Source organism: Talpa europaea, assembly GCF_964194135.1.
Source record: "Talpa europaea genome assembly, chromosome: 12".
NCBI classification, from domain to species: Eukaryota; Metazoa; Chordata; class Mammalia; order Eulipotyphla; family Talpidae; genus Talpa; species Talpa europaea.
In genome coordinates this window covers 6,171,682-6,239,647 of record NC_140079.1, presented here as the reverse complement: position 1 = coordinate 6,239,647, position 67,966 = coordinate 6,171,682, and the positions used below count along the sequence as shown (strand labels likewise).

Here is a 67,966-nt window from a genome sequence, read left to right as displayed (position 1 = left end):
CCTCCCTAATCACCTCCAATTCAGGGAGGTACATCCTACCTGAGGTCATTTCACAGTTCACCAGGAATGGCGGAGACCCCTGAGGCTGGATCTGGAACAGTCCACTTTGCCGCTCACCAGTTTCAAAGAGCTCCTGGCAGTCCCTGGGCAGTCCTGCAGAGAAAGAGGGGGGCAGGGAGATTGAAACAGGAGAGCAGCCCATTTCTGGGGGTTGAGCAGAGGATGACAGGGACCTGAGGGGGCAATCCTGAGTTCCTGATGCTCCCCCTGGCCCCCCATAGTTGCCCCCCCAAAGTCTCCCATGGCTCCCCATGGTCTTCCTAGCTCCACCTAGAAGGTGCCTGGACCCAGCCCCACACCCACCGCCCTGGCTCTCCTTGTACACAGTCGCCTGACCTCAGGGAGTTGAACCTGCTGATTCCTATGCTGGGCCCCTCCTCCCTCCAAGCCTTTCTTCCGCCATCTTCCGGAAGCTGCCCATCCTCCTGAACCCCAGGCCAAGCCAGGCCTCCTGACAGGGCATGGAGGGCTTCCCACTGCCCAGACCAGGGTTGCCGCCCACTCGTGCCCACAGTCTGACACCAGTGCCCAGGGCCCTCCCCAGAGCGACTGTAATAAAGACTTGAGCTATGAATAATGAAGGTGGCTGAGAGGAGGGGGCAAGGCCGGGCCCACCAGCAGGCCTGGCTCTGCTTTGTCCGGTAAGGGATGGGGCCTGGGAGGAGCTTGCAAGGGGAGAGGCCCGCTCTGGGGTCCCAGGTGTCAGAGTGTGTGTCGGGAGGGGGGCAGAGGAGGCAAGGAGGGCAGAGGAGGGCCAGGCAGGCTGGGCCAGGCGGGCAAGTCCACACCCCCAGCCCAGCCGGGGAAAGTAAGGGAAAGGTCGCCAGGGGAGGAGCGGCCCAGGCCTGGGGGAGGGGAGTGAACAGGAGGGGGTGAGCTGCTGTTCCGTGGGTGGGGGCAGGCCCAGAGTGTCTGCGGACACTTTCCGCCCCAGGCAGCTCCCCTTTCCCCTACTTTTCTCTCTTCCAATCAGGACAGGCAGCCCGCCAAAGCGCCCGTGTGGCTTCCATTAGCACCAGCTGTTTGTCTCTCCAGCGCTGACCTTTCTCCTACTTGGCAGCCCAGAGTCTGGGAGTCCCCAGATCTCACCCCCTCACACGCCCCAACCATCGCCCCCAGTCTGGACCTAGGCCAGCAGCCCTGACCCAAAAACCCCTCATTTCGGGCTTGGGGGGGTGTACTGGACCCTTACTCGGGGGCAGGGGGAGGAAGGCTCCCTCAAGACTGGGGGTGCAGCCAGCAAGCAGCCTGAGGGTGTGAACGGGGTATCCAAACTTTCACCCAGTTGGCAGCTGACAGCCGCAGATTCCCCAGCCGGCAGAGGGGTGGAGGGACCTCAGGGAAGCCATCCGGGTCTGGGGCCATGAACTTGAGGATGGGCCATGGCGCCTGGGCCTGACGCACAAGGACACGCTGTGGTTGGGGGTTGTCACGAAAAAGAACCTACAGCTGTGCCAGTGGTGAAAGTCCCCTCTCTTTGGGGGTGGGAGCGTGGAAAGGGGGTGTCAGCAACTTTGGGTCCAAGAGATGGGTGAAGGACTAGGTGTGTGGGCCAGGAATCCTGGACTTACAAGAAATGCGCGAGCCAGCGTGACTGACCAGGGAGGTGGGGGTCCCCGCCCTAGCCCCCCAGTCCTGGACCACACTCCAAGAGACCAGGGGCACCCAAACCTCAGAACCCCCTTCCAGGCGGCCATTCCCCTTAAGCTGGAGAACTCCATGCTCCCTCTCACCCTCCAGTCCACCACTGTGACCTCTTAGAAGGTTCCCACCTTCCGGAAGGTGTCCGAGACCTAGACCCCCGCCTCTTCCCCAAGCCCCTCAGCTCGCGTCCCTCTCAGATCCTCTTTCGCAATCCCTGGTCCAGCTGGTGGCCAGCACAGCTCCGGGGAAAGCCCATTGGCTTGCTGGGAAGAAGGGCGAGGTGGCCCAGGAGGGCAATCAGGGCTGAGGAGGGAGGGACCCTGTGCACCCTTCACTAGAGACCATAGGGTGCAGGCCCGGGGCTAATGTCCCTCCCAGTGGGGTGGACCTGACAGGGAGTGGGAGAAGAATGCCAAGTGGGGGCTGCCAGAGGACAGCACGGGGCTGGACACTCACTGTGCGGGCGGCTGGTGTTGTGGGTTGGGCCAGCAAGCTGGGCCATCTTCGGGAGCCTCTTTCTCCTGGCGGCTTTGGTCAGCCTGTGGTCCAGGTGCGCGGGGGCCAGGAGTCCCACCTGGGACAGGACGGGAGGCGGTCAGGTGTGGCTGGCTCATACTGCTGGACATGTGGTCCCGCATCTGGACTCCCTGGCCCAGCTGCCACCCCCACCCCCCCACTGGGGCCAGCATCAGGCACCTGGGTCTGTAGTTTCTGGATCCTCAGGTTCTGCTTGTCCAGGTGCCGCTGCTGCTGGGCCACCTTCTGGAGGAGCTGCTCAATCCTGGTGTTCTGGGCCTTGAGCTGAGTCTGGAGAGAGTGACATGCTGGTGAGGACCAGCCTGCGCTGCAAATCGCTCCATTCTTCCACCTCTTCCTCCCTCGGGGCCACTGGCAGGAGGCCATCGGGGGTCCTGGCTGCACCCCCTTCGCGCCCAAACTTTTAAGAGAGCAGCTGGGGCGCGGGAGAGCCACCCCGGGGCGCATTTACCTGCAAACTGTGGAGGGTCTCCGGGTCCTCGCACGCGGCCCCGCACGCGCCCAGACGTCGCTCCAGCGCGCCCAGCTGCCCCCGGGTGTGCTCCACGTGCTCTCGCAGCCCGTGGCCGAGCTGCAGGAGCCCGTGCGCCAGCACGTTCACCTCGTCCCAGGACGCGAAGCGGGGCGGCTCGGGCGGGGCGGGGCCCTGCGCGCTCAGCAGCCCGGCGGTGGCCGCGCACAGCACCAGGGCTGCCCCGGCCGAGGGTGCGCCGCGCATCTTAGGAGGGCTGGACGCGGCACGCGGGACGCGGGACTCGGTAACCAAGGGGCGCGGGGACGCAGGCCCGGCGCGGGCTGGGGATGAGCCGGAGACGGGCTGGGGCGCGGCCACAGGGAAGCCTCGGAGCTCAGCCGCGGGCCCTCTGCGCTTGCCTTCGCCCCGCGACGCCCCCTTTTATAAGCCTGTTGGGGCGCCACGGAGGCGTGGTCGGGGAGTGCTGGGGGTGGGGCATGCGCTCGGAGGTGGGGTTCCGTGCGCGGGAGGCCGGGTAGTTGGGGGGTGGGAGGGTGCCCTGGGGGTAAAGAACTCGGGCTCCGGCTCCGCCCCGCAGGCCCTAACACTGCGCTCCCCACCTCCGGGGAAACGCCGCCCGCCCTCGCCCCACCGGGGCCTTCCAGGCGCCGGAATTCCGGCCCCCCTCCTCGGTCCCTCCCTCCCTCGCTCCGTGGGGGAGAGGGTGCTCGCGTGGTGGGGTGCGGGGGAGACGGGGCCGGACAGGCGGCTTTCCTGACCCCTCCCCACGCCACACACCGGGAGAGAAGACCAGGGAGAGGCGACTAAGAAAGGGTATGTAGAGTTCAGCGGGTCCGCGCAGACAGTGGGGACCCCTCAAGCACCCCCACTCGGCAGGGTCCCTGCGAGCATCCTAAGACCAGACCGGACACCCACCCCAGCCCGCCCTGGCTCCCGACTCCTTCCCCGCGTGAGCCAGGGCGGGTGGTCTTGTGTCACTGCCCCCCACCCCCACCCCAACTGAGTGCCTCGCTGCTGCGCCCTTGTCTGTCTTCCCTTTTCAGTTCAGCACCCCACTTCCACTGTGCATCCTCTACCCCCCAGTCTGCAGAGTCTGGGTCCTTGCCTGTATTCAAGCGGGACCCTCAGAACAGAAAGAGGGGACCATGAAGACCTCTCTCTCCCTCACTGACTGAATGATGCACCCACACCCCTCCACCCAGGAGTCGTTCTTTCATTCACTCAACACTCTCCTGCTCTGGGGTCTGGAGTTCCCAGTGCTGGTGGGGAGATGCCAGCACCGTGAGCCCTGATGGGGGCAAGTTGGGACAAAGAACTGAGTGAGGCAGTGGGACTGGGCCCTTCTTCATTCCACAAGGGTCAGCATTCATGCAAAAGCTCTCACTGAAATTCTGCCCTGCCCCACTTCTCCTGAACTCCCCTGTACCCTGTCAGGACAGCAAGGCTGGCACAGAAACCTTGCCTGCCAGGAAGGATAGGGCAGGTTGGCCCGGAGCACAGGCAAGAACAGAGTTGACTCAGCAGGGCTGGGAGCCAGCTTGGCCTCTGGAATCTGAAACTGCGTGCCCCAGGGCTGACGTGCGGGTCACCACTCACACATTTTGGCCTGGCCGGGTGCCAGGATAGCAGATCCCAGCAGCCGTGACTGGCAGATGGGAAGGGCAGGAAGGGAAACTTACACGAGGAGTAGGTCCAGAGCCTCTGTGTGGCCTGGTAACCAGCCAGTCCACAACCCTGAGCCCCTGGACACCCTGGAGTGGGGGACACAGCGGGCACTCCTCCACCCTGGATTCTTGAATCCAAAGAAATAATCAGTCACTTTCCTATGATCCACTTTCAGCAGCTGCTTTCTCTGCACCATGTTTTCAGAGAGCACAAAAATAAGCCAAAGCTCGCTAGAGGCACCTGCTATGAACAGGCTGCAAAAGAATTCATCCAGGAACCCTGCATCGGTTCTGGATTGTAGCCTAAAAACTGCTCTGTGGAATGTGCTCTCTGACCCAGCAATGACACAGTTACCCCTGGCCACTTACCCTGGGGGACTATTGCGGTGGGGGAGACCCCATGCCTCCATTTGGGCCGCTCTGGTCAGAGTCAGCGGTGCTGGAAAGGCAATGTATGGGTTGGAATCTCTCAGAGAAAGAGAAGCAGTGACGTTCACTGTTGTTTAATTTTGTCTTTGCCTCTCCATGGGCAGCTGGGTGAAGTCCCCGCCCCCTTGCAGATTCCATTCTCAGCAGGACGTGGTCTATGCACAACTTCTTCCTGTCTGTGTCCCCTGGACCTGTACTGGGGGCTCCTCGGACACTGTACCCATCTCTGATCTTTGGCGCTCTGGTGGGTGGGACGGGAGGAGCTAGTCTGTCGTGGAGGAGCTCCTTATAATAAAACAGCAGCAAGCACCTACTGTGTGCTTGATGTACACTAAGTATGGCTCCAAAGTCATTGCATATTCACTTAATCCCAATAGCAACTCCCAATGAGGTAGATACGGTTATTACTCTATTTTATAGGTGAGGACACAATAAAAAAAAGAAGCTAAGCACTTATTCAAGTTTTCACGGTTATCTAAACGGAGCTAGGATTTGAAATCAGGCTGGCTGGCTCCAAGCCGGTTTTCAGCAGCCATGACGCTTTACTTTATTCATAACAGCTGGTTGCCCCTGCCTCTGATCTCACGCGTGGTGGCCTAGGGTTGAGTCCCAGCACTCAACGCAGTGGTCTGTATTCAATCCCCAGCCAGGGAGCTGACCCACATGGCACAGCAACCTCTCCTGTCTCCCCGCTGCTCCCCTCAGTAGTGGATTTCAGTGGATCTGGCTGCTCTGCTCCCCACTCTGTCTCTGGTGAGTCCTCTCACTCCCCACACCTCTGGCCTACACCCCGTTTTCCTATGCAAAAATAAATAAAATATTTTTTTTAAAATGCCCTGTCTTGATTAGATGGTGTGCGCTGGGAGAAGCCAGCTGCCATGCCGGGAGGAAGCTCAAGCAGCCCTTTGGAGACATCCACACAGCAAGGAACCCAGGCCACCACCCCACCACCAGCCATGTAGGGAGCATGAAACAGATCCTGCAGCACTGGTCAGGCTTCTGGTGACCCAGCCTCAGCTCACATCTGTGTAACCTCACATGGTCCTACATCAGAGCTACCCAGATAAGCCACTCCCAAACTCAGATTCACAGAAACTATGAAATCAGTGTTATTATTGTTTCCAACCACTTATTATGCAGCTAACACAATAAATAACTAATACTAGCAGTTAAGTGATAGCCACTCGGGGCAGGGCACTATTTTGGGTATCGTATGTCTGCTTACTCACTTGACATGCACACCCCATGAAGTTGGCACAGTACTATTTAAATCTCCATTTTAAAGAAAAGGAAACTGCGGTGCAGAGAGGTCACGTGGTCTGAGAGGACATGTGAGGGACACTTTCCCAAGAAGACTGGACGCTGTTGGTCTTAGAGCTGCCCCTGTTGTGTTTATATGGAGTTCTGCCTGGGGCTGCTGTCAAATCCAGTTAATTCCGCTCCCAGGAGTTACCTATCACCTGTTCAACTCGGGAAAAGGTCAAGCCCCCTACCCCATCTCTCCCCTGGCAGCCACCCTCTCTCTCACCCAGGCTTTAGCACACAACTTGCAGATACTACACTGGTCCCCACCAGCCAAACCTTACCTGAAGGTATGCTTCAACATCAACTGTCTTTTTTTAAAGATTTATTTATTCATGTATACAAGAACTGGGGTACAGGCCAGATGCGAGGGAGGGTGAGAGGATTCACCAGAGACAGAGCGGGGAACAGAACAGGCAGACTGAAATGCACTGCTGAGGGGAGCAGCAGGTGAGACAGGAGAGGTCTGCCTCGTCATGTGCAAATCTCCCTGGCCAGCCAGGATCAAATCCGTGCTGCAGAGGCTGTGGACAGCTTCACAGCACTGCGCTCAACCTGCTGCGCCACTAGGGAGGCCCTTGAACATCAACTTTCTAATGAAAATCTAGATTTGTGGTGTCTCTTGCAAATCAGAAGATCCACCAAGGGTGGTCTGCAACCCTGCTTGTTTGTAATGGGCGTGAGCTGAGGGGGGCTGCCCCCATTTGGCCCAGACAAGCCCCCACCACCCTGTCACTGGGGTTCTCTACCTTTTGCACATGAAACTTGAAACCTCTGGTCATTCCCTGTGGCTAGTGTATTTTTATTGCCAGTGCTACCTCAGGTCCAGGCAGTAGGCCTCTGTAAAGCCACTGAACTTTATAGGGTGACTCCTTCCCCAGCCAAGGAGGTCGGGAGGTGTGAGAGCAACAGGTACATTTACTGGAGCCCACGGTGTTCATTGTAAACCAAGGGTTGGGGATTCCATTGTGGATGACGAAAGGCTTCTGAAACTAGGTAGTGGTGATGGTTGTACAACATCCTGAATGTACTTAATGTTCCAGAATTATATACTTTAAAATGGTTAAAGTGCTCAATTTCCTGTTATGTGTATTTTACCACCAAAATTAATCTAAAAAATATTTCAGTAAGCAATCCCGGGGGGCTTGTGGGAGCAGTGAGGGGGAAGGGAGTCAGTGGACTGTAGTGGAGGATTATGGGTGTTTTTGCTGGTGAGTGTGGTGTTGTCATCTTCTGAGGAGGTGTGAGCTATACCCCTAGCTGACATACAAAATTAAAAATTAAACGTTAAATAAAATAGGGCCTCCCCAGTGGCGCAGTGGGTTGAGCACAGCGCTGTGAAGCTGTCTGCAGCCTCTCCCGACTGGCCAGGGAGCTACCCACATGGCACGGCAGACCTCTCCTGTCTCGCCCACTGCTCCCCTCAGCAGTGTTTTCAGTCCGTCTGCCTGTTCTGCTCCCTGTGTGAATTCTCTCACCCTCCCTTGCCTCTGTCCTATACCCTAGTTCTTGTATAAATAAAATAAATCTTTAAAAAAATTTTAAATAAAATAGAAGAAATCTTGGTAAAACTAGAAAGAATCAATAAATTTAAGCTGGCCCTCCATATTGTTTTGAAAGTACGTTTAATAAAGGGCACGCTTTATTATCTAACAGGGGTTACTGTGTCAGTTTTCTGTTGCTGCATAACTAGCATTCCCATAACTTAGTGGCTCAAAGCCACATCCAGCCGTCTTGGCTGGAAAGTCCTTGTCCCCACAGCCAACTGCAGTGACCTGGAGCTCGACCGGGAATGGATGGTCCAAAGTGGACACTTAATGTCTGAAGGTTAGCTGGGGCTGTCTGCGGGGACACTTCAGGTTTCTTCTGGGTGACCCTCCAACAGGGTGTCCCAAGTTCTTCACATGGCAATGGCAATGTTTTAAGAGAACCAAGATCCAAGATGTATTAAATCTCCACTTGCATCACATTTGCTGATGTCCCAATCACCAAAGCAAGTAACAAGCTGGGTTCTGAGTCAACACAGAAGGGACTCCGCAGGGGTGGGGCTGTCGGGAGGCACTGGGGCAGTCATTGAGGAACAGCCTATCACAGCGTGATGCAGAACTGTATTCAGACATATAGAAGGTGGTCCCCACTTGACATTGGGGTCAGCGACTCTGTACCACCAGGGACTCGATGCACATCAGGGGATGCCCTCAAGGAGCTCTCAGTCCTGGAGGTTGGATGTAGCCTTACCTCACTTCATTCATTCTGCAAACATTGCTTAAGCACCTGCTGTGTACCAGGTTCTGTGTCATATACTGGGGACACAGACCTGAACAGATAAATATGGTTTGGGCTTCAAGAACTCAGTTCAGGGCCTCCCTGGTGGTGCAAGGGATTAAGCACCGCACTATGAAACAATCCGCAGTCTCTGCATCACAAGTTTGATCCCTGGCCGGCCAGGGAGCAACCCACATGGCGCAGCAGGCATCTCCAGTCTCCCCACTGCTCCCCACAGCAGTGTATTTCAGTCAATCTGCCTGTTCTGTTCCCCACTCTGTCTCTGGTGAATCCTCTCACCCCCCGCATCTCTGGCCTGTGCCCCAGCTCTTGTATGCATAAATAAATCTTTTTTTTTTTTTTAAAAAGACAGATAATCAAAAGGATGGAATTTAAAAAAAAAAAAAAACAACTCAGTTCATTAGATTGGACTAGCAGGGTGTCAGAGGAGATTCCCTGGAGGATAATCAGAAAGGTGACCAGCCCAGCATTATACCAGGAGGCCTGTGACTTGGGGCAATACTGTAACAGCCCTTGGGCATTAGACACCTGCAGACTGTACCAGAAGGGGATCGGCAGAGATTCATGCTTATAAAACAAGAGGGTTATTGATCTATTTAGATTTTTGACCATTTCTTGAATGGTTTGAGAAGGGTTTTTTTTTTTTTTTTTGTGGGACCCTCGCCGGCACCACCGGGGAACCAACCGACGCTGCAGAGGCTGCAGGCAGCCTCGCAGCCCAGCGCTCAACCACTGCGCCACCAGGGGAGGCCCTGAGAAGGTTTTTTTTTTAAGATTTACTTTTATTTATTTACGCATACAAAAGCTAGGGTGTATGCCAGAGGTGGTGGGGGGGACAGAGCTTGGGGGGACATCTTTAAAAAAAAGGCTTATGGGCCTCCCCTGGTGGCGCAGCGGTTGAGCACTGGGCTGCGAAGCTGCCCGCAGCCTCTGCGGCACTGGTTCGATCCCCGGCCGCGGGCAAGGGTCCCACCTGGTGCACAGACCTCTCCTGTCACCCGCTGCTCCCCTCAGCAACTGCTCCCCTCAGCAATGTATTTCGTCCGTCTGCCTGTTCTGCTCCCCGCTCTGGCTCTGGTGAATTCTCTCACCCTCCCACGCTTCTGACTGTACCCAGTGCTTGTATAAATAAATAAAATTTTTTTTCTTTAAAAAGGCTTATTATACTTTAGTCTCTTCATGACAAGCTTATCCCAGGGGAGACAGACCACATCACCATGTTCTTTTTCTTTTTTAAAGATTTATTTATTTATGCATATAAGAACTGGGGTATAGGCCAGAGGTCTGGGGGGTGAGAGGATTCACCACAGACAGAGTCGGGAACAGAACAGGCAGATTGACTGAAATACACTGCTGAGGGGAGCAGCGGGGAGACAGAAGAGGTCTGCTGTGCCATGTGGGTAGCTCCCCGGCCAGAGATGGAACTCATGCTGCAGTGGTTGCACATAGCTTCGTAGGCTGCATCTTAACCCCTTGCACCACCAGGGAGGCCCACGCCATGTTATTTTTCATTTTAAATTTTGAAAGTTTCAACTTACAGATATGTTGCAAGAATACAGAGCCCATGTGTACTTTCATAGAGCTGCATTAAGAACTCATTCCATCAGCTTTATCTCTTTTCTATCTATCTTTTTTTTTTTTTTTTTTATAGAGGCATGCTTTATCTACCTGCTTGCTGGTTTGTTTGTTTGTTCCGCCTACACACGCACTGGGTACAGTCAGAAGCGCGGGAGGGTGAGAGAATTCACCAGAGCCAGAGCGGGGAGCAGAGCAGGCAGAAGGACCGAAGTACACTGCTGAGGGGAGCAGCGGGCGGCAGGAGAGGTCTGCACGCCATGTGGGACCCTCCTGTGGTGGCCGGGGAGCAGCCGGGGATCGAACCGGCGCCGCAGAGGCCGCGCGCAGCCTCGCAACCCAGCGCTCAACCGCTGCGCCACCGGGGAGGCCCCTCTTTTCTATCTATCTAGTGCATGCATAGAGACATATAGAATATACATACAAATACATAGACATGTGTTTATGCAACATGCACAAATATAAATGCGTACATAAAAACCAAACATTTGGGACATCCCTGGTGGCGCAGGCGTTTGAGCGCAGCGCTGCAAAGGCTGTCCGCAGCCTTTGCAGCTCCGGTTCCATCCCCGCCGGCCTGGAGCAACCCACATGGCGAGCAGACCTCTCCTGTCTCACCCGCTGCTCCCCTCAGCAGTGTATTTCGTCAGTCTGCCTGTTCTGTTCCCCGCTCTGTCTCTGGTGAATCCTCTCACCCTCCCGCGCTTCTGGCCTGTACCCAGGCTCTTGTATAAATAAAAAATACAAATCTTTTAAAATAAATAAATAAATACCAAACATTTATGAAGACATACCTGTGTGCTACACACATTTATATGCAGAGAGCTACATATTATAATACACACACAGATAATTATAATACTCATGTATGGAAATGTATGTAATATGCACAGATATATAAATTTATGGAGAGTCACATGGACAGAGAGACACGTGATGATACATTTCATATATATATATGTGTGTGCACAGTTATGTAATACACACATAGGTTATTTATACACACATAGGTGACACACACGGAGAGAATGGAGGATAATGCACACTCTTTCACTCCTATGCTGGTTTTTCCCACCCGGGTCTGTTGTAGACGTGCTGGGCACCGGTGCCTTTCACTAGGAACAAGGGCATTCTCTTACATAACCACAGGATAGTTCGCAGCTCTGGACATGTGACAATGCTGTTACCTAATCTACAGTCCATATTCCAGTTTCGCCTGTTGTTCCCGTGCTGTCCTGAGAGCTGTGCCCTTTCCTGTGGCCACACCCCCTGGACTAGGGGTGCTGTTTTGTTGTTGTATCTCTTTAGTCTGTTTTAGTCTTGACTGATCGCTTGGCCTTTCTTTGTCCTTCACGGCACTGACAGCTTTGAAATGTGCCCATCAGGGATTTGCAGGCTGCCCCTCACTCTGCATTTGGCTGTTTCCTCCCAGTTGTGCATTTTGGGTGATCTTGTGTCCTCTGGTGTGTGATATAGGGAGGCACGTGATGTCTGCTTATCCTTTGTCAGCAACATTAATCATGATTGGTTTAGCACTTAAGTTTCATACAGGATGGTCAGCGCTGTGATGGGGAAAGCACGTGGACTGCAAGTGCCTGGAGAAGGGACCATCCTTTCGGGGAAGACTTCCACTGGTAAGAATTCTAAGATTTCTAGACAACAGAGCTGGGAATGGGTGACTCAGGTCAGGGTAAGAGCATGACAAATGCGCTATGAATGGAACGTGTGTTTGATTCTTCCCAGCAGAGCCGGAAGGGACACTGAGACTACGCATGGCCTCTGTCCAGGGAATGGCCCCACCACCCCAGCAGCAGGCCGTGCCCTTTCCTGCCAAACTCTGGTCACATCCAGGTCACCAGGAAAGGTCAATTTTAGGGCAGGGGCCTCAGAGGTTCAGACAGAAAGGATGACTCACATTCTGGGCTGGGGTCCCAGAAAAGAACAGAGCTGCCCAAGCCCAAGACTCCCTCCCCACCAGCACTGCGCCTCCTGGTCTTCCCAGGCCGGGAGCCTGTGTGCATCAGCCTGGCAGCCTTTGCACCCCAGGCACGCCACCCTGGACTCGCTCAGGTGACCGTTTACCTAGCACGCACCTCCACGGCACCCGGCACACGCAGCTAGGCCCAGGTCATCCTCGAACCCCCTGGAGAAGAGAGACTCCTGTCCTTTTTGGACTCCTGGGGGAAGAACTTTCAAGAGGTTCAGATACTTGGCCCAAAGCCACACTGCTCAGAAGAGTAAGGATTTGAACCTAGAGGCATATGCTGAAGCCCTAACCACTTTCCCCCACAGTTTGAAGGTATTTGGAAGTGGGGCCTTTGGGAGGTGATTAGGTGGTACTGGTGGGAACCTTATAAAGAGAAAGGAGAGGGGCCTCCCTGGTGGCACAAGGGATTAAGACACAGCACTATGAAGCTATCTGCAGCCTCTGCAGCCACTGCAACATGAGTTCAATCCCCAGCCCAGATGGCACAGCAGACCTCTCCTGTTTCCCTGCTGTTCCCCTCAGCAGTGGATTTCAGTAGATCTGCCTGTTCTGCTCCCTTCTCTGTCTCTGGTGAATCCTCTCACCCCCTGCACCTCTGGCCTGTACCCCAGTTCTTGTATGCATAAATAAATAAATCTTAAAAAGAGAGACAGGAGATAACCCACTGCCCGGTCAGGGCACAGGGAGCAGGTAATGCTGCAAACCAGGGAGAGAATTCTCACCAGGAACTGCTTGATCTTGGACTTCCCAGCACCGTGGGAACTAAATTTCTGTCGTTTAAACCATCCAGCCTGGGGGCCTCCCCGGTGGCACAGCGGTTGAGCGCTGGGTTGCGAAGCTGCCCGCAGCCTCTGCAGCGCCGGTTCGATTCCCGGCTGCTCCCCGGCCACCGGAGGAGGGTCCCGCATGGCACGCAGACCTCTCCTGCCGCCCGCTGCTCCCCTCAGCAGTGTACTTCAGTCCTTCTGCCTGCTCTGCTCCCTGCTCTGGCTCTGGTGAATTCTCTCACCCTCCCGCGCTTCTGACTGTACCCAGTGCATGTATAAACAAAACAAACGAACAAACAAACAAATAAATAAATAAAACATGCCTCTATAAAAAGAAAAAAATAAAATAAAATCCAAAAAAAAAACCCTTAAAAAAATTAAAAAAAAATAAACCATCCAGCCTGTGGTATTTTGTTATAGCAACCTGAGTTGACTCATACAAAAGTGGGGAGAAGTTTTCAGCAGCACATTAAGTATAATGGATGATGATCAAGGGCCCCTGCTTCGAGGGCACACTTATTTTTTATTTATTTAATTATTTATTTATTTTTATAGAGGCATGTTTTTTTGTTTTATTTATTTATTTATTTGTTTGTTCGTTTGTTTTGTTTATACAAGCACTGGGTACAGTCAGAAGTGCGGGAGGGTGAGAGAATTCACCAGAGCCAGAGTGGGGAGCAGAACAGGCAGAAGGACCGAAGGACACTGCTGAGGGGAGCAGCGGGCGGCAGGAGAGGTCTGCGCGCCATGTGGGACCCTCCTCCAGTGGCCGGGGAGCAGCCGGGGATCGAACCGGTGCCACAGAGGCCGCGGGCAGCTTCGCAACCCAGTGCTCAACTGCTGCGCCACCGGGGAGGCCCTAATTTTTTTTATTATTAATATAATCTTCAAGGTATACTCTTAAAAAAAAAGATTTATTTATTTAATACAAGAGCTGGGGTATAGTCAGAGGTACGGGAGGGTGAAAGGATTCACAAGAGACAGAGCAGGGAGCAGAACAGGCAGACAACTGAAGACACTGCTGAGGGGAGCACAGCAGGCGAGACAGGAGAGGTCTGCCGCACCATGTGGGTATCTCCCTGGCCGGCTGGGAATCAAACCTGAGCAGTAGAGGCTGCAGACAGCTTCATAGTGCAGCGCTCAACCTGCTGCACCATGGGGGAGGCCCCAAAGGCACAATTTTAAAGTGTTAAAAAAAAGCCCATGGTGGAATTAGAGCCACAGTCAAGGTGACAGAAGTGTCTATCACGCCCAGGGGCTTCCTCGATTCTCTGGGAATCCCTCCCATGGGTTCCTCCCAACACCCCCACATCATCACAATTTGCTCTGTCATAGCAACTTTGTGTGCATCTTCTAGAATGTTTTAATAAATGAAGTCATAAATTTTACGAATGGAATCTTTTTGTCTGGTTTCTTTTACTAAGCACAATTATCTAAAGATTTAGTCCTGTAGATATGTGTCAATAGTACATTTATTTTATTGCTGACATGGATAAACCATGGCTTCTTTAGCCGTTCATCTGTTGAAGGATATTTGGGTTGTTTCCAAACATTAGTTGTTGTAGTTCACACATATTCACACCCACACCACTCTCTCTCTCTTTCTCTCTCACTGTGCTTAGTTCCTACTCTGTTCTTCTTGCACTTATACAATATATCCCCACTCTTTACACAGAAAGAAATTCAAAGCAAAATCAGAGATAAATGACAAGCTGGAAAAAAGATACATTTACCAGTACTCTTTTGTCCTTTTTTTTTTCACTTGACACAAATCTCAAAGCTTGTATCAGCCCTAGAAGCATCCTCATCTTTGAGAGTTGTGTAGCATCCCATGTCACGTTTGTCCTATAATCTGGTTCACTGGTTCCCTACTGAGGGCCATGTCTTTTGCTATTACAATCCACAAGTAATAATCTTTTTTAAAAAGATTTATTTATTTATTCATACAAGCACTGGGCACGGTCAGAAGCGTGGGAGGGTGAGAGAATTCACCAGAGCCAGAGCGGGGAGCAGAGCAGGCAGAAGGACCAAAGTACACTGCTGAGGGGAGCAGTGGGCTCTGTCTCTGGTGAATCTTCTCACCCCCTCCCCACACACCTCTGTCCTGTACCCTGGTTCTTGTATGCATGAATAAATAAATCTTTAAAAATTAAAATAAAATAGTCTTTACAATCTAAAATGCACTCTGAAATATTTACAGATGATGCTACTTGTGGGATTTGCTTCAAAACAGTCCAGTTGGGGAGCAAGTGGGAACATGGAAGGAGAGGAATCAAGACTGATAACTGGTGTTCCCGTCGTACAAGCTCTTTTTTTCACTCTGGGAAACTACACATATTGTAAAATTTACCATTTTAACCATTGTAAGTGGACATTGAGCGGTATTAAGTACATTGTCCTGCCTTTTTTGTTTAAAATTCTCCCAATTAATTCAAATAAATATTGAAAAGCAAATAGTAATCAGATTAACATATTGGTAGATCTAATTCTGAGTTCCCAGGAGGGCTAGTGCAGCGACCTCTATTTCTCTTTTTAGTTTTTTGACTTTATATAACGAATTTCTAATTTTTAGAAATTATTTTTTGTATCAACAAAAAAGGTTACAGGGCCTCCCTGGTGGCACAAGGGGTTAAGCACCGCACTATGAAGCAATCCGCAGCCTCTGCAGCACGAGTTCAATCCCTGGCTGGCCAGGGAGCTACCCACATGGCGCAGCAGACCTCTCCTGCCTCTCCCGCTGCTCCCCTCAGCAGTGTGTTTCAGTCAGTCTGCCTGTTCTGTTCCCTGCTCTGTCTCTGGTGAATCCTCTTACGCCCCGCATCTCTGGCCTGTACCCCAGTTCTTGCGTGCATAAATAAATAAATCTTAAAAAAAAAAAAGTTAGAGACGTCTCCACCCCTCCCCTCCCCTGTCCCCGCCAAAAGAAAATTCCTGCCAGCTGTTTGCTCTGGGGGCAGCTGGACTCCAGGGGATTTGGTGGGAGCGGCGCCCCCTGGTGGTACATCCGAATGCAGCGCTTTCGCGGCCTTTCCTCCCTCCTCTCCTGGTGGCCTAGCGCCCCCTTCCGGACGCCGCTCCTCCAGGCCGCGGGCACCCAGGTGCCCTCAAGGTCTTGTCCTAGAAGTTGAGAGAATCGTCAGAGGAGTCAGTCAAAAGGGAGATTTGGAGATGGTGGCCACTATGCTCCTCCTCCTCCCTCACCCCTCCGTCTGCATGTCAGGTATCTCATGGACCAACTATTCCTTCACCCGCTCATTCAACGGTTGTTGAGCACCTGCTGTGTGCCAGCCGGTGCTCCAAGTACTAGGGGCACAGATTCTGACCCTAACAGAGCTGGCACCATTACTGGTGAGAGAGACTAAATAAACGTAGTAAGAAAGGAAAATTTATGGCACGATACCCGGTGACGAGTAACAAGGAGAGAAATAAATCCAAGAAGGAAGACAGAGAAAAGATAATTACAAGTAGGGTGGGGAGGACCCATCTGGCTGAAAAGAGGCCCTAGGCAGAGGAGCAAAGGCTGTGGAGGGCGGTCCTGTGCAGGGCAGGGTTTTAGCATTCCTGGCCTCCACACACTAGGTGTTAGTAGCACACTGCCCCCCACCCCCCCTCCCACCCCCACCACCGTCCCGGTGATGACAACCAAAAAGTCCTCAGATACTACCTAATGCTCCCCAGGTGACAGGAATACGCCTCCGCTCATAAACTACTGTGGTCATAATCAGGAGGTGTGATATGAATATAATATTGCTATTTGGAGTACAGCTCTTATTCAAACTTTGTCACTCAGTAATGTCTTGTACTTTCAATTTTCTGGTCTGGTCCCATCCCTGATGATGTGTTATATTTAGATGCCATTCCTTTTCACTTTCGTTCACCTGGAACATTCTTTCTCCTTTCTTTGTCTTTCACGACACTGACCTCTTTGAAGTCCTAGGTCAGTTATTTTGTTGAATGTCCCTGTTTGAGTTTGTCTGACTTCTCCTGATCAGATTCTGGTTACACAACTTGGGAGAAATGGCACTGGGTGATGTGTTTATTGGGAAACACATCATTTTTGCCCCATTATTGGCCATTTTAACCATGATCCCTGGTTAAGGTGCTGTCTATTTCTCCTCTGTACAATTAGAGTTTTCTTCTTTGCAATTAACATGTGTCTTATGGGTCTAGCAAATACTTCTGTTTCTCACGACCCTTTCACACACTCATTTCAGCAGCCACTGGTGATGCCTGCCTGAGTTGTGTCCTATTGATTGCTTTTATTTTATTTTTTTAAAATGTATTTCTTTTTTAAGATTTATTTATATATGCATACAAGAACTGGGGTACAGGCCAGAGGTGTGGGGCGGTGAGAGGATTCACCAGAGACAGAGCAGGGAACAGAACAGGTGGATCGACTAAAATACACTGCTGAGGAGAGCAGCGGGCAAGACAGAAGGGGTCTGCTGCGCCATGTGGGTTGCTCCCTGGCCAGCCAGAGATCGAACTTGTGCTGCAGAGGCTGCAGACAGCTTCACAGTGCTGTGCTTAATCCCTTGCGCCACCAGGGAGGCCCATATTGATCTAATTTCTAGGCAGGCTAAGAAGGAGACACATCAGAACGTGTGAAAACCAGCATAAGTCCAGCCTGGTGAGAGATATAAATAGTTCAAAGCCAGGTAGCTGATGGTGGGAGGGCAGCAGGGCGGTGGGGATGGGGGCTTGGATTGCTAAAAGTACAGACAGGGATCAAGTCCAGGATGATTCTGGCGGTGAAACTAACAGTGTGTGGACCAGCAGGATAAGGAGCTTGGGCAGAAGGGTGGAGGGTGAGGCTGGGGATGAGGTGGAAGGAGCTGCTCCCCTTTGAAGCCCACAAACTTGGCATTCAGCCCTCAAGTTTGGGGTGTAAGGTAGAGGGGCAGAAATAGCCTCTCCAGGTCCCCTGGGCATTCCACAGCAGGGCAGGGGCTGTTCTGGTGTTTTCTGGAGCCCTCAAGCTGGCGAAGTGGCTCCCAAGGGCTCACGAGTGTCCTGGAGTGGCCAGGAACCTCCTTCTCCCTCCCTCCCTCCCCTCTCCTTTGGCTTAAGCCTCTGCCTGAAACAGGGTGTGACAGAGAAGGGCGGCATTTTGTACCATGAATGATGCCAGGAATCTGGGAGAAAAAGTTACTAAAAGGTGTAAGATAATTGCATCTCCTTTCCTCACCCGCCCAGTCAGCATGGCCCCTCCCGGGCACACCCCCGCATGCTGGCTGGCTGGGTTGGACACCCCCGAGGCCTTGGAAATTTTGGTCTTTATGGAACTCAACTTCCCCTTTCATTCCTTTCGTTCAATGAACAAGTGTTCATTGAGCACTTTTCGTGTGTCCAGCGTTGTTCCTGGCTCCGAGAACCAGCTGGTGAAGAAGACAGACAGGGTGGCTGACATTCCAGTGGGGAAAGCACGGGCTGTATAAGGCTCTGAGTGCTACAGGGGAAAATAGTGCATGTGGGCCTCCCTGTGGCGCAAGGGGTTAAGTCTCCGCACTATGAAGCTACTGGCAGCCACTGTAGCACAAGTTCGATCCCCGACCAGGGAGCTACCCACATGGCGCAGCAGATCTCTTCTGTCTCCCCGCTGCTCCCTTCAGCAGCGGATTTCAGTGGATCGCCTGTTCTGTTCCCCACTCTGTCTCTGGTGAATCCTCTTACCTCCCGCACCTCTGGCCTGTACCCCAGTTCCTGTATGCATAAATAAATAAAATAAATCTTTAAAAAGAAAAAAAAAAAGAAATAAGCCAAAGTCTGGCCCCAGCTCCAGAACCAAGTGCCAATTGACAGGGGCCGTGGAGGACAGAGAGGCCCTGGAGTGCAACGTCCGTGCGGCATCAGCGACACCAGACCCCAGGAAACACTTCAGAACAAACAGCCTGTGTTGTGCAATGGACTTATTGTGAGCGGGGGAAGAGGTTGGAGGGGCAGCCTGGGAGTGAAAAGACTTAACATATTGTTTTCTCTTGTGAGTGGACAAGACGGAACTCCGCTGTGAGACACTGTGCTGGATTCTGTCCTTCCCGCAGGTGCAGGCACACTCAGGTGACTATTCAGAAATGCAAGGTAGCAGTTGCTGCAGAGGTCACTGCAGGGATGTCGCAGAGTGAGGATGTGGCTGTGCCTGGGATGTGGCCCATGAGGAGCTTCTAGGGTAGCTGATTAAGTGCAGGGGGAGGTTATACCAATGTTCCCCCTTGAGCTGGATTTCTGTACCCCAGCTCACACATAAATAAATCTTAAAAAAAAAAAAAAAAGAAAAAAGAAAAAGAACTGGAGTACAGGCCAGAGGTGCAGGGGGTGAGAAGATTCACCAGAGACAGAGTGGGCATCAGAATGGGCAGACTGACTGAAATTCACTGCTGAGGGGAGCAGCAGGGAGACAGGAGAGGTCTGCTGCGCCGTGTGTGTAGCTCCCTGGCCAGGGTTGGAGGTTGTGCTGCAGAGGCTGCGGATTGCATTCATAGTGCTGAGACTTAACCCCTTGCGCCACCAGGGAGGTCCCTGTAATTGTTTTATTATGTTGTTGTTGTTCATCTCTTACTGTGCCTAATTTAGAAATTAAACTGTACGGTAGGTATGTATGTGTGCACAGGGAAAACCATAGTGCTTGGGGATCTTGGAATGAACCTCCCCTGGCTGAGAGGAACGTACCTATATTCCAAATGGGTTAAAATGCTAAATCACTATTTGACCAAATCGCTATTTCAACATACATTTATTAAGCACCTACTGTCAGGGACACTGGATTAGGCAGTGACCGATACTGACCAGTTCCCTGTCCTTATGGTGCTGACACGTCAGATGGAAAACAAGTAAACAAATCACAGGTTCTATTAATCTCCGATAGTGACAGCAGCTACCGGATTGAAAGAATGCCCATACAGGTACGGCTGACTGGAGAGGGGCCCTGCTAGACCTTCAGGGGACTAGAGCACACAGGTTGAGGCCCCTAAAGTAGAAGGCGAGAACATGTGCGGGGAAAGGCAGTTCAAGAAAGTGGAACAGCATGTGCAAAGCCCCGGTGGTGCCGAAGCTCCAGCGTCCGGGCCCCTGGCTCAGGCTCTGGGCCTGCAGCACCCGTCCGTCTCTCCAGCTTCCACCCGAAAGAGCTACAAACACAAATCCCACCGGGTTACTCTCCCGCTCAGTTTTCCCAGGGCTCCCGAGTGGCCAGCGGATCACACGCAGCCTCCGTAGCCCGCGCCCGGCCCTGCGGCGCGGCCCATCCCTGGGGACCCGCGCTCCAGCCCCACCCCACGGGCCGCGCCCGCCGGCACGGCCCACCCACCCCGCCTTGCCATTGGGCAGCTCGCGGGCCTCGGGCGCTGGTTGGCTGGCGGGGCCGTCAGTTAGGGCCAAAGCCTTGATAATCTTGCCCCGCGCCCCGAGGGGGCGGGCGCGGGTGCGGGAGCGGCTGGGGCCGCGACTTCAGGTAAAGCACCAGCCTCCGGGCCACCGACGGGGTCCGGGTGGGGGGATCGGGGACGCAGCGGGACGGGGCGCTGCGTTTCCAGCCCCCCTACGGGCTCAGCGCTCTGCGACGGGGTGGGCGCCCTGACCGCGGGCTGGAACCCCCTCCCTCTCTGCGAGCTCCAGGTGGGTAGCGAACGGAGTGGGGGGCTGTGGATTTGTGAGGTCGCCCTCCGCCCGCCCTTCAGGAGCCAAGTGGGGGGTTTGCTCGCCCCCTAGCGCCCCAGCCAACTCCGGAAACCTTCGCCAGCTTAACTCCTGGACAACTTGGGGACCCGGGTCCAGCCCCTTGCGCTGGACTTGGGTGTGTGTATATGGGGGGGGGGGTGCTGCGGAAACGGGGCTGCGGGGAGGAACCGACTGCCCCCGCCAGCAGACAATGGGGAGCGGATGGAACCGCCCGGCGGCGTTTCCTGCAGGAAACTGCTCTGTCTTTGCGCGAGGCTGTCCTGGGTCAGGGAGAGGTTTAGGGGGTGGCGGGTGCTGACCTGACCCCCTTCCACCATCATCAGCTTCCACCCCTTTTAGGGCCTCAGAGTCCCGCCCCAGCACAGGTAGGGAGCGCCCACAGCTGAAGCCCAGCGGAGCCCCCTCCCCAGGACTGGGATCCGCGCTGACCGCCCCTGTTCCCCACCCTTTCGTGTTTGTAATCATAGCTCCGAGTCCCGAAATAGTCCCTGGGGCGGGCGTGGGGGCGTGTGGCGTGGGCTCTGACGGCCTAATGAATGGGTCTCAGGCGGAGGATCCGATCCAGCCGTGACAGCTCGGCTGGGAGCAGAGCAGAGGGAGTGTTGCTGCGAGCTCCCGCGCCGGTGGGGCTGCCGTGCCCAGTGTCACCGGGCCGGTGCGGGGCACCCACCCCCCCTTTAAGGAGCGCACTGGGATAGGCATGGGCGCAGCCTGGGAGAGCTGAACCCCCTCGGTTTCTAGAAGGCTGTCTAGTGGCATGACCCATGCAAAAGCGCCGGCCCTTCCACCTAGGCTCAAATCCTGCCTCAGTCCCCGTGTGACCTGGGGGAGGGAGCCCACCTAGTCTTCGGTGGACTCAGTTTCTCCATCCTTTAAGTGGGGGGAGGAATAAGGATAATAAGAAAACCCATGTCAGAGGGTTTCACTAGGATTAAAAAAGTTAATATCTGTAGATTGGTTAGGGATTGCGGCTGGTCGGATTAAGTGGCAAACATGTTGCTTGCTGTGGTTAGGAGTTCCCATTCCTGGGGTGCCCGCTAGTTCTCAGCCCAGCTCTGGGCCTGGCTGCTCTCCGGGCGTGGGTCTTCCAGGTGGCCCGCAGCTGTGCTTTGTGTTCCCAGGACCTGGGTTTGGGAACGACCAGCTCACCAGAAGAGGCGCTGACCCCACTGGGTGACACAGCCGATGTGTGAGAGGCAGGCCTAGACCCCCAAGCCTGGGCCCAGGTTTTTTCCACCACCTGGTTCCTCCCTGACCATTTCCTGAAAACAAGTCAAGAGAGGCACTGGCTGTCCTCTGCAGTGCCCTGCTGGCCTGCAGGCCCGCCCTTCTCAGCTGGCGTGAGGAGATGGGAAACAGCTGTGGGGACCGACAGGAGGCCCTCCAATCCCTGGCCTGAAGTTGGGTAGAGGAGGTGCCAGGGACCCAGGCCACACAGAGGGACCCTGGGAGGGTCCCCCCAGCAGAGGAGCAGAGTGAGTCAGGTTGATGAATACCCAATTGCTGTGGGTTTTATGCCACAGGTGCCATTAAGGTGGCAGAAGGAGTGACTTGGGAAGGTGTCCAGGTGCTCGGCACAAATGAGTGGTTGAGTCAGAGAGAGCACCTGCCAGTGGAGGCCTGGGGAATTGGAGTGCCCAGAAGATGAGTGGGGTTCAACCAGAGGGTGTTCCCCACAGGCAATTGATGTATTTGCTTTGTGCCTTCGTTTCTCCATCTGGAAGCTGGGAATGACAACACCTACCATGCAGGACTGCGTGGTGTCTACCTGTGGTCGGTGGGGCACACAGTCGGCACTTGATACCAGCTGCTTGTGCTTCTCGAGAGTTTTTCATGAGGCTCCTCAAAACCCCACCTTTCCCACCTGTGCTTTCAGAATCCAAGTTTTGGAATTCTGCACTCAAAATTTGTCCTTGATAAACAGATTCCATTAGTAGATGTGTCCCAGTCTCCTCAGCTTCTTAAAGCCTCCGGCCTCCCTCAGCCTCTCAAGGATTCACTCCTCACCTTGCCCCGTGCGTGACCACCGAGGAGGTCCCTGGCACCTCCTCCACCCCATCTTGGGCCGGGATTGGAGGGTCTCTGACAAGCTGGGTGCTTGTAGTTCCATTGCAAGCTCCCCAAATTCAGGGCAGAGCCCGGACACCTCACTAGTGACCCCCAGGGAGACAGGCGTCAATGGATTTTGCAAGTTCTCCACACCTCTCCATTCCTACGAGGGTCTTACCAGTGACCTGAATAAAAATTCAGATCACAAATTATATCTTGTTTGCATTTCTCTGAGAAGGAAAAAATCAAGAGATTCTTTGTTGTTAGCAGGCAGAATCTAACCAGATGAGTTTTTAATGAGCCCACGAAGGGCTTCCAACTCTCTTTCCTCTTCTAAAGGTTCACAAACCCTCCCACTTTGAGCAACAATTTGTAGGTTTTCCAGGGGCTGAAAGAAAACGCAGCAGATCTAGAACACCCCCCTCGCCGCCACCGCCAACTACTTTTGTTTTCTCGAATACCTTACTCTCTTCTTTTTATGCCCTTCCTGCCTCCTCCTGCCCTCCTGGCACCTGGGGGTCCCCGCTTTGGTTCATTCCAAAGTTTTAAGGTCTTTTGAGGAAGGAGGTAGGAGAGGGCATGCGTGTGGAGCGGGGTGGGGGAAGGCAGGAGCTTTGGGGTTTGTTTATTCCCTCGGAGTCCAGGCTGACCCCCAGAGGTACAGCCACAGGGACAGGCCTGGCCCCACCCTCACTCTCTCCGGGGACATTTTTCAGGGTGTGTCTGGCGATTACTCCAGGAAACATGGCCGAGTTTGCCCTGAATCAGAGTCTGCCTGGTGAGTGTACAAAATGGGATATGAGTGTGCACAGATCCGCACTCAGCGCCTGTTGTGGACCCGGGTCTGCAGTTGTCTGCTTTCCCCAATGGCCAGGAGCCTTTCCAAACGCCTGTTGGCTAATGTCATGGCCTTGTTTAAAACCATCTGCCGTGCCCCGTGTCATGGCGGCCGTGTAGATCTCCCCACTCTGGTCTCCAGCCCATCTCTCCACTGTTCTCCTGCCCCCCTCCCTGCTTGCTGGGTTCACCCTGGCTGGCACCCTTCTATCTCTCCTCCTGCACACGCTGTTCCCTGTTCACGCTAACCCAGGGCCTTTGCATGGAAACTGTTTTCTCTTAGGGAACTTCTCTCCCTGGTTTCTTCCTCCTCATCAGTGAACTTTTAAGTCCCCTCCGCAGGAAACCTGCCCTGACAACCAGAGCCAAGCTCAGCCTCCTCCAGTTATAATCTTTACTCCATCTTTTATGATAATTACCCTGTGCTGTTGGAATGACCATGTTTATTTATCCTCTCCAAGCGGGCAGGGATGTTTGTCTTGGTCATTGCTGTGGCCCCGGTGTCTAGAACATGCTTGGCATATCGGCGGCACTCAGAACGCACCCGACTGAGCAACTGCTTGGGTACAGACAGCTTTCGCGCCAGGGGGATGCTGTGCGCAATGGCAGCTGTGCAGAGTTTGGTGGGGCCATGCTGGTGTGTTGTGGGCCGGTGGGGGACGCTCTCTGTTTGTCGGGTGTCTCCCGGTCTCCCAGTTTGACCACCTCCCACGCTCCCATCATGCCCGCAGATCTGGGCGGCCCTCATCTGTGCCCGGGTCCCACCCAGGGCGCCCGAAGCCCGCGCTCGCCCTACTCAGTGGAGACACCCTATGGCTTCCACCTGGATCTGGATTTCCTCAAGTACATCGAGGAGCTGGAGCGCGGCCCTGCAGCCCGCCGTACCCCAGGACTCCCGTCTGCTCGCCGCCCGCGAGCGTCCAGGGCCGGCCTGGCAGGCGTGCGCAGCCCAGGCGCCTGGACATCCAGCGAGTCCTTGGCCAGTGACGACGCAGGAGCGCAGGGCGCACTCTCCCCGGGCGCATCCTCGGGGCTCCTGCTGTCGCCGCGCTTACCCGCGCGCAACCCGCGCGTGGAGCACACGCTCCTGGAGACCAGCCGGCGCCTGCAGCTGGCGCAGGAGCGCGCATCCAGCCCTGCCCGCGCGGTCCCGCGCAGCCCGCGTGGGTCTGGCGGCTGCAGCCCCGCCGCGGGCCCAGCTGCCAACCCCGCCTCTCCGGGCCCCGCGCAGCTGCAGCAGGTGCGCGAGCAGATGGCCGTGGCGCTGCGGCGCCTGCGTGAGCTCGAGGAACAGGCGCGCGCGCTGCCCGAGCTGCAGGAGCAGGTGCGCGCGCTACGCGCAGAGAAGGCGCGTCTGCTGGCGGGGCGCGCGCACTCGGAACCCGAAGGCGCGGCAGAGGCGCGCCCGGACAAGCTCGCTCAGCTGCGGCGGCTTACCGAGCGTCTGGCCACCTCCGAGCGCGGCGTTCGCGCCAGGGCAAGCCCCCGGGTTGATGGTCCCGACGGATCTCCTTCGCGGCGCAGCGAAGAGGAGCTCCAGGTCCTCGACAGGGCGGACGGGACCCCAGACGGGGAGCCCCAGGCGCGCGAGGCCAGCGTGCAGGCGGTGCCGGAGACCCAAGAGACGGGAGCGCAGGCAGTGCCGGAGACCGAGAATGCCAGTGTGGCGGCGGCCCCCGACACCGTCGAGGCGGACACATGGGTGACAGGGGCCCTGCTGGGGTTGCCCGAGGCCGCAGAGCGTGAGGTGGAACTGCTGCGAGCCAGCCTGGAGCACCAGCGCGGGGTGAGTGAGCTCCTGCGGGGCCGTCTGCACGAGCTGGAAGAGGTTGCGGGCGAAGCCCTGGCGGTGGCCCCGCCCCAGCAGCAGGAGGCTGCCACCCAGACCCCGTGGGGCTGTGCCGAGAAGGCCACGCAGACCGAGCCCCCCGCGGAGGCCCCGTCCCTGGCACAGGAGAACCTGCCCGAGCCCACGGATGGGGACAGGGCCGCGGCGCCCGCGGGTGAGTCCTGAGCCCTCGCTGAGCCCGGCCTTCCTGGCAGCCAGACCCGAACTTAGTGCCCTGGCCCTGATCTCCGCCAGGCATCTTGAAATCCATCATGAAGAAGAGAGACGGCCAGCCCAGCCCGGGCCCCAAGAGCCTGCAGTTCGTCGGGGTCCTGAACGGAGAGTGAGCGCTTCCCCCTCCCCATGGCGGCATGGGGGGGCAAGGGGGGCAGGGGGGGCATGGACTGGGGCTTGAATCCCAGCTCTACCCCTTCCAGGCAGCGTGGTCTGTTTGAAACGGGGTAGTCTTTTTTTTCCCCCAAGATTTATTTATGTATTTGTTTATACAAGCACTGGGTACAGTCAGAAGCACGGGAGGGGGAGAGAATTCACCAGAGCCAGAGCGGGGAGCAGAGCAGGCAGAAGGACCGAAGGACACTGCTGAGGGGAGCAGCGGGCGGCAGGAGAGGTCTGCGCGCCATGTGGGACCCTCCTCCGGTGGCCGGGGAGCAGCCGGGGAGCGAACCGGCGCCGCAGAGGCCGCGGGCAGCTTCGCAACCCAGCGCTCAACCGCTGCGCCACCGGGGAGGCCCATAAAACGGGGTAGTCTTTCCTTGTGGGAGTCCAGAACGCGCTCCCAGGGGAGGCCCAGCAGCGCCCGCACCCCGCCCGCAGGTATGAGAGCTCGTCCAGCGAGGGCGACAGCGACAGCGACAGCGAGGAGGGCGCCGCTGAGCCCCCCAGGAGCAGCTCCTCGGACGACGGCGGCGGGGGGTCCGACTCGGGTGCCCCTGGCTCTCCCGGCCACGGCCACGGGGATGAGCGGGAGCCCCAGCGGGAGCCCGAGGCGGAGGCAGAGCCCCAGGCCGGCGCGCCGGGAAGGTGAGTGACCCGCGGTGGGGACGGCGGCTTCTTTGCTGGTCCCGTGGCCCCGCGCCCCAGACCCCTCCTGAGCTCCTCCCGCCTCCCGCCAGGTGCGAGCTGAGCCCGCGCGTGAAGGAGGCCTGCGCGGCGCTGCACCGGCAGCTGAGCCGGCCCCGCGGAGCCGCCCGCGACGGCGTGAGTGCGGGGACAGCCCTCCCCGACGGAGCCAGGAAGACCCCACCAGGCTCCTCGCCCTCCCTCCTCTTAGCGAAGCGATCGGTTTCCTAGAGTTGAGGGGCCCCCAGTTTCGTCCCCTGGCGCCAGGACCTCCACTCACTGATCCCAGGCTCTGGGACGGCACCTCTGCCCCAGGAGAGCGCTGATCTATCCCTGGTCCCCCCAAAGCCCTTCCTCCCAGCAGGGACCCAACCCCCAGTTCCAGCCCCACCGCCCTCCACTGCAGCATCTACCGGTCTCCTCTCCGGAAGGGAGGACCCTCACTCCAAGCCTGTGCCCCCCCCCACTACCCCCTCCTGAAAGGGAGGGTCTCCGCCTCCTCGGACAAGCAGAGCCATCTGTCCACACAGCCTGAATTGCCAAAGGGGTCGCCCTGGCCGGGCCCCACACCTTCCCTGCAGACGTGCCCCGGGGCCATGGCTGAGGCCTCCTCTGCCCCGCAGGGTGCAGCGCGCCTGGTGGCCCAGGAGTGGTTCCGTGTGTCCAGCCAGAGGCGCTCGCGGGCAGAGGCCGTGGCCGGGATGCTGGGCGCCGTGGCCAGCCTGGGACCAGGGCTGCTGGAGCACGTGGTCAACCTGGCGGACGGCAACGGAAACACAGCGCTGCACTACAGCGTGTCCCACGGGAACCTGGCCATCTCCAGCTTGCTCCTGGACACGGGTCAGCATCGAGGAGGACGGGCAGGGCACCGGGGAGGGGGGGCCTCGGGGGTTCCGGCTGCGAGAACGCAGCGAATGCAGAGGACTGGCCAGGCGACGGGGCCCACTGACTCCTTGGGTTACAGGAGTCATAGGTGGGTTGGCCTCCTCTCACTTTGCAGGGGGCGGGGACCTGGCTTCCTATAGACTGCAGCGTAGACTCCATCCCACCCGCCTTGGTTGCTCATCTGTAGAACGGGGCTGCAGTGCCTCCGGCCCCGGCAGCTGTGAACTCACGTGCAGAGCGGGCCAGGCGCGGATTAGTCAGTGGTACGAGGCTGTCCCTGAGCCTCTAGCCTGCTGACTACCTCATTCTGAGCACCAAGGTCCAGTTACCTGCCTCCGTCAGGGGTGGGTGCTTCCTGGCCAGCACTCTGGCTGCCCTCCCGAGGTGGGCACCAGTCTAGTTCCCACTTTTCTATCACCTGCCTCTTGCCTGCTCATCCCTGCATCAACTTCCTCCCTCTGGAATATGTACACACACCAGGTGTGGCTGAGCCCCAACATGTATGAGCAGTACAGTGCCCACGGTGGGAGTGGGCCCTGGCTACGGGGGCTTTCCCCAAGGGACTGTTTTGGTTTTTTTTAAAGATTTATTGATTTATTTATACAAGCACTGGGTACAGTCAGAAGCGCGGGAGGGTGAGAGAATTCACCAGAGCCAGAGGGGAGAGCAGAGCAGGCAGACTGACGAGGTACACTGCTGAGGGGAGCAGCGGGTGGCAGGAGAGGTCTGAGCGCCTGGTGGGACCCTTGCCCAGTGGCCGGGGATCAAACCCCTGCTGCAGAGGCCGCAGGCAGCTTCGCAACCCAGCGTTCAACCGCTGCGCCACCCGGGGACCTGCCTGCCAAGAGCCCCTGAGTGCTCCTTCAGGTGCAGTATGCCCCAGGGTCCACCCTTGGGAACTCTCACCCTCACTGCAGGCTGAGAGGCGCCCTAGTGTCCCTACCTTCCTCTCACTTCCCCAACACAACAGATCCCTGTGGGTTCTGATGGCTGGGGAACGGACACAGCTGCTCTGCCCTGGCCAGGTACTGGGAAGTGTCACGAATTAAAATTTCCTAGTCTCCTGCCTTGGAGGGTGGGGACAGGGTTGTGGCAGGTGGCAAAGCAGGCACAAGTCCGTTACAAGAGGCCCAAGGCTCCTTGGGCCCCTTTATTCTGTGCATTCAAGCTCCCATTTAGCTCCAGTGTCCCAGGCTTTGTTTCTTGAACGGGTCATCCCATCCCTGCCTGCTTGCCGTCATGCCAGCCTTGCCCTTCGGGTCATGGAAAACCTGGGCGCCTCAGGGCGCCCCTCATGCAGGGACTGTTTCCTTTCATCTGGCTTCGCAATTCTGAGCTGTGCTCCTCTCCCTTCCCCTGATCCACACCACCCTTCCACTTGTAAGGCCACCCCGTAGACTACGCTGCCTCCAGTTTCCAGCACCCTTTTCTGGACTCTTAACCTCCCACTGTCTCAGCTGTCTTCTGTCCAACGCTAGCAATCCTTGGACCTGTTGGGAAGCCCATTTTGCCGTCCCTACCTTTGTCTCCTTGCCTCCACCAGGTTCACCAAGCTTGTGGAAGGAATGGAAAAGCAGCTGGACAGCATGTCCAGCACTGCAGTGCACATGCTATGCCATGCATGCCTCCCACCCACCCATTAGCCCCCCAATTGTCCCTAAGCTCAGGATAGTGGGGGTGATGGGCAGTAAGTCACTCTAGTCACCAGTCCAGCAGAGGTCCCTGGTGTGGGGATGAGGGCCAGGATGGGTACAGAACCGATTTCAGAGAAGTGGAGGCTAGTGTTGGCAAACAGTTGTTTCCAGGGCTACTGTAACGAAGCGCCCAGTTGCAGGTGGCTTAGACCAATTCAGGGCAATTCAGAAATCAGATCATGGGCAGGGCTGGTTCCTTCTCAGGAGCTCGGGAGAAAGCACTCCCCGTTTCCCTCCAGCATCCAGCAGCCGCACTCCTTAGCTTTCCTCCACTTGTGTCAACTCCATTCTGCCTTCGTCATCACATGGCATCATCTGCCTCTCTTCTAAGGATGCCAACCATACAGAATCGGGGCTACCATAATGATCTCACCCTCATGATCATTCTTACGAAAACTATTTCCAAAGGCCATATTCAAAAGTACCAGGGGCTTGGGTTTTAAATAGGCAAGTGACTGGGCCAAGCTCCTTTCATCTGCTGCTTCTGGCTGTTGCACAGAAACGAAAAGATTTGGATACCAGGGAGGACAAGGTGACATTTTTCTAGGGGGAAAAAATGGTAGGCTTGATGGTAATCACTATGAAAACAAACATTCATTTAGTCAGTCAACAGATGTTTACTGAGTACCTACTAAATGCTAAGTATTGGGGGGGGGGGGGTACAGCAGCCTACAGAGCACAAGCCCCAGTTTAGCAGAGAGTAAGGTGTGATTCCACCCAGATGCAATGGTTAATGGGGGGAAAAGACTGCAGAGGAAGAGTAAATTCAACATCCAGGTGACCTGCAGGCCATATGATGAACTTGAGGCTTGGAGGGAAGTGAGCTGACTGGGTTGGGCTGGAGGCACCAGCTTCTCTGCTCACTGACACCTTCCCCGGTTCCAGGTGTCTGTGAGGTTGACCGCCAGAACCGTGCCGGCTACTCGGCTCTCATGCTGTCTGCACTCACCTCAGTGGGGCGGGAGGAAGAGGACATGGCTGTGGTCCAGAGACTCTTCCACATGGGCGATGTCAATGCCAAGGCTAGCCAGGTGTGTGGACACTCCTTCGGGCTCAACTCCAAGATCCACTTTCACTTTGGACACCAACCTATCTGATGTCCCTTTCCCCAGAGCCTACCTCATCCTTGTACCCTTCTTTCCAACACATCAGACAGGGCAGACAGCCCTCATGCTGGCCATCAGCCACGGCCGCCAGGACATGGTGGCAGCCCTGTTGGCATGTGGGGCAGATGTGAATGTGCAAGATGCGGATGGGGCCACAGCACTGATGTGCGCCAGTGAGTACGGGCGTCTGGACACCGTCCGGTTGTTGCTGGCCCAGCCAGGCTGCGACCCTGCCCTCCTGGACAACGTGAGTCACCATGGGGCTGAGGACTATGGCACCCTGGCCTTGGTTCAGCAGCCTGACTTGTCTTTACATTTCTCAGGAGGGTACCAGTGCCCTGGCCATTGCACTGGAGGCTGAGCAGGACGAGGTGGCCGCCCTGCTGCACACCCATCTGAGTTCAGACCAGTCAAGTCCAATGGTGAGTGAGGTCCCCAACCCCAGGAAGGGGGTCTGTCTTTGTTTCTCCAGGGGAGTGGAACCTGGGTCTGAATTCTGTGGCTGAAGTTTGATGTTCAACCTACAAAAAAACGCCCATGAATTGTACACCTCTTCATCGATCATGAGGCTTCCAGAGGGGGCTGACCAAAGGCTGGGGCAGAGCTGAGGCACTCCAAGCTCTGATCTTCATCAGTGGGTTTTTATTACTGACCCCAAGGAGGCCCTCAGCAAAGGATTAAGGAAGTCCTCCAGCATTAGGCAGGATGGGGAAGATACAGAATCCCTGCAAGCCAGAGCGCCAGGCCTGGCGCTAGATGAGAGTCTCCCAGCAGCACACACAGAACTTATCTCCATGGGAAAGAGGCTGATACTCAAAAGGAAGTGTCAGGATGTTCTCAGCACCTGTGAACAGCTTCATAATTAGATCCATCCCATCAGCCTACCCATTCCACACTCACCCTGCTGTAGAGGGAAAAGAGGCTTGGGGAACACATACATCCTCCGGATTAAATGGGGCAGAAGCAGGATTCTTACCCTGGTCCTGCCATAAAGGGCAGGCCTTCCCTTTAGGAACCATCACAGCAGAAAAGCAAAGCTTTTCATTAGGTTAAGTGTCCTGGAGTCTGAAACCTGGAACCACCGGCAGGCAGCACTGTGACAAGAACCTCCTCCCCCCAATCTCTCACCAGTCACCTCCTGACTCCCCCTCGGCCACGCCTGGTGAAGGAAGATGCAGTGACAAAGAAGAGGATTCCCAGACTCAGTAAGCGGCCTGGAACACGGGACCCAGCATCTTTCCCTCCACACTGTGGACTCTGGGTTACAGCTGGGGTAAGGGTCTGCTGGCACAAGAGAAAAGCTTGGATGACTCAGTGTCCCCTCAGAAGGGGATCACTTTGGATGAATCAGGGTGAGATGGGGGCCGAGGAGAGCCCATAACCCCCATACTCCCCCAAACTTTACTAATAAAACATTCCTATTTCTATCTTGTTTTGGGGGATACACATATGGATGGCTTCCCCTCCTCAAAGAAAGGCCTTCTTAGGGAAAGCCACCCCCACTCCCCTCAACTTCCAGAATGACCACCTGGAGGGCCCACTGGAAGACTTTATAATGCTAGTGATAATGCAAGTCAAGCAACAAGCAGTTTACATACAATATAAATGATTTATTGACAGTGGCAGGCTCTTCCCAGGAGGCCAGGTGGTGGACCTAGACATCATCCAGAACCCTGTAAAACAGACCCAAGCAAGAAGCGCTGACAACCCCCTCGAAACAGGAAAACTCCTTCCCTGGGACTTGCCTCTTTAATCCCTCCCTCCCTCAAGTAATTAGGGAAGCCCCCGAATCATCCCTCAAGGGTCTAACAGAAGTTCCTCCCGTGTCCCACTCCTGCACTCACCAGCACCAAGCTCAGCGCAGCCTCCTAGCTTCTCGCTCTGACTCCAAAAGGGTGAGCACGTCGCCCTCACGAACAGGGCCTTTCACGTTGCGGATGATGGAGCGACTCGTGTCGTCCATGAATTCCACGCGCACCTACCGAGCCATGGGGAGGGCGAAGAGTTAGAGTCTGTCATGGACAGGGTGGGCGGCTGATTTCGATTCGGGGGTCTTGTCGGAGCCAACCCCAAGACACTTAAAAAAAAAAAATAAAATAAAGGGACTGGGATATTGCAATGGGCTGAGAAGCCAGGATCGAGACACGGAGAACAAAGCTCTTGAGCGCCCTAAGCGACCGGGAGGAGGGGTCACTGCGGCTCGGGGCCCCCCGGGGCCGGGGGTACACTCAGCAAGGGCGGAATCACACAGGCTGAGTCAAAAGCGCAACACCGGAGCCCGGGGAATGGAGTCCACGGAGCTCAGACCCGGGTGCAGGGCCTTGGGTGAGGGCTCGTAACCCCCTGGGGCCATATGATAAAAGGGACGTCAACTCAGACTCCAGCTGGCAGGACCCAGGGCCTACGAAGGGGACAGTACCAGGGCTCACAGCCGGGGCGCCCCCAACAGCTCACCTGCGTGCACTGGCCCTGCGAGCCGGTCCTGCCCAGCACTTTGGTAACCTGGAGGAAAGACGGGAGGGTCAGACTTAACCCACCCAGTTCCCCTACTTCCTCCCTCCTCATCGGGGCCCCGAAATGCCGCCTCACCCTAGCCAGTTTGATGGGCTGCACGCGGCTGGTGTCCATGATGGCGGCGCGGCGGGGTCCGGCGGAGAGGAGTCACGTGTTCCGGGAAAGGCTTATATACCACCCGCGGCGCCCCGCCCACTCAGCTCTCGCGAGACCAAAACACCCTTCCCAGCAGCCCCTGCGGTAGAGACGTCACCAGCGCCCTTCAGCCGAGGAAGCATGGCGTCTGCTACGCGCTTCATCCAACTGCTGCGGAACTGGGCGTCCGGGGTGCGGTGGCGGAAAGGGCCGCACTGGGCGGGCTGTGGGCTCCGCGCGCCCCCCCCTCCTCCCGCTACTTGTTTCCCTCCTGTGCCTCTTTGCCTGAGGGTATTAGTGTCGCGATCCCTCTAGGCCGGGACCCCCAGCCGTGACCCCGTCAACCCTGGACACACCCCCCTCCCCCAGCCCTCAGTCCGGAACACATTCGGATCTGGGATCTGTGTAGTCCTGGACCTTCTTAACCCAGGATCTTGTCTCCCCGTCCCCGGCTTTCCCCTCCACCTCAAGCCCATATCCATGTTCACGACTACCCATCTCCCGCCTTCTCTACAATCCTCTATCCCCGGGCCGCCCCTGTTCCCCCGCCCTCTCCTTTCCCGAGGTGCCCTGCAGGCTGACCTCCTTCCTCTCCTCTCACAGCATAACTTGCAGGCGAAGCTGCAACTGCGGTACCAGGAGATCGCCAAGCGGTGAGCAGATCGCCAAGCTCGCTGCCCAGACTCCTGCCCGGGTCAGGCCTTCCTCCATCATAGGCCAAATCCGTATGCTTTAGGTCCCTGTGGGAGTAGTCCAAATCCTGCCTCCAATCTGTGGTTGGCTGTGGAGGCAGAGCTGGGCATGAATTCTCTGTGCTTTGCATGCAGTGTTAAGTGTGGCCCTGACAGTGTTATCCCCAAGCTACAGATGAAAAAAATTTGAGACTTGGAGATACTAAATCATTTGCTTAAAATCACTCAGGAGCTAGAAAGTGACAACTGCGATTTCAAGCCAGAAGTCTTGATTTCAAACTCAGTTATGTCGGAAAACTTGATATTTCCAAGCCTTTGTCTTGTGTCAGCTTTGGGGGGAAATCACTGTGAACAAGTCCTAATTCTTTTCAGGGAGCTCATATCCTAGGGAGAAATTTAGGGAAATAAACACAGCAGATAATGTTCTGGGACGCTCTGAAGACAAAATAAAAACGAATGAGAGTTAAGTGGAGGGTGGTTACCTCAGGTCAGATTATCAGGAAAGGTCTCATGAGGGATTGACATTTGAGTCGCCTGAATATGAGAAGGAGCCACTCAAAAGATAATTACTGCAAAACATTCTGGCCAGAGGGAGTAGTGAGCACCAAGTCTGTGAGGTCCAACAGAGCCAGAGGTAGGAAAGAGGCTGGTATGGCTGAAGTAAATAGAGGAGGTGGCTGAGCAGCATATATAAAGTTAGAGAGGTGGGCAACGTAAGGCCGCCATTGAGGAACATAGCAAGAAAAATAGCATTGAAATAACCAGATTTATGCAAACGCATGCATGTTGTAACTAACTACAAATATTAAAAGTCTAAAATTACTTTTCCATCAGAGTTGGGTAAATTACTTTTCCATCAGAGTTGGGTAAGTTCACGACATGGTTTTTTAAAAATTTCAACTTTAGGACAGTGGCGCCCTCTAGGGATCACTTGGGCGTTCTGGCTGAGCTCTCACTGGTTGGTTTTACTTTTTCTGTATTAGATTCCAGAAAACTGGCCACATTACAGGGTCATCTCTGCACTCCAGAGGTTCAACACATTCTAACTTACACACAGGATATTGTTTTTAATATTAAAGTGTTAAGCCTTATTTTTATCTGTATTATTTTTTGAAATGCAATGATTTTTTTTTTTAAATAGAGGCATGTTTTATTTATTTGTTTGTTTGTTTTTTGTTTATACATGCACTGGTACAGTCAGAAGCGTGGGAGGGTGAGAGAATTGACCAGAGCCAGAGCAGGGAGCAGAACAGGCAGAAGGACCAAAGTACACTGCTGAGGGGAGCAGCTGGCGGCAGGAGAGGTCTGCGCGCCATGTGGGACCCTCCTCCTGTGGCCGGGGAGCAGCTGGGGATCGAACCGGCGCCGCAGAGGCTGTGGGCAGCTTTGCAAAGCGCTCAACCACTGCGCCACCGGGGAGGCCCGCAATGACTATTTTAAGAAAAATTTAAGTCCTGGCCAAGCAGTTACCAGACAAAAAGTTATCTTAAAGCATGGTCGAATGAAAACCAATTTTTTTTAAAGATTTATTTACGCAAACAAGAACTGGGGTACAAGCCAGAGGGGTGAGAGGTGGGGGGTAAGAGATTCACCAGAGACAGAGTAGGGAACAGAACAGGCAGACCGACTGAAATACACTGCTGAGAGGAGCAGTGGGGAGACAGGAGAGGTCTGCTACACCATGTGGGTAGCTCCCTGGCCGGCCAGGGATAGAACCTGTGCTGCAGAGGCTGCGGATAGCTTCACAGTGTTGTGCTTAACCCCTTGCGCGACCAGGGAGGCCCTGAAAACCAATCTTTTCATGTTTTTCTCCCCCCATTCTGCCCGCCCTCTCTATGTTTTCCACGGCAGTTCCTTGTATGTTTTGAGGTTAGCATTTCCTTTAATGGTATCAGGCTTCTTTGTAAATTCATCCCAGAGTTCAGCATAAGTCAGGGCTGAACTCCCTCCCCTCTCCACTCTGATAGCAGCAACCAGAGGTGGCAGGAAGTGCAGGGACCTGGGAGGCTTGGAGGACAAGGTGCTCTTTGAGTAGTAAGTCTTGATCCTAGCAGGGGACTTCAGAGAGTTCCTGCAATAACAGGAAACACAGGAATTCTGAAGCCTGGTCTTTGGGGACAAAACCCTGCAGAATGAGCTATTTCTGGGGCTGTTGCCAGAGCTTTTAAAGACTGTGACTACCTGGTAGGTGGTGGGCAGAGCCTTACTCTCCAGCCTCTTCATTTCCTGGGCACCTGCAGGTGGAAATGAGACCAGCTGCCAAGCTCCAGGCCATGAGGTGGTGGGAACATGTTGGTGTCCAGTCTGAGCCTTTGCTTTCCTTGGGGTAGGTGGAGGACCTGAAGTTGCGCAGACCCAGGTCTCACTTTCTAGCACCTTCACATGCAGAGTTGGGCTACCACATCCTGGGCCCTGGACCTTCCCAGATACATGTGTAGGACTGTACCTAATGCTACTCCTGACCTACAGCTGGCCCAGGGTTGCCAACCCCAAGTCTCGTGACGGAGGTGACGGCGCCCATGTTCCAGCCCTGCCAGTGAGTGACTTGGTTGCTTCATTGCCTCTGCTCTTTTTCCTTAGGACTCAGCCTCCTCCCAAGCTCCCTGTGGGCCCCAGCCACAAGCTCTTTAACAATCACTACTGTATGCGAGATGGCCGCCGGGAATCTGTGCCACCCTTGGTCGTCATGTCCTCACAGAAGGCACTGGTGTCAGGCAAGCCAGCAGAGAGGTGAGGACACCACAGCACCCCCTCTTGCTTGTGCATTTCAAGGGCTCATTTTGCGAGCATCAGCTGTGTCTGGAACTGGCCTGTCCGGGTGGGTTGGGGGAACCTTTTCATTTGTGAGTTCATTTAATCCCCGCCCGCCCAGACCAGGTTAGGGGTTAGGACCTCAGCCAGGGTGGTCCTCCTGCAAAGCAGATGAAGCTGCAGGGTCCCTTCAGGGGCCCTGTGAGAGCCCAGGTATTGTATCTATAACTTTGTATTTTTTTTCTAGAATTATTTTTTTATGCATACAAGAACTGGGGTACAGGCCAGAGGTGCGGGGAGTGGGGGATGAGAGGAGTCACCAGAGGCAGAGTGGGGAGCAGAACAGGCAGATCTACTGCAATCCATTGCTGAGGGGAGCAGTGGGGAGACAGGAGAGGTCTGCTGCGCTGTGTGGTTCAGCTCCCTGGCTGGTTGGGGGAGTCAAACTCGTGCTGCAGTGGCTGGCAATAGCTTGATAGCGCTGTCTTTAACCCCTGCGCCACCAGGGAGACCCCATAACTTTGTATTCTTGAAAGAATTGTGCAAACCTCAGGTCCCTCAAAACCTAATCACTGGCTTCAGGTGCTTTAATTAAACTGGGAAAATAAAAAATTATAGTAACTACCTTAGAGAGTTCTGCTGTGACAGGATACCATAAATAGGGCAAATAGCGTATTTTGCAATTGTGCATTGATTCTTGGCTCTATCGGACTGAGGCTGGAGCCCGGGGGCCAGTCCTATGCCCCCTCGCTGTGTCTGCTGGTAGCAGGTATTGGCTGTGTATTTGAGAGAAGAGCAGTGATGTCTGTCGCCTGACGACGTGAGCCTTTGCCAGCATTCTGTTATGGGGCAGCAGGAGTGGGGTGCTCCCTACCCCGAGGCTGCAAGTGGGCAGGGGTGCTGGGGGCAGCTCAACTGTTCATGGTTGGTTTTCAGCCCAGGAGTCAGGGCCGCTAACCAGGGATTCACCTGGGGCTCGAGGTGGGAGCCAACCTCGAGCAACTCCCAACAAGAGTGGGCTCTTTGGGGCACCCTATTGGAGGGGTTTGGCCTCAGCACAGGTGTTTGTGTAGGGGGTAGGGGGCAGGTATAGTCTCCCTCATGTATTTTTACCTTGTTCTTTGGAAACCTGCCCTAACCAAAGTCTGTTTGTTTTCTAGCGCCTCTGTGGCAGCCACAGGGAAGGTGCCCGTGACTCCAGCTCCTCCTTTGAAGAGATGGGAGCTGTCCAAGGACCAGCCTTACCTGTGACACCGCCCGGGGACAGCCGGCTGCGCCTGCAGGGCCACTTGTGCTTTCCCTCCTTGGATTCCCTCTGGGGAGAAAATGACCTAATTTATGACAAATATATGGAGCTTCAGTGTATCACTTCTGTCTATACTTTGAAGCAACATACGGCTTGCCTAGGTTTCCAGGTGAATTTTGTCCTGAGTCCTCTAGTTCTGTCAGCACTCCAGGGTGGTGTGGGGAGAGGGGTGGTAGATCTTGACTTCCGGGGTGGCATGCGGTGACTGGGCTCGGTATCAGAAGGCATGGTAAGGCCTCCAGGATGTCTCTGTTCCTTCCCCAAGGACTTGGCTCTGTCCCTGGGGGTGCTGGTGTGGGTTCTGGGACCTCTGGCCATTGGGTGGAGCATAGCTGTGATGGACAACAAGGCCAAACACATACTGACCCTGGCCAGCCCTGAAGCTGGGGATGGGGGGATGAGAGCAGAGGACAATAAAGGCAGCTCACAGAGAAGGCTTACCTGGGGCAGGTGAGGAAAGGCCTCCTGAGCCAGAAACTGCGCAGCCCTGGGGATTGAGGCAGAATCGGTCTGGGACAGGAACACTGACTGGTGGAGGATGAGCAGGAGTGAAAAGCTAAAAAGGAAGTGGCCTCAGGGCTGCCGGAGCCATAGAAAGAGCCTGAGCAGGGTGGCCTCTTGAGGGTCTCCACATAAAGCCGAGGGACCCAGACTTGAACTTTTCAAGGAGAGGAGGAAAGATCTGACCCCTCCTGAGTGCTTCCTGTGTGCCAGGTTCTGTTTGATGGTTTCTCTCCATAGCTCCAGCTCACACCTGGAGCCATCCTGTGAGGTCATCACTTGACGTGCTCTGTTGACAGAACTTAGAAGCTGAGGAGTCGGAGCTCATGGCTTCCTCAGCTTTCAACCCTGCACCCAGATGTACCCAGATGCCTCTCTCCAAGATGCTGAGCTAGAGGGGAGGCTGTGCCTCCCCCCCCCCCCCACACACACACCTGGGAAGGTAGGCTGTGCACCTCCTTTGCTCTCACTCCTTTGCCCTGCGGAATCCGGGAGATTATTATGAAAACATGCCAAAAGCATAGCGCCTTCAACATTTTTAAACTGAAGCATGCCTTCAGACTGCAAATACAGCCCCTTCTGTGAAAACCTGCACCCTTTGGGGTATTTCACGGGACACTTGGCGAGCGGCAAACATTTGCACACCCATGTTACCGCTGAAGACAGCACCACGTCTGAGGTGCTGCTGGCGGCCAGACAGGCTACTGCTGAGGGCAGCGCTGCAGAGGAAGACAACACTGCAACCAGGTTGGCCAGAAAACCCCTAGGTTTGTGTTTTATGTGCCAACCCGGTGAGCCTGAGAAGGTGGCTCCCGAGGCCTGCCTCCACATCTTGTTCCTAAAGTGAAAAGCACTCAACTCCCGCCGAGGGGGCTGTGAGAGCGAAGTGAGGCGCTGAGACGTGAGCTCGTCCGTCCGCTGGGAGGGACAGAATGGAAGTCTGGAGTTTCATTCATTTATTCGTCATATATTCAATAATTTATTCATCAAACTGTTAAGAGCCCACTGTGTGGCGGGCACTCTTGTAGACACTGCGGACGCAATGGACAAGCCGGTATTCCCCTGATGGGAGCCCACTTCTTTCCAGCGGGCATCACTCCATCAAAGTAAAAGCGATAAGCGAAGGGGCGCGGCTGCCGTATTTAATGGGCTAATCGGGCAGTGCATTTGCCGCAGGTGCCCACGGGACGTGAGGACTGGAAGGCCACAAGTGCCTTCACCTCTCCAGACGTTTGCAGCTTCAAGTGGCCCCACCTCTTCCGTTATATTTGTCACTGGGGAAAGTGGCGCGGAGCCTCACACCCCGCGGCTCCTCGCATTCGGCTATTTACGGTACGCGTAGGCGCGGGGCTCAGCGGCCCCACCCCGGCCCGGGCGCGCGCGTGCGCGGAGGGGAGGCCGGCGGGACGGCGCGTGGCCGGCGCCGCGGCGGGCGGTGCGCAGGGGCTGGATGGCGCGCGGCGGAGCGCGCCCGACGGCGGCCCTGGGCCTGGCGCTGCGCCTGCTCCTCGGCTTCGGGCTGGGCCTCCATGCCACCCCGATCCCGGTGCCGACCCGGTCCTCCGCGCGGGCCCAAGGTGAGTGAGTGCGCCGCGCCGGCCCCTCCCCGGCGCCCGCTCCCCGGCCAATTGCTGCGCCGCGCGCCGCTCCCCGACACTCCCCCGCACGTGCTCGCGGGCCCCGAGCTGGCCGGGGGCTCCGCGGCGGCGCTGCCCGCCCGGGCGCGCTCTCCCTGCCCGGGCACCGCGGCCTGTCGCTGCCCTTGCGCACCCCGCACCCCGCTCTGCACTTTCGCGCTCCGGCTTCGCCTCCCGGCGACCTTCGGCGCGGCGCGGGCGCTGCGCTTCCCCGCGGGCTGCCTGCCCGACCTCTACTCGCGCGCCGCCCGGCGCTCCCTGCGGCGGAGGTGCCCTCCGAGCCCTGCCCGTCGCCGCCCGCGCCGCCTCGGCTCGCACAGGAAAGCCTCTACCCCGACCCAGGGTCCATGCTGCTGACAGGGCGCCGGTGGCCTCTCTCAGCGCGCCCGGCTCCCAGCCGTGAGCTGTGAGCTTGGGTTCTTACAGCCTCTCCTCTTACCTGCTTCCTTCTCACCCCACATCTGCGGGGTGAAGGTTCCTGATCCCTTAAAGCAGCAGGACTCATGTTAACCGGGCACCAAACTACACACCAGCAGTTACTTCTCAGCACGCAGCGGGGCTCCTGGCCACCACCTTCACAGGTCAGGAGACTGAGGTTGGCAGGGGAAGTAGCTAGTAATCTCAGCTTGCTGGCGTGACCAAGGGGCACCTGGTGTCCTCTAACTTAGTGGGTACACACTCAAAAACGGGGTCCTGCCATCTGCTTTATAAAATCAAAAGCAGCAGACACTTTAGTGTGAATGATCTTTAATAGTTACTGTGCATAGGAAGAAAGAGGATGTACTTAATGGTTTCTTAATAAATACCGGGCCCCCCCCCCCAATTTTCTGTCTTTCGGTGGGCAAGTGCCTGGCCAAACAGGGTCGTCCTGAAGTAGGGCTGCTGAGGTCCAAAAGCTTGCCACACGGCTGAGGCACCTTCTGGCCGGGAACCATGGGAAGGGGCTTCTGAAGCAGGTCCCAAGGCGCTGGGACAGGAGATGCCACATTAAGAGAGTGGCTGCCTGCCACTGTCAGCTCCCCACGTGTCTTCCAGGTGTTCACATGTCTCTCCACACGTCTCCTTTCAAGTCCCCTCCCCAACCCCCTGGGTGCAAGTCAAAGCTGGGGGAGCAAGAGCCCTTCCGGTCATTGTCATGGTCACGGTCACGGTCACGGTCACTTAGCTTCACCTGACTGCTCAGCTCCTCCCCCAGTTCCCGGTAGCTCCTCCAGGCAGCTTCCTGGGAGAGGGTGCGGGGGACATGATGCCTCCCTTGACAAACTTTCTTCTGACCCCACTGCCCTGAGCAGGCCACTCTGAGTCCACTCTGTTCTGCTGTGCGCTCTGGGAGGAACATTCTCTTCACCAGGCCAGGGAGGGAGGTCAGAGGTTGTCAGCACAGATCATGGCAAAGCTAGGGGAGGAAGCCTCACCTAGAGGCGGCCAGACCCTTGCGAGCAGGGAAGGAAGCCCCTCCAAGGTGACTGCAGGTCACCTTGATGGTGAGCTGGATGGGGAGGATGCAGGGACGGGATGGTCTGAGCAGAGGGGAGGGGGCGGGGTGATGGTGGCTGTGGTGTCTGAGTGGAGACAGTAGGGACCTGGTGACAAGGTGCCACATTCATATTGGGGGAAAGTGGTCAGATTTGGGAGGAACTTAGGTGAGTTGACAAAGATGGGTGGCCTAGTAGGTCCTCAGCTCAGGGCCTCAGTGTCCCCTTTGCTAAGGAGGTGGGATATAATGGACTCTGCTGACCCCCATGGGCCTGAAGCTGGGCAGGTTCAGAGATGGCGCCTCTCCAAGTCCTTTTAACCATGAGCTTGGGGCTTGAGTCTCTTGGGTCACTGAGACTTGGTTCCCACCTTGCACCTGCCACTTCCAGCTCTTCAGTGTCTTTTTTTTTTAGAATGGGGATGGGGTGGAATCTGCCTCTGGAGCGCCCAGTGAGGCTGCGAACTGCTCAGCCTCCAGCCCCACTGGTAGTGGGTCCCTAGCGAAGAGGCTGCCGGTGTAGTTCCAGTGTTCTGGAAGCTGGCCCGCCTCCCCACTCCTGCAGGAGGGTGCAGATTCTACCTCAGAGTGCTCACTTGTGTGCGTCTCACAGGCCCCAGCACAGGCTCGTGCCCGCCCAACAGTCTTCAGTGCCGCACCAATGGCTTCTGCATGCCCCTCTCCTGGCGCTGCGATGGGGACCGCGACTGCCTGGATGGCAGTGATGAGGAGGAGTGCAGTGAGTGGTCACGCCCCGGGGTGGGGGGGTGGGGCAGGGTGGTGGTGGATTGGCATGTAGGGTGGGCACTCGAGGTGCTGGTGGGAAAGGAAATAAGGTGCTTGTGGAAGCGTGTGGGTCCAGGCAGGAGACCCTGGGATGGGGTGGAGGTGGGCTGGGCTTGCAAGGAGGGCCGTCTGGATTTCCACTGGAGCTGGTGGGGCCTGGGGAGGAGGGGCTTGAGGGAGGCTTGGAAGGGGAACTTACTAGTAGGGGGCAGAGCCTTTAGAATGGATGAATACTACAAGGGCAACTGGTTTTAGAAGACAGGGCTCGTAGGGGCCTGGATAGTGGGAGCACAAGAGACCTTTGGGACCTGATCTGCATTGTGCCCTAGGGATCGAGCCATGTGCCCAGAATGGGCAGTGCCCACCACCCTCTGGCAGCCCCTGCTCTTGTGATGGCAATGACTGTCCCGATGGCATCAACAAGAACAGTGGCAACTGCACCCAGCAATCCTGTCCTGCAGGGGAGCTGCGCTGCAAGCTGGGCGGTGACTGCATCCCACACACATGGCTCTGCGATGGTCACCCGGACTGCCCGGACTCCAGTGATGAACTTGGCTGTGGTGGGAGCCCAGGGACTTCAGCATGCCTGGCGGGGGCGGGTGTGGAGGTGGTCATTAGGCTAGGCAAGGACACCGGGCACTACCCTGTGTGTGATCAGGCTGGGGCGTGGACAGACGTGCGCCCTGCCTGCTTCCCAGTGGGGTTAGGGGAGCAGCAAAATGTCACTCGGGGGATCAGTGCTTGGCAGCTTCAGTCTAGGGTAGAGGGTGAGCCCCATGGTTCCGAGGGCTCCTGGAATACCTGTTCACCCCCCACCTCATGCTCCCTTCCCAGCTACTGAATGCCTGGGCTTATTGCAGGAAGTGAGGCCCTCCAGGAAGAGAATGCCACATCCATGGCGACCCCGGTGACCCTGGAGAGTGTCACCTATCTCAGGAATGCCACAACCGCTTCGACTGGGGACTCAGACCAGTCTGGAACTCGAAGTGCCTATGGGGTCATTGCAGCTGTAGGTGAGACGAGGCTCCTGCTCCCGCTCCAGGGAAAGGGATGCGTGAAGACTCCTCATTCCCACGTGTTAGGTGCTTGGGGGTTTGGGATTCCCGTCGCCCCTCACCCACTCCCATCTCTTGTCCCCCACAGTGGTGTTGAGTGTGGGTGTGGCCGCCACCGCCATCCTGGCATTGTCCCGCCTCTGGGCCCCGGGGTGCCTGCACCCCCTGGGGCTGCTGCTGGTGGTGAAGGAGTCCCTGCTGCTGCCGGAGAGGAAGACCTCGCTGCTCTGAGGACACGCCCTTGCTCAGGCCCCTGGCGCTGAGTGTGGCAGCTCTGGGACACACACTAGGCTGCTGGGGTGCAGCCCTCGCACCTGGGTGCCTCTGTCCATGCAGCACCTCCGTCCTGTGCTCCTGCAGATGTGGCCCGGGAACCAGGAGACCTGGCTCTCCCTGGGTGCAGCAAGCCTGGGTGGGAAATGTGCTCTGATCGAACAGGGTGCTGGCTAGACCCCTCTAGGGGTGACCCTGCATTTAGACACTCCTGCTGCCCGTTTTGGGAGTGGTGATTAAAGTGCTTCACACCCTCTGCTTGCCTCTGGCCTTCTGTGCCTTCTCCGTCTGCTGAGACAGCCTGGGGTCTCTGCAGTTCCCCTTCTGGAGCCCCAGCTCAGGGCACCCCTTGCCACTCTGCCTCCGGCTTCCTGGGACCAGGGCAGGCAGGGGCTGGAGTAGCCGCGCAGCATGGCAGCTGGCTTCTTTGAAGAGGAGCAGGGCTGGGGCACTGTCCCTGTCCACTGAGGCTCCTCCCGTCGACGTGCAAGCCAGTATCCCCGGTGGGTCTTGCTCCGCCCTGGCTGAAATGCTGGCGCTGTGGTCCAGGCTGCTGAGGGCATCTCAGGTACCGAGGGAGGGCCCAGCCCTGCAAAGCCACACAGGGACGCACCAACAGTCAGGAGCCGCGGGCGCAAGAGGACAATGAGGGCAGGGGCTTTTATTGTGGTTTCCGTTGGAAGGAGTGGGTGAGGCCGAGTGGGGCAAGCAGGCTTCGGGTTGACTAGTCAATGATTTCAGGGGACCCCGAGGTGGAGGGACCAGTTGTGTGGGTATCAGCCTATGAACAGTTTGGCTGGGGTGCCCAGGGCTCTCACCTGGGCTGTACCACTTGTGGGGCCCCCAAGACCTCTCCCAGCCAGGACAGTGTGACTGGAGCAGCCCCTGGGGTGTTAGGGTCACAGGAGCACTTCAGCATAACCATCAGGAGACCCTAGAGGAGTTACCCCTCAGGCCCGGAGTGAGGAGGGGGAGCCTGGTCCCAGGGCTGTGCCTTCATCAGGATCTGAGAGTCGGGGGCCTGCATTTTCCCGGGTTCGCTCTTGGTGCTAATGCAAAGCATTAAAATGGAAACTAGGGTGTGGGAAGGGGGAGATGGGTCATGCCACTCATGTGGCCACAATCTGGGCTGCATAGGGCCTTCCCAAGGGTCTTCATGGGGGTGGGGGGGGGCAGCCTCACTCCTGCTGACGGCTGCACCAGTGGGGTGTACAGTTGGGGGTGGCTGCTCGAGGTGCAGATCTTTTGAAACCAGCGCCCCCATCTAAAGCTCGATGCCAGGCTCCCCCCGTGTTCTGGGGTCACCAGGGCAGGGGGTGGCCTGGAGTGGACAGAGAGGAGCATGTGGGCTCTGGAGGGGGCTTGCGTGGGAACGGTGTGCTTGGTGAGGTGTTTGCTGTCTCCAGGAACTGGCTGACCCTGCAGGGGACAGTCCCTCCTGGTCAGCAAGGCCATAGAAGCCAGGGCATCAAGAACAGAAACAGAACAGTCGAGGCATCCCCGGACTGCTGATGCAGGCATGCGTGCCCCGGCTCTGGACAGGGGGTGCGGGCCCTCGGGAGCTCCTTGCGGGCAGTGCCCTCCCTGATGTCCCTGGAGTGGGGCCGGGTGTCTGCCACCAGCTGATGTCATGTGGCTGGGGAGCGCTGAGGGCCCAGGAAGGTCTGGGATCCCCGATGTCCAGCAGGCGGGGAGCTGGCTCCTGAGGAAGGGATGCTGGGTGGGGATAGAGTGTGTAGGGGCACTTGGGGGGCTCCCTGGGGGGGTGAGAGTTGGCGTTGGTACCCCCCTACCGTGGAGGAAGGAGTCTGAACATTGGACAGGGCAGCGTGAGGGGTGCTCAGTGTTCTCTGTTGCAAATGTTGAGGCCTGCGGAGCCGGGATGGGGCGCTGCTTGTTCAGCAGGAGAGAAGACTGGTGTTGGCAGACGAAGGTTGGCAGGTTGGCGGTGGGGGTGGGCGTGACAGGTGTGCAGGTTCAGTTCTGCTGGTGTCTGTTTTCTCAGCGATGCGTTTGTTCAGACACGAGGGTTGGTAAACACGGGTGTCAGTGCAGAAGAAATTGCCGCTTTTCTGCTCAAGACGCGGACTGCAGAAAGCGGCCAGTAGGCGGCGCTCTCCCCGCGCCTGGGGCCCGTCCAGCCCTGCTCCTGCTTTGGCTGCGGTTTCACCTGCTTATTTTGCAGAGCTCTGCTATTTATGCATTTGCTTTGGCCTCAGCCCTTCTCGCTGTCTCTTCCATCAAGTGACCTTCATCTCTGCATTTTTCTAGTTGTAAAATATATGTAACATGAAATTTACCACTTTAACCTCTTGCAAGTGCACAACTCAGGGGCATTTGTAAGTATTCTATGTCCATCTTGTGCGAGCCTGGCCAGCTGCCGCCCATCCCTGGAGCTTTTTTTCTCTTGAAAAGTGAAACTCTGTCCCCGTTTAGACACTAACTCCCATTCCCCCAGCACCCCCGGCACCCACCTTTTCATTTCTGTTATGTGGCTTTGACTTCTCTAGGGACCCCTGTGGCACTGATTTCACTTCCCATAATGCCTTTACATGGTGAATTTTATGTTATGCAGATTTCACCTCAAGAATAAAAGCAAGCAGCAAACAAACGGATGTGTCAGAAGTTCTGAAATTTTTTTAAAGGTGAATTCCTAGGTTCATGTGTTTATACTTAGGATTTAACACGTCTTTGTGACTCTGCTAGTGTTTTTCTTAAGACTGTTTCTGTTTTTGTTAATGTTCTGTTTACACACTCAGGAGGGCGTGAGTGGGTTGTCCTAGACCTGTGTCTGCAGGAGTCCTGTCAGCTCCGATTGTGTAGAATCTGTGTCCTGGCAATAGCAAGTGTCCGTCTATCGCTTACAGAGAGAGATGACCCAGATTTTCTGAGGTGACCCTCTGTGCTTTTCTGGCCAAATTGTGCTAGGTCATGATGTCATTCTGCCCCACACGGCTAGATTTGGGTAGCGGTATTTTATTTAGGATTTTTGTGTCTCTGGACACAAAATTGAAAATTGACCGGAATTATTCTAGCTTGTTCTAGCCTTGCCTGTTTTTGTCTTTATCGAGGTGAAACTCACATAATTCAGCAAGATTCAGCTCATTCACAGCGTTGGGCCACCACCACTTGTCTAGTTCTGGAACATTTCCATCACCCCAAAAAGAACCCCATCCTGATTAATCAGTGGTTCCCATCCCCTTCCATCTCCGCACTCCTGGCAACCACCAGTCTGTTTCCTGTGTGTCTGGATTTTCCAAGTCTGGAGAGTTCATGTAAATAGAAGTGTGTTGCCTTTTGTGTCTGGCGGCTTTCCCAGGGTGTGTTCTCAAGGGTTATCCATCTTGCGGCCCTGTTTGGTTGTGGTTTGTAGGTTAGGTTATCCTAGGAAAAGAAATCAGGTATTCTCCCCTCAACACACACACACATACACACGCTCACACGCCTTTTTCTATATTGTTATCAACCTGACTAAAATGGGAATTATTTATTTGATACTTACAAAATTTGATGATAAAAAATCCTCTTCATTTTCTTTTTTGGGAGAGTTGGTTTTTATCTCCCATGTACTCATCTCATTAGTATCAATGAGTCTAGGCAAATGTAATATTTTCCTATAAATGTATTCATTTCATCTTGACTTTCAGAATTACTGGCATATATTCATGTATGTTTTGTTTTGTTTTGAACCACATTCATCCTTCCCCCCACTCTCTATTCCCACCTCTGGCAACCACCTGTCTGTCCTCTGTAACTGTGAATTCAGTTTTTTAGATACCCCATAGATTGATAAATGAGATCAATATTTGTCTCTGTCTGATGTGTCACTTAGCATAATGCCCTCAAGATCAATCCTTGTTACAAATGACAGGACTTCATTCTTTTTATGGCTATATAATATTCCATTGTGTATGTATACCATAGCTTCTTTATCCATTCATCCGTTAATGGACACTGGGTTGTTTTCCACCTCTTGACTGTTGTGAATAGTCACTGAACATGGGGCTGCAGGTATCTTTTCAAGATAATGATTTTGTTTCCCTCATCTAAGTACCAGAAGTGGAATTGCTGGATCACATGGAATTTTAATTTTTAATTTTTTGAGGAACCACCATACTGTCTTCCATCATGGCTACACCAGTTTGCATTCCCACTAGCAGTGCATCAGAGTTACCCTTTACCCATATCATTGCCAACATTTATGTCTGGTGTTTTTTTTTTTTTAAGGTTTATGTTTATTTATTTATGCATACAAGAGCTGGGGTGTAGGCCAGAGGTTTTGGGGGTGAGAGGATTAGCCAGAGACAGAGCGGGTAGCAGAACAGGCAGATCTACTGAAATACACTACTGAGGGAAGGAGCAGGTGAGACAGGAGAGGTCTGTTGTGCCATATGGGTTGCTCCCTGGCCAGGGATTGACCTCAGGCCACAGTGGCTGGTGATAGCTTGATAGTGCTGAGACTTTAACCCCTGCATCACCAGGGAGGCCCTATATCTGGTCTTTTTGATATATAGTTGTTCTTAACCTCATGTGATTTAAAAAACCCTTTTCATTTACTCCTTGCTCATTCTTTCCAGGTGTTTATTTTACTAGCTTTCCCAAAGAGTCAGAGTCTGTTATATTCTTGCCCTCTGTTGTCTTGACTTGTGCTTTAATCTGTGCAATTTCCCTAATTTCTTGTGTCATGGAGTTTTTTCTATTGTGCACTTTCTGGTCTGGTGCCATGTCACCTGTGTGACTGAGCTCAGCCTCCCTCCATGATGATGGAAATGTTCTGGAACTAGACAGGGGTGGTGAATGGACTGAATCCTGCTGAATTGTTATGTGCGTTTCACCTTGATAACATGCTGACTGGAGGCCTGTTGTCCTGTTGAGAGCTCCTGGCCAGCTGGTGGACTGAGTCCTGTATTGTGAATCTAGAATCTAGATCTAGAAAAACCAGGTTTTTCAGGGCAAGATGGCATGGTCAGTGCCAATGTGAGGACAGGGAAGGCGGGTCAAGGCGGGTAAACTTGGAATCCAGAGGAACTGGGAGATCAAAGGAACAGGCAAAGGATGTTGCACCCACCAAGGAGATGAAGCCAGTTGAAGAGGAGATGGAGGCAATCTGAAAAGGCTTCCTGGAGGAGGAGCCTTGCCTGGGCTGGGAGGTAGGGTTGAAGTGGGTCTTGAATGGTGAGCTTTCAGCACCTTGGAGAGGGCACACAAGCCCTCCATATAGGTCCCCTATAAAGAACACACATGGATCTTCCATATAGAATGAAACATAATCCCTATAAGAAAGCACACAAAAAATACATGTGATTATGTGTGTGGGGGGGGAACACATGAAGATACACAGTGGAGAAATGACATGAGCATGGACAGGCTGTGAGCAGTGTGGGCCTCAGTGGACATTACTGCCCCCAGAGCACGTGTGCAGAATGTCCAGCCTTACAGTTGCGGTGTGCGCGCCTGCTTGGGTCAGGGTGGCTGGGCTGGAGGTTAGACCACAGAAATAGCTCCTCAGAGAGAAGCTGGCCTGGAGGAAGAGGTGGTGTTGTGGTTCTCCTTATCAGAACTTCCTACAACATCCAGGATCCAGAAATCACCATAATTCCCATATCAGGCAGAGGGACCAGTGGTCCATGGGCACCTGGCACTGGATGCAACAGGATCACCTTCATGTCAGGCAAGATCCAGGAGTGCTGGCTCAGGCTGGGCAGGTAAACAGGGAAAGGACATGATGCCCCAAACTTATTTCTCACTGGGAGGGTGCCCGGGCATCACCATTGAGTTTCAGGGATCAGAAGTGCTCATTACCTGGGTTGGGGTGGGTGAAAATTGAAGTGCTGAGGGTGTCTGCATGTACTGGGGAAAGGAAAAGCCCACAGAGGCAAGGGAGAGGACTGCCTGGAGGAAGAGAGCAGAACTAGAAGCACCATTCTTTGTGAGGAGACAGAGGACTGTCCAGATCTTTGATAAGTTCTAGCTTGCTGCCCACCAGCCACACTGGCCCTTCTCCTGGGCCTACTCTCTCAGAGACCTCAGACCACAGCTGGTCCCACACAGGTCTGCCCTCCAATTGAAGCAGTGCCCCCTAAGTTGTAAAACCCAGCCCCACTGAGGGGCACCAGGTGCAGTTTGCCTCTAGTCCTCAGCAAGCCTGGCTCTGGCTGTGGTTCTTGGAGCCTCCGGCACAGGATACTGTCCTGACCTCAGTTCAGGTCCATTCTTGGCAGGGCCCAGACTTTTCCCTTTTATATCTGGTGCCACAATCCCAAACGCACCAATCAGAGGCGCAGGTTCAAGCTAAATGGGCCAGTGAGGTTCGAGCTTGCACCAGTGCTAAAGGAACTCCTGGTGTTCAGTGTGAAGCCCAGCCACCGTGAAGATGGGCCAGCGCGAGATTGAGATGGGCTTGAAAATGGGCCAATTTGATAGGAGCTTGACCAGCACCAATCAAACAGCTGGGACTAGACCCTCCCCTCCCGCCTACCCAGTCAGCTCCCCCCTTCCCCCCCACCCCAGTTCTCTGTTATGAAGCCCAACCTCAGCCCAGATCAGGCTGGGCACTGACCCACAGTCTCCTGGGAAGCAAGTGACCCTTTGCAAGGCTTTGTGTTTTCATCTGGGTGTGATACTGTGGTTTATAAGAAATACTTTTCTCGTGCATATTTGGTTTTTATCACATTTTCTGGAAATTACTAAGTGTCATGAGTGATAAAGAGGACTTCTGCTATGTGAATGAAGGCAATTTGGAGAAAACACCTGAGGATGGGCTTTGGTTGCCAGGGAAACCGGCTGACTACAGGATGGAATTTTCAGTCCCACCCCTGACTTCTGGGAGGGAAGAGGGGTGAAAAGTGGAGTTAATTTGCCAATGACCGATGATCTAATCACCCACGCCTATGTGAGGAAGCCATCATAAAAGCCCAAGAGGGAGGGGTCTCAGCCTCTAGAAGATTTGGGTGAGAATGGTGTGCCAGGAGAGGGCATGGAAGGGTCACACCTCCCCTGTGTATCTCTCCTGCCTGGTATATCTTTGATTTGTGTCTTTCAGTATCCTTTGCAATAAGCTAGTTATCTAGCGAGTACATGGGTTTCCTGAGTTGTGTGCCGTTCTAGCAGACTAAGCAAACCTGGGGTGAATCTTCTGAATCGCTGATTTATAGTGGGTTAGTTAGAAGCACAGATAATGTAGGTGAGGAAGGAAGAAAGGAAGGAGATTAAACAAATGTGGTGAGATGTTAGAGAAATCTTGATAAGAGTATGGAGCTTTTAATAATATAACAGCTTTCTGCCTCTGAGATAATCTCAAAATAAAAATAAAAACAAAGAAATAAGCCAAAATAACTCAAGTTGCTTGGGGCCTCTGTGTCCAACCCAGAACTCTTTGAAACTGATGACCAGGGACTGGACAGAGAAGAGGGGTCAGAGAGAGTGAAGACTTTAAAAGGAGAGCACATGCTTTGGCGTTGTATGGAATTAAGCCCAGGTCCTGAAGATGCGACCACCCCATTCACGCGCCAGTAAGTCAGGGCAGGGTTTTGTTGGTCTGCTAGTTTCATTATTGCACCCTGACTTTTGTGTGGTAGTTTGACTGGGTATAGAATTTTCAGTTTCCGGTATTTACCCCGTCATGCTCCTTGAACAGGGACCCATTGTCCGGCATCTGGTCTACTCATCAAAAACTCTGCTCTCCCACTGCTGATCCTCTGTAGGGAAGTTGTCTTTTTCCCTCTGGAAGCTTTTGAGGGTTTGCTTTTACTCCTTAATGACTTGGGACTCTGTTGGGTAAATGAGGTTATCAGGCTTTTTTATGCCCTCCCACCACCAGCCTCTGACCAGCACGCTCGTGATTGTGGATGCCTGGGCCAGGAGCAGGGGCCTGCGCCTGTGTAGACGTGCACACCCAGGCCTAGAAGGGGGGGATAAAAGGGCGGCGCCACTCTGGGGGCAGGGGCTCAGTGCTGTCTCCCTGCTGGCTGGTTTCCCTTGTTCACCCTTAGAAACCTGTGAAGATGATGCTGAGGGATCCAAAGTGCTCTTTAAGGCTGCTAGAACCCACAGCGACCCTACCTGGCCTGGGTTGGTTGCACAACACACTTCACACAGTAAATTTCAGTGGGGGTTTAAGAAATCCATTTGGTTTGGCTACAGCAGGCTTCTTGAATCTGGAGTTCTCATGGATTCCTTAAACTCTAGAAATGTTTCAGCAGTCAGTCAGTCAGTTAATTAGTGATGGGTTGTAATGCATTCATTCATTCATTCATACATTCTGCGGGTTTCAAAAATGTGTGGTGACGTATCTATTACTATAGTACATACAGAATAGTTTCTTTGTCCTAAGGATCCTCTGTGCTCCACCTGTTCCTCTTTCCTCTCCCACCCCCGACAATCACTGATCTTTTTAATATCACCATAGTTTTCCCTTTTTCAGAAAATTTTAGAGTTGTAATTATCCGTTATTTAGTCTTTTCAAATTGACTTCTCTCACTTAGTAATATGCCTTTGTTTCCTCCATATCTCTTCAGAGTTTGACAGCTCATTGTTATTTTTTAAGATTTATTTTTATTTATTATGCATACAAGAACTGGAGTGTAGACCAGAGGTGTGGGGTGTGAGAGGACTCACCAGAGGCAGGTTGGGGAGCAGAACAGGCGGATCTACTGATATACACTGCTGAGGAGAGCAGCAGGGAGACAGGAGAGGTCTGCTACGCCATGTGGGTCAGCTCCCTGGCCGGGGGTCGACTTCATGCTGCAGTGGTTGTGGACGACTTCATAGTGCTGAGACTTAACCCCTTGCACCACCAGGGAGGCCCTCTTGTCTATGCTTTTGCCATTCTCACACACCTGTGGTACAAGTGTAACTGTGTAGTCAGTCTTGAAGTTGGGTGATCTCAGTCCCCTGACTTTGCTCTTCTCTTTCAATGTCATGTGGGCTATTTTGTGTTGTCTGCTGCTTCATGGAACCTTTAGAATCATTTTTGTCAACATCCACAAAATAACTTGCTGGGACTGACTGGAGTTGCATTGGCCCTGTAGATCAAGGAGGGAAATGACATTTTGACGATATTGAATCTTCCTTCCTATCCATGAAATGGGCTAGTTCTCCATTTATTGGGTTATTCTTTGATTTCTTTTTTGTTATTTTGCTGATATAGTTTATACATTTTTTAAGTCTAAACGAAAATACTTAATTTTTGTGCTAATGTAAACGGTATTGTGTTAATTTCAGTCTTATTTTTTTATTGCTTATATATAAGAAAATGATTGACCTCCGTATACTTGTCACATTGCTATTATTAGTTCCAGGAGGGTTATGGGCGTGTGTAAATTCTTTTGTATCTTTTACATCGATGATCACATAATCTGTGAACAATGCGTTTTATTTCTTCTTGATTTATTATGTTCCTTTTATTTCATTTGCTTTTCTTTCCTAGTACAATGTTGAAAGGCAACATCCTTGCCTTGTTCCTGATCTTGGCAGAAAAGCTTTGAGTCTCTGACCGTTAAATATGACACTAGTTGTAGGGATTTCCTATCAAATTGAGAAAGTTTCCCTCTATTTCTAATTTATTGGCTTTTCACATTTTTTTACATTCTGGTAAAATACACATAACAGGGCCTCCCTCGTGGCACAGAGGTTAAAGTCTCAGTGCTATCAAGCTATTGCCAGCCAGCCAGCCGCCGCGGCATGAATTCGGTCCCTGCCAGGGAGGTGACCCACATGGCGCAGCAGACCTCTCCTGTGTTCCGATACTCCCCTCAGCAGTGTATTTCAGTAGATCTGCCTGTTCTTTTTTTTTTTTTTTAAAGATTTTATTTATTCATACAAGCACTGGGGTACAGGCCAGAGGCACAGGAGGACGAGAGAATTCACCTGAGACAGAGCAGGGAGCAGAACAGGCAGACGGACTGAACACTGCTGAGGGGAGCAGTGGGCGAGACAGGAGAGGTCTGCTGCGCCATGTGGGAATCTCCCTGGTCAGCTGGGAATCAAACCGGTGCTGCAGAGGCTGCACAGTGCAGACAGCTGCACAGTGCAGCACTCAACCCGCTATGCCCTGAGGAGCACCTTTTTTTTTTTTAAAAAGATTTATTTATTTATGCATATAAGTACTGGGGTACAGGCCAGAGGTGGGGGGGTGGTGGTGGTGAAAGGATTCACCAGAGACAGAGGGGAACAGAACAGGCAGATTCACTGAATTACACTGCTGAGGGGAGCAGCGGGCGAGTCAGGAGAGGTCTGCTGCGCCATGTGGGTCACCTTCCTGGCCGGGGATTGAACTTGTGCTGCAGTGGCTGCGGGTAGCTTCATAATCCTGTGTCTTAACCCCTTGCGCCACCCGGGAGGCCCAGATCCTCCTGTTCTGCTCCCCGTCTGTCTCTGGTGAATCCTCGAATCCCCTGCACCTCTGACCTACACCCCAGCTCTTGTATGCATAAATAAATAAAAAATAAATGTTAAAAAAAATAACATAACGTAATAATTACCATCTTAACTATTTTTAATTGTGTAGTTCGAGAGGGTTAGTATAGTCACCTTATTGTGTAACCGATCTCTAGAACTCTTTTCATCTTATAAAATTGAAACTCTAAACCCGTTAAATAACTCCCCCTTCCTCCTTCCTCCCACCTCTGACAACCACTGTTCTACATTCTACCTCCATGGATTTGCCACTTTTAGACACCTTATGTAAGTGGAATCATACTGTATTTGTCTTTTCATGTTTGGCTTATTGCACTCAGCCTAATGTCGTCAAAGTTTATCTACATAACATGTGTCAGAATTTCCTTCCTTTTTAACACTGAGTAATATTGCATTGTATTTTTCCAAGGTTTAAAAATTCCATTCCTGTGACTTGCCTGTTTATATCCTGCTGGCTCCGTTTCTGTTGGGGGCTCTTTTTCTCAATGATTTTCAGGAATTCTTCATTCGGGTCAGTTGTGGATAGTCCTGCCTGCGCTCTCGATGTTTACTGTCTTTGAGAGACTCACCTGTGGCCCCTCACCTGTGATTGCCTGGGAATGGCCCCAACTCCCAGTTAGAGCCGAGCTCTCATTAGCCGGAAACTCAGGCCCTGGCTGCCCGATCAGGTCACAGACAGTACGTGATCCGGCTGGTGACGCTTGGGAAGTGTTCCCTGGGCCTTTTAGGAACGTTTTCTCTTTCCTGGCATAGGGGAGGAAGACTGAATCCTGGAACCAGTGCAGCCACCATTCTTTCAGGACTGGTTCTGCCTCAGGGCATGGGCCTCACCCACAGAAAGAAGCCAAGAACACAGAGAAAGTCGGAACCTGGATGTTGTGAGCCCCTGGAGCAAACCATTCCTGAGGCTGGATCTGCCTCTGAATTTTACAGTTATGGGAGTCAATAAAACCTTTTCAAATGCACATATTTTTTGGGGGGTAAGTGTAGCACCCATGATTGTGGACAGGTGGGCCCGGAGAGTGCGGCGTGTGCGTGTGTAAGTGCTCACACCTGCGCAAGAGGTGTGGGCTGAAAGGGAGGCATCTCTCTGAGGCAAGATTATGAGAGGACGCGAGACTGAGGGCGAGAAGAACGCCAGAGAGAAAGCAGGTCTGTCCCGATGCAGCACTAGAGGCCTGCAAAATCCACCGACAGCTCCAAAATTCTCTTTTCATCCGTGCGAATGAACGAGGATGGCGGCACGTCAGTAAGTTTCCCGTCTCTTGCAACCGAAAACTTCCCGACTCCTGCAGTCAGTCGCCTTTCGTCTTGCTGAGCGCCTCCAAATGGTAAGTTTTTGCTTTCTGGTTTGAGCTTTTGTTTAAATTCACTGCCTTAACGTCAGACTGATAGTTTTCTAGAATTTTAGTAACTTAGAGCTTTTATTCTTTTAAATCAAAGTTAAATTGACGAATCTGTCCAACTGTCCCTTAAGGCTTGTTATGAAAAATCGCTCTGTTCGCGTCTCTTCTGTTCTGGCCTCAGCCTTCCCTGCGGCGGGGTCTGTTGTGGTTTTGGGTTCTGTTTTGCTAGGGTTAGTGATGTTGGTTGCTTTCCATGCACTGTTGGCTTCTTGTATATATTCTTCCGAGAAAGGTGGAGCCAAGTCTTTTGTCCTTTTTTTCGTTGTTGGTTGTCGAGTTCTAGTTCTTTGTCTATTCTGGGTAGATGGCCCTTTCAGGGACAAGGTTTGCCAATAGTGTCCCCATTCTATGGATTAGCTTTTTCCTATTTGTAGGTCACCTTTCTGCAGCTCACTTTTAAATTGTATTTGTCAATAAGTATCTATTACCCCATCTCACCACCCCAGAAGCTACGACAGTCAGTCATTTATATCTACCTGGAGCCCGTCACCTGCCTCCCGGTATCACTGTTCTGAATTTCGTGTTTATCTTTTCTTTATTAAGTCGTTCTGCTAAGCATTCATGCCTAAACAATTCATTTTGGGTTGTTTTTGAACTTTATAAAATGGTCGACAAGCTATATGCACCTGAACGGCTTTCTGCAGTTTGTGCCAATTTATACTCCGCCCGATACTTGGGAGGTTTTTAGTGATTCCTGTCTTCTCCAACACTTGCTTTGTCCAATTTTTTTTAAAAAAGATTTTATTTTATTTATACAAGCACTGGGTACAGTCAGAAGCGTGGGAGGGTGAGAGAATTCACCAGAGCGGGGAACAGAACAGGCAGACTGACGAAATACACTGCTGAGGGGAGCAGCGGGCGCAGCAGGAGAGGTCTGTCGCGCCATGTGGGACCCTCGCTGGCAGCCGGGGATTGAACCGGTGCTGCAGAGGCTGTGGGCAGCGCTCAACCACTGCGCCACCAGGGTAGGCCTGCTTTGTCCAGTTTTTTAACGCTGGCCAACTGATGGATGTGAAATGGTGTCTCATAGTCTTGCTTTGAATTTCCCTGATTATGTCTTCATACATTTATTGGCTTCTTTTTTGTAAATGTTCATTGTGTATTTTGCTCTTTTTTTTTAGGCTGGCTGTTTTTCTTGCTGATCTGTAGACGCACTAGTGACACTTAGAAGTGCCTTCAGGGGTAAAGAGATGCTTTTGCACCACCAGCTATTATTAAATCCACCTCCTGGGTTTACACTGGTGCCAGGCCCAGGGTCCCTGCAAACTTCACCAACAGGGGGTGCCATCACGCCATGTACCCGCTCAGGACAGCCAGCCCGAGTAGCTTGGACTCACATTTTGCTTTCGCTGAGCAAGGCCAGGCATCCTTTCATTTGCTTCAAGGCGGTTGGTGGTGTTCTCCTGCGGGCCAACCACCTGTTGCACATTCACCTTCCCACCTCCTCCCGGCATCTCTCCTGCTGTAATATTCCCTTATCCCACCGTGTCCTTCTGACATCTCACCCTCCTCAGGCGCTAGTCCCGGCTCTCACCCGACTCCTCTCCCGCAGCTCTTTGCCTCCCCCCGCCCTTTTCTTCCCTGCTTTCTCACTCTCGTGCCATCTTTTCTCCTCTGCAGCTGCTGCTCCTGTGCCTGCTGCCTGTCTCCAGCACCGTCCTCTCACCTCTGTTCTCTCCCTCCTGTTCCCTCTGTCACAAAAGGTGAGCCTCCCCCTTGTGGGTCTGCCAGTGTGGACGCTGTCCTCTCGCTTCTCCACCCCCTTAATCCTTTTCCTCCTCCATCTCGCTGCTGCTGCTCAGAACTGCCGCTCTTGGGCTGTTTTCTCTCTCTCCTCCCCCCTCCCCTTCTCTCTCCCGCGTCCTCTGTTATCTTCTCTTTTCCAACACTCTTCCTCTCTGACTGCTTCTGGGTATGGGGACTGGTCATCAGATCTTATGAGGGGCCCTTCCCGCAGCTCCCAAGGAGACTGTGATCTCATCGAGGTTGACCCTGGGAAGCTTACAAGGCCGTTTCCCTGTCTCCGGGGTGGGGCCTGCTGGCCTTGCTCGAGGGAGAGGCACGAATCTCCCTCCGCCTCTGCTTGGCCTCTGGCCTGTGTGACCTTGGGCCTGGGACTCCATCTGTCTGAACCCAGCACCTTCTCCCCGTAAGCTGCATCGGGAAGTACCTGGCCAAGGGCAGCTGGGGCGGAGTGAGGAGGCAGGCTGAGGCCTGGGCTGGACACAGGCACCGCTGGGTCCCCAGGAGTGGGCACATGTCTCGGGGTGCCAGTGAGTGCCCCATCACTGGGGTTTGTAAGCAGAGTCCTGGCTCCTGGAGGGCCCGTGGGGATGGACAAGGAGCTGTTGCAGGATGCAAAAGCTCAGGCAGAGAATTTGGCTCCATTCAAGTTTTATTGGACCCCTTTCAGCCCAGGGCTCCTCAGTCCCCAGGCTGGAGCCCGGATGCAGTTCCGTTGGGTTCTAGCATCTTGCTGTGGGCCCCAGATTCTGTCTAGTGCCCAAGGGAAAGAGGAACGGGGGGCAGAAGGAAGGGGCTGGAGACAGATCATCAGCCCTCACCCCCACCTGGGGTGGGGCCTTCCCTGCTTCTGCGGGGCTAACCCAAGGGTCGCGTGTCCAGTCGCACTGCCTGTCCGGGCTGTCGGACTCTGCTGCCCCAGGCCCTGTCCTCGTCAGGTCACATGGCCGACGTGTGCCCATTGGCTAGCCGCCCAACTGTGCGGCTCCGAGGGCCATCCGCGGAGGTTTCCCTGGGCCCGTGGGCTGCCCCGTTCTTTAGCGGTGGACCCTCCTTGTCTGTCTCCCCGTCGCTGGAGTCTGGCTCCTCCACGTCGCTTCGAACATCCTTCTCCATCTGGGGAGCGAGGGAGGGAGTGGGAGGGGGGCAGAGCTCAGAGCCGGAGGAGGACTGAGGCGCGAGGTGGGTACGGGGGTGCTCCAGGGAGGGTCACACAAGCCGGCCCTCACTGTCATACCTGGCCCTGGTTGGTGAAGCTGAAGAGCATGCGGACGATGAGGTAGGACCAGAACACGTGCAGCAGCTGCAGCAGCATCAGGAGCGCATTGAAGAAGTAATAGCCGAAGAACGGGCGGGCCTGGATGACGGTGATGGACTCATAGAGCGTCGTGTAGAGGATCCTGGGGGGCGGGGGTGGGGCGCAGGGCTTCACCAGCGGCTTAGCCCCTGTCCCTGCAATCTCTACCCTATGATACCTTCCCTGTTCCAGAGGCTTCTGTGGCTCCCTCTACCCGTAGGATGACACCTACCTTCTCAGCTGGCATTTGAGAGCCCCTCACCTGGGTGTATTAAATCAGTAGAAAGCAAAAGTTCGCAGACTGGCTGCTCGTGACCATTTGGCAGCTCAGCTGTCCCCCTGGGTGGTCCTCTCATCCTTGTCCCCTCAGATCGCCAGCAACCCCGCCCCCAGCAGGTGGCTGCTCACTGCCCGTGCAGCTGGAGAGAACGTCCTGGGCCACTCACCACCTGGGCATCCTTCCCCCTCCGCTGGCCCTGGACGTACTGTTCTTGATCCCGCCCTGGCTACAACTTTCCCCTCAAGAACATGGCCCCTGCTCCCTTCACCCACCCTCCTGCAGGCTCTGCCACCAGTGCCAACCCTGCTGTGAACACAGGAGGCAGGAAAGCAAAGGCCAGAACCAAAAAAGCTCTCGTGACCCCACTTTGCCCCTCTGGCTACTGCCTCGTTTCCTCTGCCTTGAACCCCCTTGAAAGAACAGGCTCCACCTCTTCCCCTGTCAAGCTTCCCCCCACCCCACACAGCCTGGTCATGGGGTCACCTGTGACCCACTTTGCTCAGGCAGTAGACGCTTAGCTCCTCTTCGAGGTCCTTTCCTTGTGCCTTCAGAGGCCCTTCTCTCCCTGTCTCTGCAGCCCCTCACCCTGCAAACGTTGGGGCCCCTCTGGCCTCTGTCTGCGCCTGGTGCTCAGGTGACCTGTCCTGCCATAGCCGCAAATACTGGACATGGACATCTCTCCCGAGAAATTCAGGCTGGCGTGCCTGCTGCATCCCCTGACTTTTCTGAAGGGCCCCTCAAATCTAGCAGAGCCAGAACTGGGCTCCCTGATTCTCAAGCAGCAACTCTGAGCTCATTCCATCTCCTGGCCCTGAAGTCATCCCCGGTCCCCAGCCTGGTCTCTGCCCGCCCGGCCGGGCCGTCAAGGCGCTGCTCTTCGCAAGCCGAGCACGTAGCTGTTCCCGCCGCGGCCACCAGAGGGCGCCCGTGGGCACCCGGGTCAGGTGCTGCCCCGGGGCCTCGGAACCCTCCGCGGCTCGGGTCTCAGTTTTGATAAAAGCCCAAGGCCGCGCCACGGCCCACACAGCCTGGCAAGGCCGCCCATCACCCCGCGCCCTTCCATCACCCCCGCCCCAGCCCTCACTCTGCGTCAGCCGCCCGGCCTCCCGCTGCTCCCCTCCGCGGGGCCGTCTGGCGCGGGCCCGGCAGGCGCCGGCCGGGGCGAGCAGGGCCCGGCGGTCTCCGCGGACGCGGCCCGGCCTGCCCCGGCCACCCCGTGGGACTCCAGCTCCCGCCTGCCCTGGGCCCCGGCGCCTTCCTCGGCCCTCCCCGCGGGCGCCCCGTCGGGGCGAGGCCGCCCCCCCCCCGCCCCCCGCGCCCCGGGGCGGCTCACTGGGTGGGGAAGAGCACGAGGCGCGTGTAGATGAAGACCAGGGCGAAGAGCAGGAAGAGCACGTCGCACACCTTCCGCGACTCCGTGTAGTTGAACATCTTGCAGGCCTGGGGGCGAGAGGGAGGTGGCCCGGGCCCGCGGGGGGGGGGGGGCGGCGCTGGTGGGGCCAGGTGGGACGGGGCGGGGCCTTCGCGAGGAGAAAGCACCGCGGGGCCGGGCAGGTGAGTGGGGGTGGGGCGCTCATTCCCCGGGAACTTCGAGAGAAGTGAGAAGTGCGTATGGGGGGGACAGTCTCTCAGGGCGCCTAGACGAAGTGGGGCCTAGTCTAGCAAGGCTGGGGGGCGGGGCCTCGTTTCCCAGGTAAGCCGAAAGGGGCGGGGCCTCCGGGAGGGCGGGGCGGGGCCTCCGGGAGGGCGGGGCGGGGCCTCCGGGAGGGCGGGGCGGGGCCTCCGGGAGGGCGGGGCGGGGCCTCCGGGAGGGCGGGGCGGGGCCTCCGGGAGGGCGGGGCGGGGCCTCCGGGAGGGCGGGGCGGGGCCTCCGGGAGGGCGGGGCGGGGCCTCCGGGAGGGCGGGGCGGGGCCTCCGGGAGGGCGGGGCGGGGCCTCCGGGAGGGCGGGGCGGGGCCTCCGGGAGGGCGGGGCGGGGCCTCCGGGAGGGCGGGGCGGGGCCTCCGGGAGGGCGGGGCGGGGCCGGGCGGCGCACCTCCAGCAGGTAGTCTGCACAGTCGTGCAGCAGCAGCACCAGAGAGCCGATGCGCAGCAGGTTGGCGCTGTAGGAGAAGGTGACCAAGGTGATGGTCACGAAGTGGTGCACCACCTGTTCCTTGAAATCCTGCGGGAGACGGCACGTCACAGCCGGGACTAGGCTGGGCGGCCAGAGGCCCCACCGCGCGGGCGGGAGCGGGCCCTCTGAGGCCGGTGGTGTCTGGACCCGGGGGACTCCGTGCCTCCTGCCTGGGGTGGATCTTAGGGTGAGGGCGTGGCTGCCCCTCCCCCACCAGCGATGGGCATCACTTTCCCACCAGACTCTCGGGGTGGCCTCACCTTCCGCTTGATGTCGAAAGGCAGTGTGAGCAGCAGCGAGATGTAGAAACTCAGCTCCAGGAGGTACCAGTAGTACAGGGCTGGCTTCAGGGGCTGTGGCAGGGCGGGGTGAGGTTAGCTGTGGGGGGTGGAGGCCCCGCAGGGTGGGATTCAGGGCCCTCCCCACTGACTCAAAACAGGACACTTGGATCCCAGTGAGTGAGGAGCTGAGTTCCCCGTCCCTGGAGGTAATCAAGGACAGTAGTTTCATGGCCGCTCCTGCTCTGGTTTCTTGCCTCCTGGCCCCTCTCTACTCCGTGGGGAAGGTACAAATAGAGTGGGGGACTCCCATGCGACGTCCAGGTTTCGCTCTCCAGCTGTGACTTCAGGAACTCTGACCGCCCCGCCCTCCGAGTTGAGCCCCCCCACTACTCACCTGTTTGGGGTAATTGTCCCAACACCTTACTGGAGTCCACAGCCATGATTCCTGTGGGGGAAATGGGAGTCTGAGGCTGCCCGAAAGCCCAGCCCCCATCTGGGTATGGGGCCTCCTTCACTGCAGCACCCCAGCTCCGTGAGTGTGACAGGCACCCACTGAGCATGACCAAGCCGAGCAGGGGTGCCTGCAGCCCATCCCCAGGCCTGGGACATCGGCGTAGAGGGGCAGGTGCAGGGCAGGGGTGCAGACGGCACACTCACGTGGTAGAGGACGGAGAGGCCGCCGCCGAAGGAGCACAGGTAGAAGACGAACCTCCAGCTGCAGGGAAGGAGCCGGGAGCAGCTGAGGCAATAGCAGCCCCCTGAGCCCCTGGTCACCCGGTCACCCTTTCCCAGTCCCGCCTGCGCCTACCTGGCCTCACAGAACTTCTTGGTCAGGCTGGGCCGGTTCTGGTTCCGGCGTCTGCGGAACCAGTGTTGGATCTGTCGCAGCGTGAGGCCACACTGGGCAGCAAGGAGGGCCATCTGCGGCTGGGGAGGGACAGGCCAGAGTCGTGGGGCGCCTCCCCACCCCTGCCCCAGACGGGTGGACCTAGCCCTGCTCTCCTTTCCCCTGCAGCCCCAAAGCCCACTGTCAGGTCGCCAAGTCTAACGATGGAGATGGAGAAGTTGGGGGCCATGGGCGGGGCCCCGCCAAATAGCTGGGCCTATGAGAACTCAGCCTGCTCGCAAGACAGGCAAGTGGCTGATGGGGGCAGCTCCACATGGGAGTTTCCCTGAACCCCTTCCAGAATGGTTTTACCTCCACCGCGGGCAGGCAGTTGAAACCTCGCCCCCTACCCCTGCAAGGACAAGGGGAGAGGGGACCAGAAGACTCCCCTGTAGAAGCTGCCCTTGCCCTCCCCATCCGATGGCTCCTTGGCTTCCACCTTTCCCCCTCAGGACTCATGCAGCCCAGGGCTGTCTCTGCCCCGCCCCCACTGCACCCTGGAATTGTCAGGCACTCCCCCCAGAATAGGAGAGCAACCTCCCCCAGCCCAGCCTCAGGGGATGCTCGCTGGGCAGCTGAGCCCAGCGATAGGGTCCCAGTGGAGTGGGGGCCCTACAGGCCACCCTGAGCTTCCCCTGTCCCCAGCAACTAGGCCCATCCACAGGTGGCCGTGCTGGCCGAGGTGGAGGTGGTGTGTGGGGAGGGGGAACTCTCACCTCTTTGGGCCTCTGGCTTTCCCTGAGGAAGTATTTTTCCAGGGTCGCATTGGGCTTCATGGGCCTCCGGGCCTGATCCCGCACGCCCATCCACCGGCTCAGGGGCAGGGCGATGCATCTGGGTGCAGAAGGCAGAGCTGTCAGCCCAGGTGAGGCGGGGAGAGCAGGCTACCGTGCAGAAACTGAGGCTCAGAGGGGTGTAGGCTGGCTGCCGCCCTGGACCAAACCAAACTGGACTGGACTGGCGCTGGGTGTGAAGGTCACCTCTTGGGGTACCCAAGTACCTTCACTTGACCCAGTCCCAAGCCAGAGAAAACAGCCCCTGGCTGCCTGCCTGGCGGTGGCCTGGGTCCTGGGCAGCCCCCACCAGGCTGGGGCTCCTGCTCAGCATCCGCCCACGGGGTGAACACCTGGAGGAGCTGGGGCCCTGGACAATCACCCCACTCCCCACAACGGGGGCCCCGGGGCCAGGGGCCTGGCCCAGTGTTCATATCCACCAGCCAAAATCGCCCTCCCTTTGGGATGCCAAGGCTCAGAGCAGCAGCCACGGCGGGCGGGGAGGGCGGAGAGCAGGGACGGTCACTCGTGAGTGCTTCCACGCGCCACGCACGGGCCGCGGCCTCACCGCTCCGTGGCCCCCTTAACCCCTTTGTCCGCGTCCTCATCGTCCAGACGGGCAAACTGCCAGGACACAGTGAGTGAGTGACCGGCCACCTGGAATGTGGACCCAGGATTCACTTTCCCTCAGCATGGGGCAGCTTCTGCCTCCGTCCAGGGAATAGCGGCCTCCACTCCCGCTGCACCAGGGCAGGCGCCCTTGGGACCGAGGAAGCCCCCACCTCAGAAGGAAGCCAGCAGCTGAATCTGTGGAGACGCCTCTCGGGGCGGGGTTCCAGTATGGCCTGGCATACCACCACCCCACGCCTCACCCCGCCTGGGAGCAGACCCTGGAGGCCTGGGTGAACTCAGTCTCCCAGGATCCCTCAGGCAAAGCCTCAGGCCCAGCTAGCTAACCTGCTGGCTGTGTGACCTCAGGCAGGTCACTTGGCCTCTCTGTGCCTCAACTTCCTGTTCTCTGAAAAGGGGAGTGTGTCACCCTGTCATGGGTTTGCATGGACAGCACAGTGCGTTAAGGCTGCTTGGAATAGTGGCTGCATGTGGTCAGTGCTTAAAGGGTGTCTGTGAAATCAATCAAGGCCACAGGACATCCCCTGGGGAGCCCGGGAGGTGCCTGGAGAGTGGAGAGAAAACAAGCTGCAGAACACACCGTGTCCCTGCAGCCAGGGTGGGGCCGGGAGGGAGCCGCAGTAGGCAGTGGAGGATGGATTTCTGCCAGGAGGAGCAAGACAGGCTTCCTGGACCCCAGTTGGGAAGGAGCTGTAGAGGCAGGGTGCCGAGGCCATGCGGCCGCAAAGAGGGGGTACACTTGAAATCAGGTGTCAGGAGTAGAGGGGGAGGGGCTCTTGGACATAGAAGGTAAACCTGGGGTCAGGTCAGGGGCCTGCCCAGGTAGGTCTGGCAGCTGTGGCCACAGCACTGGTCATATGGGAGAGGACAGGACCAGCTGGGGCGGGGAGGAGAGGCCTGGAATCAGACACCCAGGAAGGCAGAGGGACCCCTGTCTGGAGCAGCATCTGGGTTAGGAGAGAAATGACGAGAAATCCAGGGAGTGCCACCAGGAGGGTACGGCGAACCCAGACAGGTGGCACACCTAGGGTGGGGCCCCAGCTGCCGGAGGTCAGGGTTGACTGGGGGGGCGGGGCATCGGGGGTCCCTGTGCTTCTTCCTTTAGCTACAGAGGGGAGGAAGGAGGGGACATGATAGAAGGAATCAAGAGGGGGTGATGGGGTGAGGGAGATGCAGTGGGGGCGCAGCAGGGGCTTTCCCTGGGGGGGCAGAGGGCGGAGGCACACGCGGGCATTTCTTCACTGTCTGGCCCCTGCAGGCTCCCAGCAAGCGGGCACCTACCCACCGAGGCATCCGCTCCCACAGTCTTCTGAAGATGCTGACACACCCAGACCCAGGTGCAGCCAGTGGCCAGTAAACCAGTCAGAAGAGTGGGTGGTGGCAGTGGGGGGCAGGACGGAGTCAGAAAAAGCACTTCGCCTGAAAGCCTGGCCCCCAGGCCCCCGCGGGACACCAGGGTAACCAAGGACGCAGGCGGCGGTCGGCACACCCAGCCCGGCGGTACTCACCTCTCGAAGGCGAAGCGCAGGACCACCATGGCCAGCGCCAGGGGCAGGGCGGCCAGTAAGTCCCGGGGGTGGGCGTAGACCAGGCCATCCCGGTCCTCAAGGTCAGCCCACGAGTTGTTGGCTGGTAACCAGAACCTGTCCTGCCACAGCCACTGGGTCAGGCTGGACCACATCCTGTGGACACACGCGCCGTGAGTGGAGCGCGCAGCAGGGCGGGGGCTGGGGGGGCTGGGGGTGCTGAGCCGCGGGGGCAGTGCGGGAAGGGACCCCGCCTGGTCAAGGGCAGCTTTTCGGCCTTGGAAGGGCAGGTTTTGTCTATTACCCCCAACGTCATGCCCCCTCCAGCACGAGGCAACCTCTGTCTTATTCCATGGTCAGGATGGACTTGGGCTGTGTGTCCCCAGGCAAGTGACCTGACCTCAAGTTCATCTGTCAAGCAGGGACAGCAATGCCCGCCTCTCATCCCAGCCCGGGGCGCAACAGCCCAGTTCATCACAGTCTTTCTACATGGTTGTGGGATTAATGCCTGAGAGGTAAGGGAGTGGGTGACTGGGGTCGCTTCTTGTCATGGTAGGATGCTGCCTCTGAAGCAGCCCAAAGCTGAAGGGTTTATTTTTTTTACATGCATAACATTTTTTATTGTATTATATATTACATCATTATTCATTTTTAAACAATATTTGCTTCCCCCGACCCCTCAGGTTTAGTCCCCATAGAACAAAGCCAAAGGATATAAGGAAATCCATGGTTCCTTCCCTGGCTGTGTCCCACAGGCGCCCCTTGAGGTGTGCAGGTCACGATCCGGCTCACTATTCCAGAGCCCAGGGGCTGCACTGTCGCTGGGCAGGACAGCCCACCTCACGACAGATGGGGCCTGCTGGACACTGGAGCAGCCGCCAAGGGAACAGCCCCAACCCGCAGAACCCAGATATCTAGGGAGCCCAGAGAGCGTCTCTCTTTCCAGAGATATTAAGCCAAGTTCTCACACCCCTGCATTACTCTCCACTTGGGATGTTTATCCATCCACCCTCCCTCTCACTTGTCCATCTACCCATCCATCCATCCATCCATCCATCCATCCATCCATCCATCCATCCACCTGCCCGTTCATCTGCCCTTCTGCCTTTCATCTTTCTGGAAATACGCAGCAGGTGCAAAGGCCCTGAGGCAGGACCAATTTTTGAATGTGGCAAGATCAGTAAGCAAGGTGGTGCAGCGGGAGCAGAGGGAGACGGGGGGAGGGCGGGTTATGCGGGCCCTGGGGAGGAACCTGGGTTATTTTTTCCACGTTGTATGATGAAAGATTTCAAACTTATAGAAAGTTGACAGAACCCACGGTGAACACGTGTATACCCACCACCATTCCCATTTCCTCCCACTTGGTCTTGTGCATCAATTCATCCCTTGCTCACCCAGTAATCCTCCCTATTTTACTGAACGTGCTTCAAAATCAGCAGCAGGCATCACACATCACCCCTAAATATTTCAGCATGCCAATCATTAAGGTTCAATATTTGCTTATTGGTTTTTTCCCTTTCAAGGTAAAATTTACTAGAGCAAAATGCATGAATCTCAAGTGTTCATTTTTTTTTTTGACAAATGTGTAACCAACCTCCTACCACCAACACTCCTGTTCCTCTACAAAGGCCCCGACACCCCTTTCACTGCATCTCTCGGGTCCAAAGGTACGCTCCTCCGGTGTTCAACCGTGACGCCCTGAGCCTCCTCCTTGTGGGTTTTCCTGGAGGCCTGGTTACATAAGCACAGCAGACCCGCTGGCCGCTGACACCTGCCCTCAGCCTCCAGTCCCCTGCCTCGCCCTCCCAGGCCGGGGTCCACACTGCAGTCCAGCCTCGCAGCACAGGGCTGGGCCCAGGGCCAAAACCCACGCATCAGCATAACAAAAGACGCTCCCCGTGGCTCTCTTCACTTAGGAAATTCAAAGATTTTAAAAGTCCAGTGCCAGCCAGGAAGGGCGAAGACCAAGTACATCTTATAAGTGACGCTCTCACGAGTCAGATACAGAAAATAAGAGTCCTCAGTCTGAGTGAGTAGCTGAGCCAGAACCCCGAGGGGGTGTCAGGGCAGGAGCTGGGGTGACCGCTGGACAGACAGCAGGGGGCAGCCTCAGCTACCCCGCAGACATGGGGGAGGCAGGGGCTCCCCAGTCACAGCCTGGGGTGGGGTTGGGGATGCCCACAGGACTGTCCAGCATCAGCATGTGGCTGATGTTATCCACGGAACGTATGGAAGCCCCCAGGGAAGGGGCAGACGCGGGAGCAGCCAGGACCTGCGGGAGGAGGCCCGGCATCTGGGCATCTGGGCAGCCACTGGCACGGCTGGCGGCTTCGCCCTAGGACTCTGGGTAAAGGGCAACAGCCTGTGATCGCGGAGCGAGCAGACAGAGGCTGTCCACAGGGCAGAGGCACGTGCCCAGCTGACATTCCTGGCCCCACCCACACACAGCCTTCCAGCCAGAGTGGTGCCCTCAGAAGGATGGCACCAGCCTCCTCCTCAGGGCCTCCCCTCACAGACCCCACCCCGGTGTAGATGGGAGTGGGCCGCCACCCTGGGGACGCCCCCAGTCATCCTGAGCTGCGGTCAGAACCCAGAGTCCAGGTCCCCAGCCCCATGTTCTCGCCGCCACTCAAGAGTGACCAGACTGGGTCCAGCGCAGCCCCAGTGCTCGTGAGGGGAGGGCGAACACGGCGGAACGCCATCCTGTCGTCCTAGGTTGCGGCCTAAATCCTCCGTCTCAAAGCCCACCAGCCTCTGCCTGACGCTGTCCCCGCCGCACCCTCTGACCCCACACAGCCCGGCCTTCGCAAGTCTGTTCTCTGCCCAGAGCGCCGTGGCGGGTGCTGATGGCACACGGTGGGGAAAGTGGGCAACGTTTCCACCCTCATACGGCTCACAGGCCTTCCTGGCCTGGCCCGCACACTCCCGGGAGCGCGTTAAAGCCAGTGTCACTTCTTCCTCGAGGCACCTCTTGATGGTCTCTACTTTCAGTTCAGTTCAGGTGCCCTCCCTGGCCCTCCCTGGCCCTCCCTGGCCCTCCCTCCGTGTGACCTTGGGAGCTGGCCAGGCAGTTCCAAGTGGGGGAGGTAAGAGCACCTCCCAGACCAGAGCCCTCCAAGGTGGTTCGGGAACGACACGCCGTGAACAGAGGTCTGTGCCCTGGAAGTCTCACCCTCTCTCTACCCTGCCCCTGTGCCCGCCTCCTTCACCGCTGGATAAAGGAGGCAGGCTTGAGAACAGAACCGGGTCTGGAGCCGGCCGCGGGCTGGAATCCTGGCACCAGGGCTACCCGGCCTGGAGTCTCCGTTGTTTTTTTACCTACCTATTGGGACGGGCACCCTCCCGGCAAGGTGGTCAAGTTAGAGAGACCCCTCGTGTTGGGGGGCCGAGCAGAGCGGCGCTTGGAGGCTCAGGCAGGACGGCAACTGCGCCCTCCTGACTGGTGAGGCCCAAACTGCTTCCCCGGCCCCGTCTCCCAAGGGACAGGGAATCTGAGCAGCACGCCTCAGTTTTTGTTTTCTCTCTTTTGAACCCCAGCTGCCCCCCTCAGTCCCCATGCCACTCTGTCTCCCTGGGTCTCAGCTGTCCCATCTGAAAAATGGGCACAACG

At 55.8% G+C, this 67,966-nt stretch overlaps 6 protein-coding genes across 11 annotated transcripts in view; 3 read left to right on the top strand and 3 right to left on the bottom strand.

Annotated features, from left to right (window-relative positions):
• ANGPTL4 (angiopoietin like 4) overlaps positions 1–2,959 on the bottom strand; it is a gene marked incomplete at both ends in the record, with an annotated part of 4,403 nt that extends 1,444 nt beyond the window's left edge. Inside the window, 4 exons of one of the 6 annotated variants that reach the window (XM_084248928.1) lie at positions 40–153; positions 2,161–2,278; positions 2,401–2,558; positions 2,677–2,959. In XM_084248928.1, coding sequence (XP_084105054.1) covers positions 40–153; positions 2,161–2,278; positions 2,401–2,558; positions 2,677–2,959 — 673 coding nt within the window. Of the gene's footprint in view, positions 1–39; positions 154–2,160; positions 2,279–2,400; positions 2,616–2,676 lie in introns of all 6 variants that reach the window. The other 5 variants (XM_084248929.1, XM_084248927.1, XM_084248930.1 and 2 more) reach the window with 5 other exon arrangements.
• A 20,234-nt stretch (positions 2,960–23,193) lies between these two features.
• On the top strand, positions 23,194–31,114 carry KANK3 (KN motif and ankyrin repeat domains 3; the record flags this gene model as incomplete). The annotated part of the gene is made up of 10 exons (XM_084251236.1): positions 23,194–23,227; positions 24,018–25,289; positions 25,370–25,457; positions 25,949–26,155; positions 26,248–26,332; positions 26,818–27,034; positions 29,659–29,804; positions 29,926–30,126; positions 30,203–30,301; positions 31,011–31,114. The coding sequence occupies 10 exons, from the start codon at positions 23,194–23,196 to the stop codon at positions 31,086–31,088; spliced, it is 2,427 nt and encodes an 808-aa protein (XP_084107362.1). The 3' UTR covers positions 31,089–31,114.
• Positions 31,115–31,468: 354 nt separating this feature from the next.
• Positions 31,469–32,521, bottom strand: RPS28 (ribosomal protein S28). The gene is made up of 4 exons (XM_084251071.1): positions 32,469–32,521; positions 32,334–32,381; positions 31,724–31,857; positions 31,469–31,552 (listed from the first exon to the last, which is right to left on the bottom strand). The coding sequence occupies exons 1-3, from the start codon at positions 32,505–32,507 to the stop codon at positions 31,735–31,737; spliced, it is 210 nt and encodes a 69-aa protein (XP_084107197.1). The 5' UTR covers positions 32,508–32,521; the 3' UTR covers positions 31,469–31,552; positions 31,724–31,734.
• Positions 32,522–32,669: 148 nt separating this feature from the next.
• NDUFA7 (NADH:ubiquinone oxidoreductase subunit A7) lies at positions 32,670–37,320 on the top strand (the record flags this gene model as incomplete). Its single annotated transcript, XM_084248925.1, has 4 exons — positions 32,670–32,720; positions 33,132–33,181; positions 35,801–35,950; positions 37,132–37,320. The coding sequence occupies 4 exons, from the start codon at positions 32,670–32,672 to the stop codon at positions 37,220–37,222; spliced, it is 342 nt and encodes a 113-aa protein (XP_084105051.1). The 3' UTR covers positions 37,223–37,320.
• Positions 37,321–39,228: 1,908 nt separating this feature from the next.
• CD320 (CD320 molecule) lies at positions 39,229–42,961 on the top strand (the record flags this gene model as incomplete). Its single annotated transcript, XM_084250431.1, has 5 exons — positions 39,229–39,355; positions 41,503–41,628; positions 42,005–42,235; positions 42,536–42,688; positions 42,819–42,961. The coding sequence occupies 5 exons, from the start codon at positions 39,229–39,231 to the stop codon at positions 42,959–42,961; spliced, it is 780 nt and encodes a 259-aa protein (XP_084106557.1).
• A 14,327-nt stretch (positions 42,962–57,288) lies between these two features.
• On the bottom strand, positions 57,289–64,550 carry CERS4 (ceramide synthase 4). The gene is made up of 10 exons (XM_084248801.1): positions 64,339–64,550; positions 62,144–62,261; positions 61,350–61,468; positions 61,199–61,256; positions 60,936–60,986; positions 60,521–60,613; positions 60,180–60,308; positions 59,479–59,585; positions 57,806–57,968; positions 57,289–57,684 (listed from the first exon to the last, which is right to left on the bottom strand). The coding sequence occupies exons 1-10, from the start codon at positions 64,509–64,511 to the stop codon at positions 57,508–57,510; spliced, it is 1,188 nt and encodes a 395-aa protein (XP_084104927.1). The 5' UTR covers positions 64,512–64,550; the 3' UTR covers positions 57,289–57,507.
• Between the last annotated feature and the right edge of the window lie 3,416 nt (positions 64,551–67,966).

Excerpts from the sequence above, each read along its gene's own strand:
- RPS28 (XM_084251071.1), bottom strand. The coding sequence starts at position 32,507 with ATGGACACCAGCCGCGTGCAGCCCATCAAACTGGCTAGG. Across the intron at positions 32,382-32,468 it reads AGCCCATCAAACTGGCTAGG|GTTACCAAAGTGCTGGGCAG; the intron begins GTGAGGCGGCAT and ends TCTTTCCTCCAG. Across the intron at positions 31,858-32,333 it reads CGCAGGGCCAGTGCACGCAG|GTGCGCGTGGAATTCATGGA; the intron begins GTGAGCTGTTGG and ends ATGGCTCGGTAG.
- CERS4 (XM_084248801.1), bottom strand. The coding sequence starts at position 64,511 with ATGTGGTCCAGCCTGACCCAGTGGCTGTGGCAGGACAGGTTCTGGTTA. Across the intron at positions 59,586-60,179 it reads GTGCAGACTACCTGCTGGAG|GCCTGCAAGATGTTCAACTA; the intron begins GTGCGCCGCCCG and ends TCTCGCCCCCAG. Across the intron at positions 57,685-57,805 it reads GCTTCACCAACCAGGGCCAG|ATGGAGAAGGATGTTCGAAG; the intron begins GTATGACAGTGA and ends CTCGCTCCCCAG.